This window comes from Hemibagrus wyckioides, linkage group LG11 (assembly GCF_019097595.1).
Source record: "Hemibagrus wyckioides isolate EC202008001 linkage group LG11, SWU_Hwy_1.0, whole genome shotgun sequence".
Taxonomy (NCBI): domain Eukaryota; kingdom Metazoa; phylum Chordata; class Actinopteri; order Siluriformes; family Bagridae; genus Hemibagrus; species Hemibagrus wyckioides.
Window position 1 is genome coordinate 17,847,894 of NC_080720.1, and position 60,948 is coordinate 17,908,841.

Sequence of the window (60,948 nt, forward strand, 5' to 3'; positions counted from 1 at the left end):
CATAAATGAAATATTTTGTCGTTTTTAACCTATTATTAGGTTAAAAGTGCATCTATTCTCTAACCTTATTATGGTTGCGACTCAGTTTACCATAAATATTCTTCTTTCATAATGATGACAAAATAATTTATCTGTAAGCAGCATAGGCAGCAGTTCAAATATATGAAGTTGGCTGGCTTCATGTGTCTAATTGGAGGCAGCAAGTGCTAGACTTTACCCTCCCTGCTTGGTAGCTGTTGTATGATAAGGAAGAGCTAATTGGTGGGTGGGAATAAGCCCAGAATAATTTAGGGAGAGATCCAAAAAGAAATAAATTAATACATATTCATTCACTTGAGAGCTTACATGCTATTGTAGCTGAAAAAAACTGATATAAGCTTAACTGCAACCTTAACATGAGGATATGTTTTTTCATAGAAAATACAAAACATTTCTGAAGGTTGTTATGAAAGGTGTATTTGCTAAATGCTTGCTAAATCTTTGGCAAAAACATTTAAAATATGCATTCACATTTTTGCTTTGAAACCAGGAAATTCGTTCTGGTGCAACCATGTGCCATATGCACAGTTTTTTTTTTCTCTTTTTCCTTTCTTAGGTGCAGCATTTTCAATACACTGACTTTTTGGGAATACACAGACAGTTAATAAAGTGCAGGAGTCCAACCTATTGGAAATAAATATATTCCTGTTTTTTTATTCTAGATATATTTTTAAGATTTTGGTTGTTGATTTGGTTATTGCTGGATCTGAATCCATTATTACATCCAGAATTTAGAAGAAGCCTTTATTTGTCACATATCCATTGCATCTAAGTGAGCTGGGGTCTGCAAGTTACAGCACCCTTGGAGCAAAGAGGGTTAAGGGCCTTGCTCAAGGGCCCAACAGTGGCAGCTTGACTATGGTGCCTGAACCCCCTGCTTCTGATCAGTAACCCAGAGCCTTGACAACTGAGTCAACACTGCAAGGTCTTCAGTCTTTAGAGCACTTTTCCTTCTCCTCCTTACTGGCAAATAAAATTACTTTAAACTTTACTGAGGGAGATTTTGTAAAACCTACATGAGAATCTCTGCAGTAAAGGATTCTATTATGGTAAACATTCACAGTATAGGGGGGGAAAGCAGTTCATGCAGTTAATTAATATTTTATCGGGCCTTTTAATGTAAAGGTAGGAAGAATATTTCTTCTTGTCAGAAATTTCTTGTCTCCCTGGTGAAGTCTGACCTTTATTAAATATGGGTCCATAAACAGGTCCAGAAGGAACCTTCCCAGTGATTAGGTTTGCACACATATGCAGGAGGTCTAGGTGCTCTTCTCAGTTGGCTATCTGAACCCAGGACTGAGAGACTGGAAGCTTGTATATACGTATACACAGCATTAACAATATCTATTATATAACCATTTAATGTGTGAGGAGGTCTGACAGGGAATGCTAGTCATCACTATGGGGTGTTGGGTCAGGACATTTTCTGCAATTTTATGAAGATTTTTTCATATTCAGTAAAAGAATTAATAGATATACATAGTTTTATACATAGAGATACATATTCTTTAGATGTGATCATTTCTGTCCACTTTCTGTAGAACATGCCAGTTGTCCTTTAAGTGACTTGGAATGAAAATCTGTGTCTCTAAAGAAAACAACTTAGACCTTCACTCTAACTTCCATAAACTACTATTCCAATAGTGATGCGTATCAATACAAAACAACACAATTCAGTACCAGCAAGTGTCAGCATCATACAACATGAATGCACAAATAAGATAACACACGGTAACAAGGAATAACCTGAAACAGTCTACAGTATATTGAATAAACAAGCCATCTGTTGCAAAGCACATGCTAACAAGTTTGTGCTTCTCCATTTCCTTTGTGTTTCCTGAGAGAACAGTAAGAGGCAAGGAAGGGACACAAGCAAATGATGCTACTGAGAAGGTAGACAGTACCTGTGGTTGCTCATTTAGGAAGCTTAAGTGCACTTAAACAAATGATACATACTTTACGATAGGGGGAATTTGATCTCTTTATGGGTTAAAGGACAACATTGACTGGAAAGAGTGTACCACATAATCAGACGACACAGCTTTAGGCTATGATTATGTGTTTTTTTATGTTGTTTCTGCTATTCTTTATAATGTAGAACACACACAATAAAAAGAAATAATAACCTACCACACATCCCACGTGTGCACAACCTGCAAAACACAAAGCTATACTAGAGAGCTCCACAATATCACAATAAAGTTAAAGGTGTTAATGATCAGTTATAAATATACACAAGAGCTCTTACATATGAACACATTTTAAATTTTACATTTCTTCTGCATTTTCACCTGCTTTAAGTCTTCAAATTACATTAGCATCAAGTATATGTGAGCTATATGCTGACCAATATTTTCCTAGAAATCATTTCAATAATTTGACTACAGCCATCAAAGCATCTTGAACCTTACAAAATAAATTGAGAAGAAAAGAAAAATCAGACACTAAGATAAAACAGTACTCTTTTAAAGTGAGCATGTCTGAGAAAGCTTTACTGCATACTCCCACAACAATCTTGACAAGCTGCTTGAGGTAGCAGCACATGTTTGTGTACTTCGGGCCAGTGCTTAATGGTGCTATTTGTTGCCAAGGCAACAGCCCCATTGATTTTTACATGAGGAAGGAATCAGCATGGGTTGATGAGCAGGCATTTGTATTTTCAGTACTTTAATTTCACAAAGGTAGACTATCATCTGGACACCTCCAGCACTGTAATCTGTTTAAGAGTCATAAAGCTATTTTCTCCAGATTAGGGACATTGGCACAGATGGTCTGACCTTTTACTAATGTTCTCTATTCTGTCAGGTGCCCGTTTATGGCTATATTTCACAGTGTAGCCTTATAATGGTGTCATTTTAATGACATTTTGGTCTAATTTCTGCTGGATATTAGTGTGTCTGCTCTATTGTAATTATAACTTAGTTAATGAGTTCATTTACAGACAAACTAGGTAATAATTTTATTTGTAATGAATTCAGGTAATATTCAGATATTTTAGGTACCATCAATGATTAACCACTGGTGTGTAGTCTCTGTTCAGGTTTTTACTTTTATTTTAATAGTGTCTATAAATGTAGTTATGTGTGAGAAAAAATGCATTACATAACGCATAAAACAGCTGTTGGCAATTTCAGTGTCTACAAATGAGCCAACAAATGAACATTATTTGCACCCCGGGATAAACAATAAATGCATACCCTAAATGAAAAGTTGTGCCACTGACAAGTCTTTCTTATGGCATGGATTCTTTTTTTGCAGTACCTGGATTCCTCTATCAATTGTAAGAGTACTTTGGATATCTTTTTATTTATTTATTTATTTATTTATTTATTTATTTATTTATTTCACTTCTGAAAACAACAAAGTCATTAGGACTACACAGATAACAGTTCGTTTCTGATGGCTGAATGACTTTCACACATCAGAATATTGTGTTATTTTGTTGCTAAATGAACAAAAAATGTTTAAATAATTATGATTCTTAAAAAAACAACTCCGTTCAGATGACCTGGAACACCTACTTGCAATTGTATCCACTCACTTAGCTCACTATTGTTATATATAATGTTGCTTATAATTTTTTTTATATTGTTCGATTCCTACCAGGGATGGACAAATCTCTGTTAGGAATCTGATACAGTACAATAAAATGAATTCTTAGCTCACCACTGGAGCAGTGCCTTAAATCAGTGTTACAGCTATTACTCACATGCAAAAAAAATTGCAAAGGGAACTTGTGAATTATTTGATTAAATGGTATAGTGCTGTAGTAGAGCTGCACCATAAATATCTTGAATTAAGTGCTTAGGCAGGAATTGCGTTCTGGTGTTACTGAGGGGCTACCGCAAACAATAATAATATTCAGTGTGGTATAAGCCTGTGGAGTTTACAACACTGGCAGAAGTTTGGAAATATGGCATCAACAAAAATACAAAATGTGATACAAGAAAGGTAATGAAGGTTTTAAATGTGCTTTCATACTTACTTACAATCACAATGTCCTCTTTTTAGGTAGCAGTGAGTATGGTACAGTATGGCATCACTGACTTTACCATTAGCATAACAATGTCCACACAAATTCTTTGCAGTTTTCTCCTGTATTTACCTTTTATGGCAATTAATCTAAACATTATTCTGCCAAGAATTGCCTGTATATGCTTATTAACATGCTATTAGGGATGTACACATATGTGTCTCTGGGTGCCACACTTGAAATAAACCTCCTCACCCCTGCCCTTAAGTCACATCTCAGAAATTTTCAACAATACTTAAAACACTACACTGCATTTGGAACTATACAGAAATGAAGAAAGATTATAATAATGTTGTCATCCACCAATTTATTGTGCACCAAGGAACAAAAGAAATATTCAAAGACTAAAAAGGTTGGCATACAACTGCACGCTGTCAGTGATACGGTCTAGTGGTTTTATATTTGATTACACCAAATCATTAGGACAAAACGGTTCCACTTGCTAGACCCCGTCTCTACTGCTGATTCATAATCATCAACTCTTTACCCATATTTATTTGAACATTTATGATTAGCTTTATTGGGAAAGTCATTATGTGGCTGTTTCTGCATTTATGTAAAACAGTCTTTCTCATATTTGTCATATTTACAATTGATAAAGCATTTACATGTACACAGTTTTTGTTATTTTGTTGTTGCTATATATATATATATATATATTTGGAAAAAATAAGATACCACTGCAAAATAATCAGTTTCTTCTGTTTTTTTCTCTTATTGGTCTCTTATTTTTTTCCAGAGCTGTATATATTTGTGATAAATTTTGACACATTTAATGCAAAAATGTATTTGCAGATCAAAAGATTAATGAATATTTATTCATTATGAATAAAACTGTTTTAACCTGTTTAGATTTCAGTAAGTACAAACAAGGAAATAAAACAAAGAAACAAAAATGCACACTCAAAGCACTTGGTTAACGACTCAAAACAAGGCAGGACATTGCTTTTCCTAGAGTGAAAGAAATGTGAATTATATTGAAGAAAACTAAATCACATGTAAGTATTTAAAACAAGCCTATTGTATTTGTAATTAGCTGATGAGGATCATTTTATCATGTTTAAAGTTCCCATATTCCAAACACCAGTTTATAGAGATATAAGGTTTGGTTTTATACCCCAAAAATCTGTCAATTTTCAAATTTCTCTTTATCCAATAAATAAATAAATAAAACTCAGGCTATTGCTGTTTTTATGACTGTCATTATGACAAACTCTTTCATGCATTTAAAATGGTATTTTTAAAATCTAATTTATGTCACCAGAGTGTATGACATAGCCTTATCTATCAAAAGAATAACTAGAAAGATTACATATTTTAACATCTTATTTTTTTTAATTCTTTAATTTTATAAAAAAAAGTTTTATGCTAACATGTTTATGAAATGTTTGTCTATGAGAGTTTATGGGTTTAAAATTTTTCATAAGCCCAAATAACTTTCTTATTACTTCTTAGTTCTTATTCTGAATACAGTGTCCCCATACACCAATCAGTCATAACATTATGAGCAGTGAGAGGTGAAGTGAATAACACTGATTATCTCCTCATCATGGCACCTGTTAGTGGGTGGGATATATTAGGCAGCAAGTGAACATTTTGTCCTCAAAGTTGATGTGTTAGAAGCAGGAAAAATAAACAAGCGTAAGGATTTGAGTGAGTTTGACAAGGGCCAAATTGTGATGGCTAGATGACTGGATCAGAGCATCTCCAAAACTGCAGCTCTTGTGGGGTGTTCCTGGTCTGCAGTGGTCAATATCTATCAAAAGTGGACCAAGGAAGGAACAGTGGTGAACCGGCGACAGGGTCATGGGCGGCCAAGGCTCACTGATGCATGTGGGGAGTAAAGGCTGGCCTGTGTGATCCGATCCAACACACGAGCTACTGTTGTATAAATTCTTATAAATAAGAAGTTAATGCTGGTTCTGATAGAAAGATGTCAGAATACACAGTGTATCGCAGTTTGTTGACTGTGGGCTGCATATCCACAGACCAGTCAGGTTGTCCATGCTGACCACTGTGTACCACCAAAAGCAGCAACAATAAGTATGTGAGCATCAGAACAGGACCACAGAGCAATGGAAGTAGGTGGCCTGGTCTAAAAAATTATGTTTTCTTTTACATCATGTGAATGGCCGGGAGCACATGCGTCGCTTACCTGGGGAACACATGGCACCAGGATGCACTATGGGAAGAAGGCAAGCCAGCAGAGGCAGTGTCATGCTTTGGGCAATGTTCTGCTGGGAAACCTTGGGTCCTGCCATCAATGTGTATGTTCCTTTGACACGTACCTAAGCATTGTTGCAGAATATGTACACCCTTTCAGAGAAACGGTATTTCCTGATGGCTGTGGCCTCTTTCAAGCAGGATAATTCATTGTGCCACAAAGCAAAAATGGTTCTGGAATGGTTTGATGAGCACAACAATGAGTTTGAGGTGTTGACCTAGCCTCCAAATTTCCCAAAGTGAGATGAATACACACATACACCCCTAGGGACGATTTATTACACTTCAATAAAAGTAAACTATGACAAGTATTTTAATAAACATCACAAAATTTAAGTTTTATAATATTACTTTTAGAACAAAATATATTTATCTCAAAAGTCAAAGATTTGTCTTTAAAAAAATAACAATATATAGTATTTATTTTTATTTGTCATGGTATTTACTACAGATAAAACAAATGCCATGAGTTCCACAGCTGAATGTTGCCATTATCCACAAATACTTTAATACGACCTTGTCCAAGTTTTAGTCTGAAGCACTTTGGCACATGTCCTAGTGCATTTCTGTGCAGAGTTCAAGATCCAACCAGGGAGCCTCACAACAAGAGAGCAAATGAGAAAGAATAATTTCAAGCCTGACAATTTGCTTTGCATTTATTTTTAATATCTTAGGTGTCTCAGTACTTTTGGCACATACAATACAGTGTATGCTTGTGAGAAAATATTGTTTTCAGAAAGTTGCTTTAATGAAAAAAGTATTATTTTAGACCAAAGATCAATAGCTGTTTTGATTGAGGGCACTGTATGTGCTATAGATTTTGAACTATTAACTGTTGGCCTACTTAAAGTAAAAGCAACACCAGCAGACATCAGAACATCCAGTCACTTTAAGCTTGTAAATAAGTCAGACGTGACCTTTCACATGTTGATACATTTAGCGTGTCGAGACAGAAAACTGACTGAACTGTGAATGCTTTTGAAAAGCTATTGTATAAAATGCCTTTCCAAACTAAAAGTAATTACATGCCGGCACAGCAAGCATTCAATATGAATGCCCTGTATAACTCACTGCTGTGCTTTTTGTCATTGTGCAGAGATAATCACCAACATACAGCAGTTCTCCAAATGTTACAGAAAAACACGTTTAAAATAAATCCCCTATACACTAGCTTTCTCCTTCTCTTTTAACACACATTTATAAGTTTGGTTCATTTCAGACATACGACTCAATGGTACAAGGTGTAGCATTTTCTATATTGTTTCATTGCTATTTTGCAAGCGAGAAAAAATCTAATGTTAACGACAAAGTGCTATATATATTGCCTATTTTAATTTTCTAAAATGTTGTGTTTCAGTGAAAAAATATTTAACATAAATAACAGTTTTTGCTTAATGCTGCAAGACCGTGTCCATCAGGGATCTAATTATTTCCTCAGGCCAGAGATGGAGTATGCACTTGGGAGACCTGGTACTTTAAGGAGTAGAATATACAGCTTTTGCCATACATATTGATTAAGTCTGAGAGAGAGGGACAGTGTGAGGAGGTCAGCTGATGCATATTAATCTTTCTTTTAACACATGAGAGCTGCAGATGGCTGAGTGTATTTGCAGATTCTCTTTATAGGTGCATTTCCAAAAATCCTGCTCAGAATCCTCCAGAGTAGGTCAGAGCACACACAGTCAGGGTCAGCATGGCTTATTCATACTCAAAGCCCCAGCAGGTTGCATCTGTGAAATTTAAAAAGCACTAGAAAAAAATGTACATAGTGTTTTGATATTGCTAATAAAAGACATTGTGTATTTCAAATATGAGCAATTTTCAAAGATTTCCCTCTAAGAGGACAAACTGCCACCACTTGTTACTTAATTTGTTAATAGCTGTATATGTCAGTGCGGTGGTGGTGGTTGAACAGTTAAGGCTTTTGGTTACTGATCAGAAGGTGAAGGGTTCAAGCCCCCACACTGCAAACTGTCAGTGTTGGGCTTTTGAGCAATGCCCTCAACCTTTGAGGGGAGCTGTATCATGGCTCACCCACTGCTATGGCCCCGCAGCTTCCTAACAAGCTGGGATATGTGAAGAAAAAAACTCACTATACTCTAATGTATATGTAACAATTACAAAAATCACAGGATGGCTGGTCTCACCACAAGACAGGTTGAGGTTCTCTTTGGGAGTGACAAGGTTGACAGGATTAGGAAGAGTACATCAGAGGGACAGCTCATGTTGGACACTTGGGGGACAAAGTTAGGGAGGCCAGATTAAGATGGTTTGAACATGTTCAGAAGAGGGAGAGTGAGTATATTGGTAGGATAATGTTGGACATGGAGCTGCCAGGCAGGAGGCAAAGAGGAAGGCCAAAGAGGAGGTATGGTTGGATATGGTATGGATGTAATAAATGAGGATATGAAGCTAGTGGGTGCAAGTGTTGAGGATGTAGAAGATAGGGATAGGTGGAGAGAGAGATGATTCGCTGAAGGGAAAAGCCGAAAGAAGAAGAAGAACACTTGACATTGTACATTCGGTTTTGTAGTACACTAATAATACTTGGGATTTTGTAAAAGATTACTGATCACTGGAGTTAAAATACTCCTTTTTATTTTTTTAATGTATTACTATTTCTGGGTATATTAAAATATTCATTTTTCTGGACAAATACATACTTTTGAAATATTGTCCTATTTATGAATTCTTACAGCTAGTATGTATGCTGTAAGTTAAGGATAATGCATGTTTTACAGCATGCCACTGGGCCTGAACACATCCATTTTTCCCTGGATCCTGAATCCAGAGCAGGAGCAGCATCTTCAAGAGAACACCACCACATTGAGCACTGCAGAGCCTGACCTCACACACCCCTCAAACAAACTCTTCACCCTCCTCTAGTCTGGAAACTGTGTAACAGTTTCTTCCCCAAGCCATCAGACTCCTTAATTTCCAGAGATGGGACTGGCATCAAAACTGTACATCTCTGCACTCAGAATGCAATTTTTACACATCAGAAACTGCTGCTAAACTAGCATTTATACTTGCACTTTTTTACTCAACTACAGAACTGTATACTAGTTGGGTTTAATTTGTGTATACTATTGTATTGTAGCGTATTGTACTCTCTTGTATTGTATCCTGTCTTGCACTGTTTGCACAAGTTTGCACACATGCACATTATGTGAAACGGTGTTAATGCACTTAGTTCTTCTGTGTTGTTTAATATAGCACAATGGTCCTGAAAGAACATTGTTTCCTTTGTACTATGTACTTCAGCAGCTATATATGGTTGAAATGATAATAGCTTCTTGATTTGAGATTAGTGAAGCACTTGTGAATTTCCCTATGGGATGAATAAAGTATCTATCTATCTATCTATCTATCTATCTATCTATCTATCTATCTATCTATCTATCTATCTATCTATCTATCTATCTATCTATCACCACTATAAAGAATCAGACATTTCATGGATGTTGTGTACCAGTCATTGCTTATATATTTAGTTTTCCATAGAACATAGTCCAATTTTTTGGAAAACTGTACATCAGCCCTAAAGTCAGTTTAAAGTCAGTCAATGGTGATATAGAATTTCAAGGTTTTGTTTGGACAATAGTCATATAACACCTCAGAACTGAAAGACTGTATTGTCATACAAATGTTGGACCTATGCTGAGTGAAAACTTGAATAACTGTAAGAGGCCACCTTACATAGTAAATGTCGAGTTTGTACTTTCAATATGAGCTGTCTTGTAGTACTACTTTTATTTAAAATTATCCTATTGATGGAACTGATTCTTGCTTAAGGCAGCCACAGTGGGAAGCACAGCATGAAAGTATTACATAAACTGTGTGTGCTGCAATCATCAAAACACCACACACAGTTTGTGTAACACTTTCACACAGTGCTTACTACTGTACCTGCCTTGAGTAAAGAGTTAATTCCTATTTGGATAGAAATGTTGTTCAGGAACATTCCATTTACATTTCTGGCATTTGGCAGACAGCCTTATCCAGAGCAACTTACATTTTATACAACTGAGCAATTGAGGGTTAAGGGTCTTGATCAGGGGCCCAGCAGTGGCGGCTTGGTGGACCTGTGATTCGAATTCACAACCTTCCAATCCATTCCAATCCAATGCCATGATGATGATAATAATAAGAAGAAGAAGAAGAAGAAGATGAAGAAGAAGAAGAAGAAGAAGAAGAAGAAGAAGAATGTTAGATTTATATAGATACCTTTCTCAAGGCCAAGACTAATGTGCAGTAGACAGCAATGAAATGTATAAAAAATGGCACTAGGACAGCATGTGTTAAAGTGGTTCAAAGTGGACTTTGTACTCTATAAATATCTATTTGTTTTTCTGTCTCATGGAATGCAGTGCTTTTGTTCCAGAGGTAAAATTGAATGACTATTATTGGGATGCTTTAAGATTAAAATACTTGTCATGGTTTATTATATTAAAGTGTACTAAAATGTATTAAAGTATTAAGCCTTTATTTAATTTTAAACACGAACACACATCCAGGTTTGTTTGGATTTTAGGTTAGTAGTGTTTAGGTGATGCTGACATTAATGTTGGTCTAGCTACATGAATAAAAGAGAAGCAAATCATTAAACTTAAAACATTTAAATATTTTAAACATTAAACACTTTAAGATCCAAATTGTACATTCATTGCTAAGTGTACAACGCTGAATAAGTCTTAGGCCTTTTTTAAGTACAGATATTTGTAGTGTTTTTTTTTTTTTTAGTGTAGTTGTTTATTTTATTAATTCATTATTGAATCAGTACAAAAACATTTCCAAACAGAAAAATAGTTGTATATCAGTAAGGAAAGCAATATTTCATGTAACAGAACTCTTTTCATGAGTCCAAGATACTCTATAAAGCTGAATTATTTTCTTATTGTTTAAATGTTGGTTAATGGTGGTTTAGTGCTTAAGGTTTTTAGCTACTGTGTAAAAGATCGGGAGTTTAAATTCTGGTAGTGTTAAGCTGCTAAAGGGGGTGTTTCTCAATTTTCCCCCTTGGGGATCAATCCCAATCTATCTGTCTTATAAAACTGCACAAATTGTACTTGAAACTGCTAAATTATTTACTACACCAAAGTTTAGTTCATTATTGTTTACTGCTCTTCACAGAATTCTTATGTATAAATGCTTTATTTAATTATTTTTAAAGACATATCTTTCTTTTGTTTTCTTTCTTAGCACATTTGTGATGAGACAATACAGAACAGACATATTGTAAATCTCAAGAAATTGACAAGAGCAGACACTGCGATTATATTCATTTCAAGCTAAAAGATTCAAAAAGAAATCTGTATATTAAAAGCAAGAAAGGTGTGAAGAGAAGCAGTCATCTGTCTAAATGGCTGAATTGTATGGAGTATTCAGGTGGGTGGAAAGCTCAGCAATTCTGTGATATATGAACACACAAAGCATCCTGTTATTACACTGAGAGACATGAACTGTGTTGATTCTATGTGATATTCATGAGAAAACTGACACTATGTGACTATGTCAGCTTTGTCAGAGACAATGGGTCCTTGCAGCTAATTTGGTTCTGTGAAAGCTTCTTACAATGTGTGTCGCTTACAGAAAGGCTGAGTTATCCAAAGACGGGCTTCTTCTAGACAGACTTCCATTCACAAATGTTGGAGGAAAGCTACTTTGGGACTTTTGATGTCAAACGTGGTCATGTAACTGAGATAAGCATTGATGCCATGTTCACTTACCTCACTGTAAGAGCATGAGTGCTTCATTCATGCCAGAATCTGACCTTGGCATCTGTGAGCCTCAGCAGAAATTGGGATGCATCAAATAAAGCTGCGTTTTTCCTGCCATCAGCTGTGCAATTTTGGTGAGCCTCTGTTCACTTCAGCCTCAGCTTTCTGTCTTGGCTGATAGAATTTAAACCCCAGGTGCTTTTCTGCTGTTGTTGCCTGTCCACCTTAAGGTTTGATGTGTTGTGCATTATGAGATGCTTTTCTGCTCACCACAATTGTACAGAGTGCTTATCCGAGTTACCGTAGTCTTTCTGTCAGCTGGAACCTGTTGTGAATTCACCGAAGTAGACCAGGGGACTCGGAAGTAGTGTTCAGCAGGAATGTTTTATTGAAGATCAGAACACACGGCACTGGTACTGTAGTCACCAAGTCCAGTGAAAAGAAACTACAGTTTTGAGTGGGTAGGGCTTGAAGGTGAGGCAATACAAAAGCCTAGAGGTGATAAAAAAAAAACTCAGGGGGAGGTGGACCTCACAGGTGTTGACTCCCTGGTATGATAATGCAAAAGCCTAGAGGTGATACTCTTAAACAAAGCATTGAATGGGAGAAAGGTCCCCAGAGTTGGCCCGCTAACTGTCAGCTAGATCACAGTTCCTGATCACCGTCTGATTCGATCACCATTTGGTGGTGAGAGCTGGGATATGTAAATTATTATTCAAAGAGAAATGTATGTTACAGTAGATTCTAGAGTGACATCAAAATATGTTTTCCTACAAACCTCAGCTCGAAATTACATAATTGCACGAATGGGTAGGTATGCATGTGTTCCTAATAAAGTTCTCAGTGAATGTATATTATAATAATCGTGTCTGATTAATATAGGAAACTTTTGGCCATTATTAGCCATATGAAACAGCTCTGAAATGAATTCATATATTTACAGCAGTTAGCATTCAGTACTTCTATAGATCTATGATGCCTATGTTCTTGGCAGAGGCAGCATAACAAATATCTTAAGTATGCCAGGTTTTTAAAATAAAAACTGTGTTAACTTGTGCATGTCCACTATCAGATGTGAATTACTCGTAAGCCTCCTATGATGATTTAACAGGAGCAGTGGTTAAAAATGGTCATGATTATGGCAGGTGACATTTTGAAGTTCTATTGGGAAAAATGTAATTGCCAAAGAATGTTCCACATAAATGTCACCACAAAACACTAACACTAGCCTGCCATTCATTTCAGCCCACCATTCATTCATTGCCTCACTACCATCCATTTTCTTTTAAATGTCACCTCATGGAGTGTTACTGTAACTTCATCGTTTACATGTAAGATGTTGACCTATTATCTATTGCCACTCTATCAAATGATTTCTACCTATCCCGAATAAAAAGCTGAGTGAACTTTAGAATTAAAAACCCCTCAGATCTAAGGTAACAACAAAAAGTGAAAAAATGGCATTTACTTTTCATTTTAATTTTACTTGTCCTACTTTAAAACAGCCCAAATATTTTAAGTAAATGCAACTGTTTGGTTAAAGAATTAGGGTTTATTTTGATGATTTCGACATTTCTACACACTGGAAGGATTCCCTACTGGTCCCTACAAACAGCAAAATAAATAAGGTGAACTTAAATTATTATTCTGTTATGAAGACCCCATTAAGAGAAATGTAATAGAAAAAAAAAGAAGATATAACACTTGTTATGTATGTAAATATCGTTCTGTAAACTATGCTTGTCATGATCTTCCAACAAAGTCATATATGACATAGTGTTTGCAATAAATACACTGTCATACCAGCATATGCATTGTGACTGTGTTTTACTTAACCTCCAGGGCTAACTGGAAAGATGTTGAGAGATGAACAGTGTGTACACACAGGGAGAGTGTAGCATCAACACAGAGGTGATGCTTCTTGTTGAGCCCCATGTCCCATTATAAACCAGGGAACTTTTATATATATTCTACCATCTATAGGCACTTTTGACTACATAATGACCCCAAAGTGATTTTTTCACCAGTGAGTACAAAGCAAGATCATCAGCATAGCATACATTTCTCTCTCTCTCACTCTCTCTCTCTTGCTGAAGTGACTCCTATCAAAAAGGCAGTTCTTATACATACCAATTTCAATACACCTCACCCATTTCAGAAAAGTTTCAACAAATTTATGAGCCTCTATGTATGGCTGCTATATAAAATCAGTGCTACACAAGGGATTATTAGAATGTTTAGCAATTCTATTAAAACAGTAGTCTTTACAGTAGTCTCAGTATTGTTTTTTTCATTAGGCTCAATATGAGTTACTTTGCATCTTGTGAATACAGATATATCTTTGATACTCTTATAAAGTGCCACCACAAAGTTCTCCCCTGACCCTGTGTGGACACCCTACTTAATTTGTAATAACGGTGTCACTAGTAGACATGAACACTGTAAGGCACAATAGAAGGTGTCCAGATGAATCTCACTGCCCCTTTCAGTTAGTATGGGTGAAAGGGAATCAGTGTTACATTTAGGAACAGAATACAAGGTTGTATTCCTGCATACACAATACACAATTTTTTTTTCATTTCTCTTTTTTATTATAGTATTTTTTTTGTACTGAACAACACCTTAAATTACTTTAAAGTAAATGTAGTAATGTTAAATTATGAGTTATTTAGTCAATCACCATTTTAAACATCGTTTTGCCTTTGTATTCTCTAGAAAGGATTGTGTATTAAAAAATAATAACTAATTGATTTAAACACTATAATTGTAGTAAATGACACTTAATCTATGTGCGTAATACACTAGATACAGAATGCAGAAGAGGAAATATTTTTTGTTACAGCTTTCAATGTTTAATCTGTAGGAACTCATTCACCTCATTCACAGCATATTTGTACTTTTAATTCCTTTAGGAAGTTATAAGAAAGACTGTTGGGAGTGATGTGAGAAATGACGTGTTGTCATCCTTTAGTGGTACGAGTTGAGATTTGGTGCTAGATGAAGATTCAGGCCAAAAGAAAAACAGACAGTCAGACAGAAAGATAGACAGACAGACAGACAGACAGATGGAAAGAAAGAAGGCCTGGGAACTTAAAGATTGTTCGAAAAGCATATGTGAAAATCAAAAAAACCTTCTGGACTCACTGTTGGCAGGAAAGAGAGAAGAAAAATTGCAAAGAAAAAAGCAACAGTATCTTGGATCTTGTTGATCTGAATCAAATACAATCACAAACATGACTATATTGCATTCTGGGGGGTTTTTCTGCATGTGTTAAAATATACCTAAAGCAAATCTGCATAACCCAATGCATTGAAATATGTACAGCACATTTCCCCTGCTCTTACACATCTGTTTCAGTTCGTCATGTTCCAGTCACCCACAGACATAAGTGGTAGAAAGCTCTCTATCTGCTGATTGCATTATTAGTCTGTGCTATTGCAGATTATGTGTCTGGTGTATGTTAAACTCTTGTGTGTCTTTTCCTGACATGTTATCAACTTAAATTTATAACCATGTAAGTACACAGAGTCCAGGATGCTATAGAACTTGCCTGAAAGAGGTGAGAAAGTTTAGCAGAAATCACAATGTGTGTGTGCCTCAGCATTACTTAAGGATCGAGGCAAAGAAAAACATAATTCACCCACACACCACTACACCTCTATGGAATACCAAAAGCCTCATTTGTATTGCTATTATCTTAGTCATTCTGCATCAGAACATTCTCTCTGCACTGGCAACTTTTTAACGTTACAATGCTACAATGATTAACCAAGATATACAGTGTGGTTTTTTTTTATTAACATTTTCAGATTTTAAATATTGCATGTTACATGTAAGTGTATATTGTTTGTATGGAAAACATGCTAAGAAAGGTGGAAACAAGTACTAGACATCACAGTTATACTAAATATAATACCAGGTAAATCATCATTATTGTTGATACTGTTAATAGTCGTAAACAGCAATGAGATCGAGAGAGAGAGAGAGAGAGTGTGGGTGTGGGTGTGTGTGGTGTCCTGATGGACTAGTGTCCCAATTAGGGTGTATTCCAAATGTCAAACTGGCTGTGAGCTTCCTTTATTACTGGAGCTGGAATATTATTTTCAGTGCTACAAAAAAGTCAGAGGAAATCTCTAGTTAGTTTTGTAACAACATGAAAAAAGAATTAGCTAAAATAGAACACCTGTCATTGTTTAGTCCCAAACAGCAGCAGAGTCTACCTGCACTTGCAACTATTTTTGCAGTCTGTCTCTTGTATTGGCCAACTTCCAGAAAACTCACTGTTCGACCCTCTGTATTTAAAAATGAAATTACTTACAAAATTTTCCAGATGCTGTACTTATAATTTGTGAAATAATAGACAAACATTGACTGCTTAATTTTTTATTTATTTATTCAAAGTTTAAATATATTATATATTTTTTTGTTTGTCTGGATGTGTATATGCTGTTTTTCTTAAGTTACACATGCAAATCACCTGTAGTCAGGTAGTTAAGACAACACCAATCTTAAACTCTCAAACCAGATATATTTGTGGCTCGTTTGCTTGTTGCTTTGTTTTTTTCTTTTTTTTTTGATAAATGTCATTTTTTAGACATAAATTTTAAGATGATATTCTAAGATGTTTTATCAGATATTTCAGATATTTGGCTGCACTATTTTCAAAAGAGCATCCTGCACAGGCTAGCTAAGTTGACTAGTTGAGTTTGTAAGATACCCACAATTTTTTAAAACATTGTACTGTCCCTCTCAGTGAAAGATGACACTAATGATTTTATATCATCTATATGACAGCAATGTGTGATCTTTCCAGGTCACTAAACTGTCAGCTGTGGATTTCAGTGTGCTGAAGAAAGACATTAATGATTCAATATAAATAAAAATTCCTGGTGAGGCAGATGGCAAGCACAGTGTGTTACTGTGGCACTAGTTATTCTATTGGAATGATCATAGCTAATGATTCAACAGGTGGACTGCCAGATATTATTATTATTATTATTATTATTATTATTATCATCATTATTATTATTATTATTATTATAGTGTTTGCTGTTGTTAATAGCAAACTTGCAGTAACTTGGGTCACAGAACATTTTAGAATTTATGAACTCGAAAAAACAAGAAGAGTGAAAGTTCTTAATTCAACAGAGCTATCTAATATGTTCCCCATAGCATCATATGCAGTATAGTCATGGGGAAGCGTACAGTAACCCTTAGTAAGTGCCTTAAGTGTATTAAGTCTACATTTGATTTGTCTGATAAACTAACTTGTCTAATAGCTGTCTGAATTGTTTCCTCTGAAAGGATCTCATTAACTGTGATATGCTAAAAGATATAGTCAGATCTGCAGCCAACCACTAATATTGCTAAATGCACTTTCAACTAAATATGGTTTATAGAGTCCACTGTAGAAGAGTCATCGGTATAAATCACCTTGATGATTTTTTACATTATGTAATGAAATATTAAATAGATTTTCTGGACAGAAGTAGAGAATCTTTATTTAGATTGCTTTGTTGTTCAAAACTTTTCTTATTAGATTATTCTACTCTACTGTGTAGTCAGTTGCCCACCAGTAGCAGTATTTTTTTGCAGCAGTATTTCTCAGTCCTGGCCCCGGGGTACCACAGACTTATACATTTTTCCAGTTTCTCTTACTTCCAATACACTTGAAGTTAATGACCTAATTAATATGCCCAGCCTGAGGTGAAATGGGTGTGTTGGATCAGAGGAAACACTACACCATGCAGAGCAAAATAGTACTCCAGGACCAGAATTTAGATGCATTGTCTTAAACAATACAACACAGAACCCATTATTTTGAACCTATTATTTGAAAATAAGCCATCTTTATTAAACTGGAGTTAACATCTGGAATTCCTGAGACAGAGGATGAACTTCATTCTATTGTACAAGAGTCATTTCAGATTGAGGGTGATTTTATTTTGCATTATAAGGATGCTGATTTTGGAAAGAAGTAATTTTCTCTAACCTCAAATAGGGAAATCAAGGACAAAGACACAATTAGGATGTTCCATATTGTAGATCCCCCAACTGTCACCTTGAACCTGACTAATTTGGACAGCTTCTGCAGAAGTGCAATGGAAATCTTTATTCATCCTTCTTACAATAGCTGCTCATCTGGGAGCAATGATACAGTGATTTTCTCATCGCCTGAACATATGACTGGGTCTGTGGTTTTCAAAATACCTTGTTTTGCCTACAATACAGAGCTTGCAGTTGCGTCTAATAATGAAGTTTTTAAGAAGGAAAGAATTTTATTCAGTCCTACTATGATCCTTTTTGACATCCTGGAGAAATTGGCTGAAACCAGCCTTCACTATGTTACCCTTCCTACAAGTGTGCAGTTAAACCTTCTGCAAAAATGAAGATCTAGCACATCAAACATACATTGCTTGAGGTATTTGCATTATTCCAATAAAATACAAATTAGGAGTTCTAGGAGTTTTATTCATTTAACTGACAACATTTAGCTGCCTATCTTAATCACAAATTTTCACTGCAAGACAAAAAGTCCCAGAGAGTCGACAGAGTCCAAAGAGTCTTTTCACCATGATTCCTGGATGGTCAGAAGAAGACATAAGGTTAATCTCCTGTCAGCAAAAATCAAGACTGGGAGAACTGGTAAAAGAACAGGCATTTATTCTATCTTCAACTATATAGTTTCTATTTTTCTGTAGTTTGTATTTTGCACTTTTCTTTGTAAACTCTAGACTCTAGAGAGTGTTGTGTGTATAAATCCTAGGAGATCAGCAGTTTCTGAAACACTCAGATCAGACTTTCCAGTACCAATATCCAAGCAATGATTAAAGTAATACACTTTTTCTTCATTCTGATGTTTGATCTCTTGAACTCTTGACATGTATCTGTATAATTTTTGCATTGCCTTGCTGCCACCTGATTGCATTTACATTTACAATATATTTCTGGCATTTGGCAGACACTCTTATCCAGAGCAACATACCAAAGTGCTTTAAAGTCTCTATCAATGAATATATTAACACTGGTCCAATAGGTCACAGACTTAGGATACTATTAGAGTAAAACTGAGGGGTTTTTTTTGTTTGTTTGTTTGATAAATATGTACATACAACATATAACAATACATAAAAACTGGGAAAATACGGGCTAGTTTAAGTGCTTCAGGAAGAGGTAGGTCTTCAGTCATCGTTTAAAGACAGTCAGTGACTCGGCTGTACGGACATCTAGGAGACGTTCATCCCATCACCTCTGTGCCAGAACAGAGAAGAGTCTAGATGTTTACCTGCCTGTTACCCTGAGAGAGGGTGGGACCAGTCGAGCAGTTGCTAGTGGATCTGAGGGAGCGAGGTGCAGTGCGAGGAGTAATAAGATCTTTGAGGTAAGATGGTGCTGGTCCATTCTTGGCTTTTGTAGACAAGCATCAGTGTTCTGAATCTGATGCATGCAGCTACCAGAAGCCAGTGGAGGGAACGCAGCAGTGGGGTGGTGTGGGAAAACTTGGCAGGTTGAAAACAAGTCATGCAGCAGCATTTTTAATCATTTGCAGTGGCCAAATTGCATTCAGAGGAAGACCTACCAGTAAAGAGTTGCAGTAGTCCAGTCTCGAAATGACTAGAGACTGAACAAGCACTTGAGTAGCCTGTGTGGATAGAAATGGCCGAATCTTTCTGATGTTGTACAGAAGAAACTGAAATGAGTGTGTCACATTAACAACATGGGAGGAAAAGGACAGTTGATTGTTCATGGTTACCCCAAGGTTGCGAGCAGTAGGGGAGACCGAAGGGGAGATCATGGAGTTGTTCAGAGATAATGCAAGATCCTGGGCTGGGGATGAATCACCTGGGATGACCAGCAGTTCAGTTTTGCTGGGATTGAGTTTCAGGTGATGAGCCGTCATCCAAAATGAAATGAGATTGCTGAGATTGGCTCATTAGATAGCTGGAACCTTAGGAGTGACCAAATCAACAATTTGGTACATTCTTTAGAGAAAGAATGCACTGGTGAGCTCAGCAACACAGAAAGGCCCGAAAAACCACATAAGACAACTAAATAGCAGAATGATAACTCCTTCACATCAACTAGCCTCTCCAGGATATGGGCGTATCATTATCCAAGTCAACAACCATGAGATACCCACAGAAAGGCCAGATTTGACTGGAGTGGCCATCACAGTCTCCTGATCAATATCATTGAGTCACTTTAGGGAGATCTCAAATGTGGAGTGATGGACAACTAATAAATTTATAGGAACTGGAGGCATTTTTAAGGTATACAAATTTCTGAGCACAACTGTACACACACACACATATCTATCTATATATATATATATATATATATATATATATATATATATATATATATATATATATATATATATATATATATAGATAGATAGATAGATAGATAGATAGATAGATAGATAGATAGATCTGATATTTCTGAGCACAACTGTACACACACACACATATCTATCTATATAGATAGATAGATAGATAGATAGATAGATAGATAGATAGATAGACAGACAGACAGACAGATAGATAGATAGATAGATAGATAGATAGATAGATAGATAGATAGATAGATAGATAGATAGATAGATAGATAGATAGATCAAAACAAATAAATTCAATTCATTCTTATTCAGAAATCACTTTATCCTCATAAAGTCTGGTGCCTCTGGAACATCCCTGACCATCCATCATAGGGCATTATTCACACACAAATTTGCACACTTCACACCCACCAGCATGTTTTTGAGAGGTGATGAAACCAGAAGCATCAGAGGAACATGTGGTGCTTTGCACAGGCAGTAACCCTGGATCAGGATCAATCTTGGTACCCTGGAGCGGTGAGGTGGAACCGCTATCCGCTGTGCACTGTGAGGTCTGATTTAACTACATTTTAACTATAACTATACATACATAAACATAAACCATTAATTTATTTGTTTTAATGTTTTTAACAAATCAATAAACAAAGATTATGGAAAGATGCCCTAATTCTAGCAATACGCTGTTATTATCTGTTGCTTTTTTCACTTCTTTGCCAGCTGTCTCTTACCATTTGGTGGTGTATGGAACAGCCAGGGTCATGGTAAGTGTGAGTGAGGGCAATTTTCTAGGCTTAGAAAAAGAAAAGCTGATGTGTATGACATTTCAGCCTCCCTGTATTATACCTGAATCTGAAGCTTCACTCATCTAAAGTGTGCATCTGTCACTGACGTGGCACCATGAATCCAACGCACACACATGGATGAATACTTGTTGCTATGTTTTTTAGAAAGTGTGTGTGTGTGTGTGTGTGTGTTTAAAGAGAGAGAGACAGAGAGAGATTTGATAAACTATTTATTTCTGTTTAGTATAGTTTCTTTCTTAACCATTGCTTGTTCTACAAATTTTCCATTATTTTTCTTTTTTAATGTTTAAGCTTATGTAATTTCTAGTTATTTTCAACAACAACAACAACAAAAAGCTTCTAGCCCAATTGTCTGGAGCAATCCCAGTGAGCTCTTCCATTATGTCTCTTGTTAACTTTATATAGAAAGTATCTGTAATCTTGAAGTTATTTTATATCATTACAAAGTATTACAAATGTGTACCTGCTGTTGTATGTTGTGTAAGTTCTTTCATGTAGTTTTTGCTGTTATTCCAGGTTTGGGGAAATGGATTATGGTTTTGCCTGTTACTACTTCATGGATGGATGCCTGTTGTGAATTTCCAATAATAATATTTTCTGATTACTTCCATGCTCTTGACTAATCTTGCTTCTTTATGTGCTTACGTCTGTGCCTTTCCTTCCAGAGTAAAAGTCAATGATCTACTAATACATTATCTCTTCTCTAACATTTTGCTAGAGTTTTAAGACAGCTTTAACAAGCCAATAGGCCTCACTTTTTAAGGTGCTTTAGATTTTTTTGTACTAGTACAAATAATCTGAACAACATAAATGACATGCTAAATAAACAAGTCATGGCCTCAGGGTGGGTGTATTATGTAGTATAGAACACTGTGGTTTGGGCTAGACTGCTTGCCTTGATGTGTTTAATTGCATCTGCTGTCATTATTTTTACAGACACTCACCAACACCCTTTCACTCTACCACATCTCAATCATTTCATAAAGAAAATAAGGTAGAAGCCAGTAAGCACCCAATGCAGCTATGAATATGTACAGTGTATGGAAAAACACACACACCATGCTTCCATTAAACATGGGCAGCACTTTCCATTATGGAGAAATTCACTACTGGTGAAGGGGATAAATTTGGGTGCAGAAGTATTGCCTTTCCTACTAGTCAGCTTTGCAATAGTAATCTGTAGAAAGCATTTAACTATTTGAATGGCCAGCATTACAGTTTACTTTTGCATTTACATTTATGGCATTTGGCAGATGCCCTTACAGAAGTGTCTCTGTCAATAAATACATCAATACTGGTTAACGGTCACAGATTAAGAATACCATCAGTCTAAAAACCCTGTTGGGACGTAATATAGCAAGAAATGTAATATTTGAACAGACAAAAAGTTCTAGTTTAAGTGCTTTAGGAAGAGGTAGGGCTTTAGGTGTTACACGTTGTTTATCACTTGTACCACCTTTACAGATAAATATTACACAGAAATTTATTAAAAAGAAAAACAGGATGTTGTAGACAATCTTGCACATTCTTTCTCCAACAAATCGGTATGAGCTGAATTTCATGCCTTTGTTGTGTTGTAGCATAACCATAAAGCAGGTGCATGGATCAGCTGAGCAAAATTAACAGATCAGGCTAAAATGCTACACTTTCACATCGATCTGGGATGGGGTAGTCAATTAGTGACCTTGAGCTCTTTTTAAAGACCACACTAATGGTATATCATCCATTAAATACATAGTCAGGCTATACAAAATATATTCTAATTTATTTAAATGAAAAAACACTCTTTCAACACCTTGAAAGAGCAATGAAGTAAATCATTTTTAAGGTGTGTTAGTTGTGTGCAAATCTCAGACACTGATTCACTGTATGACACTGTTCTTTGTATACATTTGGACAATTTCAGTAGAACAACACCCAATGAATCAATATCTGAAACAAAAAGGAAGAGAATGGATGGAAAAAGGTGGAAAAGCTTACATTTTATAAGGTGAATCATGTACAGACTTGTCATCATTTTGATGGAATTATTCATTCAACCTTGATTGTGAGGTATTAATACACAACATCAATCAATCATACATAAATACTTTAACAAAGCCCCTTCGATTCTCTGTCATTAACTGTCATTATGATTAACAGTGATAAGCAGATGTAACACACAGATTCACACTAATGGTCACCAGTGTGACACTATCATCAATGCACACTTTTCACTGTGCACAGTTTGCTTTACAATTTCCTGCTATTTATTTGCTTTGGAGGATGAAACAACCCCACCCCCAAACCATGATGCATTATGATTTGGCCACAATCAAAAACTTTCCATAATTGTTCCCTGAAGGTGTAACAGTTAATGGTCACAGCAAATGCATGACCTTGCTCTGTGGAAGCGGTGTAATCAGTTTTCATTGTTTCCTTGCTATTGACATGTGGGACATTGAACAATCTGTAATTAAATAAATAAGTATATAATAATTTGCACAAATGGCATAATGCTGAACCCATCAAGACATCTCATTAAACAAACAGATGGAACTTGGCCTGTGAATGTAATTACTATTATAATATTTCACCTAGACATTAACCAGGGTAAATTACATGTGTACACACTGCTGTGGAAACCACCTACACAAACATACTCATTTGTCTGTCTGTCAATATTATCAATGTCCATCCAGTAGTATGATGCCCCAATATACACCCTTCTCTTTCTTTTTTCTCTCTTGATGTCCTCCATTAAAACGATTCTCATGGCAATCCAACAGCACTCACTGCTCACTGTCTGTTACATCAAAAATAGCCTTTAGAAGGTATTCATTTACTTATTTCCTGTAGACTTTTCCATGTGAAATTATATACACCATATGTAATAAACAGCTTCAAAACTTGAGGACATTGTGTTATTATCTATTATTAGTTATATTTATAATTGGTTATAATTAGACATTGTAACATGGGCTTTAGTGCAGGCCCTCAAGATATTAAGTTGTTCCCCAAAATATTTCTGATATTTAAATGATCTCCTACCCGCATGTGGTCCATGATTTCATGGCCCATATATTACAAGTAAGTTTTAACACTGTTATACCAGAAAAGACATATTTTCAGCTACCACTAATAGTAACTAACACCTAACATTTATCCTATCCTTCATATCACATGCATAGTCTTTCCAGATAGACAGGTTTTGTGTTCAGGTTTTAGGGCTTGGCTCTTGAGTGATAGTCACAGATCAGTGCAGACAGACAACTGGAAAAGATTTTTAAAACTGAAAAACAACTGACATATTAAAACCAAAAAAAAATGTCAGTTATTGTTAGTGACAGACAGACAGACAAACAGACAGATTCAGTAACCCACAGTTGAATTTCATAAGCACAGAGTGATAAATAAAACAAACAACCTTTTCAAAAACAATGGAAAATCATGTTAATAAGCTACACACAAATCAGAGCATATATGTTTTGGATCTGAGGGTTTGCTTTATATCTTTTGACATGTTTTTGTGAAAGTCCTTTACGTAAATTTTACCATTATTGGGTTGTCAGTTTAGATTCCCAGTGTACATTCCTAGCAAATTTCATTTAGACGTGAATGAAAGCAGATGAGATTTAATAACATTTTTCATTCTGACTCTATTCCAGAGTCCTTAATTTTTAAAGTACAAGTGATGTCCCAATGTCCCACATTTTAAGATGATAGGGATTTAAATTAGCTTGAATTTTTAAGGTCTTGGAATAATGTTGCTGTGCTTATTGCATAGCTGTTTCATCAGCTGAGGTAGAGAGGAACAAGGATTGTTTAGTCTAAAAAAAAACACAAGAACTTTGTAGGGGAAGTGTTGCAACAGAACCCCAGTTGCATCTTTCATATTTTTACATTCAGCACCATATCAGGACTATTCAATACAGCTTAAAGTGCCATTTTAATCTAATTATATGACCTGATTTTACTACAGGACATGTCCATTGCATTTAATCTTATAAAATGGATGCCTTACACACTGTGCCCAACCCAATTCTATTTTTGAGCTAGGCTGGCTCTCTGCTTCAAATGAGTAACAGAGTATGATAAGCCTTAATAGCTTATTTGTTGTTGAAAGGTTGTCAGCTACTGTATGTTAAGGTCTAAAATGGAACATATTCGTAGGAGTAAGATAGCTAGCTACATAATTCTATACAAAGACTATGTCAACAAAATCTGCTTTATATGGGGTTATAGTTCTGGTTGGCTATGAATCACCAGGAAGGAAGGATGAAGTGATTAGCCTGGGATTTGTGGGAAGCAACAGCAGAAAAATCTATGTCCTTGGTTAACAGGTCCCAGGTGGTATTGTAGCCTACCATAATTTGTGGGATCACAAGTTCAAATGCAACAGCAACATCAGCTAACATGTCAAAACTGAGAAAATGGAGTCTAACGAAAAAAAAATCACCATGGAAGGTTTGAACATTGGTGAGCCTTTTGTGAAGGGAGAATAGTGAGCAAAATTTTCTGGTTAGTGCAACACAGTCTCCACCTAGTGGGACAAATACAAATTCATTAAATGTATTCATCAGTGTGTGAGTTTTCTTTTTACAAGCATTGCCCAGACCTGCAGGCCCAAACATGGGCAGTAGAAGGTTTCATTAAACTTAATCCTATGTCTAGCCCATGTCACTTAAAGCCTAGGCTGAGCTTTTCTGAACTGAGAGAACTAGTGAGCTAACTAAAGGACCCATACACAGTTTGTGGTTATTTGCTACCATACTAAGAGCATACTATAATCAATTACTGTAATACATTTGTGTGTGTGTGTGTCTTTTAATTGGCAGGTAAATCTGTCACTCAAATAACAAGAGAGATCAAATTTTACCTTTTAATACTACATCAATTGTCACAAGGCAATGAGAACCTAGACTCCTCTTATGATGGATATCCCTAGTGCTCAGAGCATATACAGGCAAGCTGGCCATCACATTCACAGATATATGGATATGGATATATCTTTAACCCATGCAGTTGTCCCCGCTTCCAAACTACTAAAGCATGGTGCTGCAACAGTGTTTAACAACTTCCGTTGCCATCATTGTCAAATGCTTTGACAGGTTGGTCCTCTCTCATCTGAAAGCCTGTTTACAACTGTCACTGGATACCTATGAGTAAGCTTATCATCATAAAAATTCAACAAAGGACTCCATTACCTCATCTCTAAACCTTGCCATGAATCATGTGGAAAATAACAACTCCTGTGTGAGGATGCTATTCATTAACTTCATTCTCTGCATTCCATATCTGTCACTCCATATAAGCTGATCTCCAAACTCTCCAGTCTTGGTGACAGCACCACTCTTTGCACCTGGATTTTCAACTTTTTTTACCAACAGATCAAAGTCAGCTAGACTTGGCAACAACATCTCCACTGCCATCCTCCTAAACCTCGTTTTACTACAAGGTTGCTGAATGCTGAGTTTTCTCCTCTACTCCCTGCATTCTTCCCTACTGACTGCATTCCTGTGCTCCAACATAATAATCAAGTTCACAGATAACACTAAGTTGGTTGGCCTGATCAGAGACGATGACAAGACAGCCTATGGGGAAGGGGTTCAGCATCTGGTAACATAGTGTAACAAAAACAACCTTGATCTTAACACCCATAAAACCAGGATCTAAATACTGAATATGGAATACTGGAAGTCATTAAGGAGCCAATTTTTAAAGGGACTGAGGTAGAGTGTCTCTAGCTTTGAATTTTTCTGTGCCAACATCTCTACTAACTTTTCCTGGAACCTCAACAATTGCACTCTAATACAAAAAAAAATATGTGAAAGTGCTTGTACTTTCTAAAAAGCCTGAAGAAAGCTCACCTTGCTCCTCAGATAATGGCAAATTACTATGTACCATTGTAAGCGTCCTTATAAACTGAATCACAGAATGTTACAACACTGTTTTACCAGAACGCATTACATCATTGGAACACAGTTGCTCAACATTACAAACATGTAGTCTATACTACCAAAAGTTTTGGGACACTCCTTCCAAATCATTGAATTCAGGTGTTGTTTTTCAGGGGTTGGGTTTGGCCCCTTAGTTTTAGTTAAAGGAACACTTAATGTTTCAACATACCAAGACATTTTGGACAATTTCATGCTCTCAATTTCAAAGCAAGGTCCATAAAAACATGGATGAGTGAGAAAGTGAAACAGAAAGGGGCCAGCCCCAAACTGTTCCCACAAAGTTGGGAGCATGAAAGGGGCCAAGCCAAACCCCTGGAAAACAACACAAGAGTCCAATGATTTGGAGGGGTGTCCCAAACCTTTGGCAATATAATGTATCTAAAGCTTTACTAATAGATAGTAAGAGGTATTATCAAGGACACCTCTCATTCCTACTGTCTGCCATCAGAAAAACACTACAAAAGTCAGTCTTTTCCCTTCAGCTGTATTAATGTTGAACTAGTCTTCTAAGTGTTAACTGCCGGCTTCCACCTAAGAACTATCCATTAACATTAGTCACCATGATCACTATTGTACATTACTCTTATTGTCTGCAATCATTTTGTACTTGTACTTTACTGCAATTATCTGTCATTACTACAATTATTTTTTTTGTTAGACTGTTCTTGCACAAGTTTAGAGGGTTCTCAAAGAGTGTCTGTATTCCTGTTTTTGTAAACATTTCATTTAATTTGTCAGCAGTCTTCACTACTCAATTTCTGTAATACAACATCAGCATTATTACGTATTACATTCCTAGCCAAAATGGTACAGTTCATCACACTAGAGATGCAGTAAACAAATATCAACAAATACTAATGAGTTTTTCCTGTTACACAGAGTAAAAAAACAAACCCGTTTACAATGCTAAGAAATCAAACTAACTATTAAACAAAAGACTAACTAACTAACTAACTATTGCAAGGAACATTAGTTCTTGTGTAGTCAAAAGCCTAATGGACCTAACGAACTTTAACTGAATAAGTACATTTAAAGCCAAATATCCTTAAATAATATAAATGGTGGCAAAAATACAAAATTATATAAATAATGAAAAAACAACAACAGCAACGAAAACCCCCACTCTGACTGCAATTTTAATAAAACTGGGGAAAATTCTACATTTTAACGTAACGATACTGCTTTGTGTTCTGTGAGGGGAAAGTTAAATAAGGCTCAAATAATAAATATGATGGTTTGGATTTAACTCCAGTGTTGCCAGATTGGGCGGGTTTCCTCCCAACTGGGCTCCTTTTGGTCAGGTCTAACCGAGAAAAATGCACTGGGCATTGGGTTGATAAAATTTGGGCTGGTTTTTGATGCAACTGGCGGGTTTTTATTCTTGATTATAAACATGATATTTTGTAATTTTCCATTCAAACGAACTTTACAATAAAGTATAATATGTAATGTTGACTTTTAATTATATGGTTCAGTTTAGCCACTAAGGTGAGGAGACTTCTGTCCAATCAGACTTCATAGCTTGATTGGAGGGTTGTTGTAATCGTTGTACTCATTAAGCCAATATCACACATTTATTAGCAAAGCTGCAAGTGTTTTTTTATCATCACCATCATCATCATGCCAAAGTGGCTTTAATATAGGAAGTCGTACTGAAAAGAATGGGAGTGACCCGTTTTATAATATTTTAAGAGATGTTCTCATCAGCTCTGCAAAGATTCTCTGCATTAAGGCCCTATAAAAAGGTAAGCGCGTTTATACACTATTATTCTGCTATACAATTCTGATGTCATGTTTGATCATTAAATAAAACGTATACAGGTAGCTAAAGTAGTGTGTGTATAGTTCCCTTTGCACTCACCCATTTGTTTTGGCTTTTCTGTTTGTTATTGTGTGAGTAATCGCAGTATGCATTTTGGCTTGGCATTTTTGGGCTGGAAATCTTCAGTCCACTCTGGCGGAAATGTTTTTTCTTGTTCACACCATTTAAGTGATTTCGTCAGTTTCGTTTCATGTGTCACCTCACAGTCAACGTGACCACGAAGAGCAATCGGTTATCGAAAGCCCCGCCCACTCAGTGTTCTTCCCTTGATTTCGTAATCATGAGTGACGTGGTTGTGTTTAATGTCCCTGCTGTTTAAATACGATCGCTTGCTGACAATACAAACACTGATCTGACTGACCAGAAGACACGGTGCACGAGCTTTACGCAATGACGTGGATACTGGTGCTCGTGGCAATCGGACTTCTTTCCGCTGTCCTTTTACTCCGCACTAGGCGCACGAGGTGAGTTTACTAACACGACATGGTCAGCTGTGTGGTGTTCATGCTTACTGAGGTGCACGAGCTTAAAGCTACATACATCACATAGTACTGTCCAGGAGATGTTAGTGTTGTGTGTTAATTAGTAAGATGCATAGGAAATGAAACACCAATTTACAATTTACACCAATTTTTATAACCAAAGCCTGCCACAATAATGCTAATTTATAAGTAATTGTATTTCAAGTAGTTTGTTCTTTCTAAAGGCAAAAAAACGAGCCTCCGCTGGACAAAGGCATATTTCCGTGGCTTGGTCATGCACTTGAGTTTGGAAAAGATGCTGCCAAGTTCTTAACAAAGATGAAGGATAAGCATGGAGACATTTTTACAGTAAGTTTCTGCCAGTTATTTATATATTAGTTACTTTCTAAACTAATGTCATTTTCTGTCCTATCTGGCCACTGCACAATGCTTCATCTTTCTACAAACGAGACAGTGATTTGAATGACCACTATGACCATTGCATTTTTAGTCTTATAACTAGTTTAGACACTGTAACTCATAATAGTGTCTTCTTGTGGTGTATGTTTAGCAAATTTAACACTGCTTGCAAACTACCCTGTCTTCAGAAACTTCTTCAGTAATGTTCTAAAACAGTCAGGAATTCCTTATTTCTTTATCTGATTCCAGGAACACAACCAACTTTTCAGGTTTTTCCTAGATGCAGTTTCACTGTAATTTTGCAGGATGACTGTCGTCGAACACATGAATGTTAGTCAGCATTTCAGCTGCATTGTGAGGAAATGACATCATGTACTTTTTGACAGAGTACAACGAAACGGAAACTAGTGGCTTGTTGAGTTTTGTTTGTGTCACCTTTTGACTTGGTTACTCTACACTTTACACTTCTGATTTGATCTTCAGGTATGTGTGGCTGGTAATTATGTGACTGTCCTACTGGATTCCAATTGCTATGATGCTGTGCTCACAGACACCAAATCGTTTGATCTGACTCGCTACAGCCAGCTTTTAATGGACAGAATCTTCAACCTTCATTTGCCTAATCATGACCCAGTATCTGAGAGAAAGAGAGTAAACCAGTAGGTGTTTGAAATTTGATTCACCATTCCCTAATGCATTTTTAAGTATCACTAACTCATTCTTTAACTGTACACGCTTCAATAAAATGAATGTACTGTATATTTTTCTGTTTGATAAACTCTGTAGACCCGATACTTATTACAGAACCTACAATATATATATTTATACCTATAATATAATATATATACCTACAATACCATATATATCTGGCAAGCAATTTCTTTGTAAATTAATATCAGTTAATGACAGCGTGGTATTTTGTGTGTTTTCAGATACTTTAATAGCTCAAATCTGTCTCGACTCTGCAGCACAATGCGGAACAATCTCCAGTTCCTCATAGCTTCAGCAGATACACAGAACCCAACAGAATGGAAAAAGGACACACTGTTTGACTTCTGTTACAGTTTGCTTTTCAAGTATGTTAGCTTTTACAATATTATGCAATCAAAAGAGAAATGTAAGACCCTAAATATTCTGCGTACCAACAATTACAATAATTGTGCCACACACTCATACCTGCAGAAACCCTGACTGTTTACCTAAGAATTTGCAGGGTGTGTCTTGTCTGTCTTACACATAGGGCTATCTTAGGTCACCAGAACTATACAGATGTGTACTGCTGCACTACATTACATAAAAAAGCATCAGAGTAATCTGATGTTTGGAATATTGATCTCTTTCTCTCTCTCTCTCTTTAGGGCTGGATATCAAACCATGTTTAGCACAGAGAATGATAATACTGCTAAATTCACTGATGTTTATGAGGAGTTTCGACGGTTTGACAAGATTTTGCCAAAACTGGCAAGACGTGCTGCAGCTAGAGGTATTCTGAAGAACTCTTGTCTTTCTCATAATTATTAGAAAGAAGGTAGAGAAAACAAGAACAGAAGGTGTTCCTTTTTTTGAAACATGAAACCTCACCTAAGTGTTCATGTCTTTTTGTGTGTGTGTGCATGTATGTGCATGTGTGTGCGTGTGTGTGTGCATGCACATGTAAATGCATGTTAGATGAGTTGAAATTTGCCAGTTCAGCACGAAAGCGACTGTGGGAACTATTGTCTCCAAACTGTTTTCTCACGGGATCTGTGACCCAGTCGTGGATGCAGACCTACTTACAGCATCTAAAAGAGCAAGGCTTGGACACAGAGACCCAGCGGCGAGCCATGCTGCTGCAGCTGTGGGTTACACAGGTGGTGTTTTTCACATGCACACATATACATGACCAAACTCATAATAGATTTTTCCCCCTAAGCCCTCTTTTATATGTGCAATACTAAAAGAAACATAAAAAGAAAAAAAAATCTAGATTTTGGATCTAGATATGAACCCGTGTGTGTGTGTGTGTGTGACAGAGAGGGTGTGATTGAGAAACAGTGCGAACAAGAGAGAATGTCACAGAGCTATTTAAGTGTCAGACTCAAGGAGTATGATGCAGTAGTTGCAAACAGTAAAAAGTACAACTACATGTTACTGCCCCAATCACACCGCACTCAAAATCAACAATAATATGGAGGTTAGAACTGATAGTACTCCTTTAGACTTTAAAGAATCTGATTCTGTACATTATGAAATTATTGGAAGGAATAAAGCTTATGCACAATTTCTAAATTTCTTCCCAAACAACAGGAGAAACTGATATAACCAAAAAAAAACTCTTTGTGATTACAATTTAGATTTTCTATTAAAATGATATTATCAAATATATGTTACATAAATGCAAGCAAATTTTCGCCCTACTTTTTTATTTATGCTTGGGCTCAGAAGACCATTTACTGCAAATACTGTTCTTAAAAATGAATTTCATCATTATCTATGAAGGGTGCCAATAGTTCTGGAGGACAGTCTGTCCAAAGAATCCCTCAGGCACATATATTCAAATAAGTTTGCATATTCTGTTAGTCACCAGCAGTGTCAGGTTCCTTGCTGCCATAATGATTGAATAGATATTTTCTGTATAACTGCTGGTTCTTCTGCCTGTCTATACACCATGAAAAACATGTCACTGACCTGGGTGAATGAGGAGGAGATTCAGCCACAGTGACGATGTACATATAGATACTGTATACTGTACATGTATAATGATCAGTATATAAGTAAGCAGAGAATGAATTACAGGATTAATGTTACTAGAGCTGGAGAGAGAACTGCATTCGTAGAAATTAATAATAATGTCTTTCATTAGCCGTGTCGGTCAAGGTGTGTAGAAAATCTCAAATGTTTACTGTTGTGCAATTTCTGTGAGGCTTGACAGCTTTCATAGATTATCCAGCACTGGTAATCTGACAAGTGAAATGGCAACAAAACACATTTTACAGTTATGCAAATTCTTTGGGATCATTCAAATTACATATCTTTTTTTTTTAGCACCAGTTGTCTTACATCAGCCTAAGTGTCCGTTTTCACAACCTTAGTTGTGTCAGTTCTTAGTTGAATAAAGGCAATGTAAAGAAGGTTTACAAAATTAAATGAAAGCTAAATGATAAATATCTTAGTCTGAGTTAGTTTGGTGACATTATTCGATCAGCAGGCTATCATACATGACATTTTCAGATGGTGATTAGAATGTTTTTTTTGCTGTTGGTTGAGCTAAAATTGAGGAACTGTCAGTGCTTACGGGAAAGCAGGTTGTAGATGCATTGTATAATGGACTGACAAAAAAGTGTGTGTGTGTGTGTGTGTAGGGGAATGCTGGCCCTGCAGCATTCTGGTTGCTGGGCTTCTTACTCACTCACCCAGAGGCTCTGAAAGCAGTGAAAGCGGAGTTGTGTAGCCTACAGCACCTCCCCCTGGACAAGACAGAGGACACACCAGTGTTAAGTATGTTTCAGTGATAGTACATTTAGTCACATTAAAAACAAAGATTAGTGTGTACCCTTGTGTGTGAAATGTGCACAAGAAAATATTTAGGCTGTGTTTTTTATATTATAGTAATAGAATAATATGTATTACTGAAATAGTTTGTTTTTATGTCATTGTATACTAATGCCTGCATCCTTGGAATAATATGATTTTTTACATTTGTGTTTGCTGTAACAGACAGTGTTCTGAAGGAGACGCTGCGCCTCAGAGCAGCTGCTCTCATCACCAGAGATGTGATGCAGGACAAAACAATTAAATTAAGCAACGGCCAAGAATTTGTTCTACGTAAGGGAGATCGCCTCTGTATCTTCCCTTTCCTCAGTCCACAGATGGATCCTCAGATTCATCATGAGCCAGAGGTAATCTCAACAACCAGCTGTCCTCTTCACATTTTTTCTCTTCTCTGAACTTTATATATTGATTCTTTAGCTGTTTAGCCATTTTTAACAGATACATTTAACAGTACAATTTTTTCATTTGTCATTGAAAAAATGTATAAATCTGTCAGATTATTTATATTTATAATCCATCATATTACCAGTAGCAATGCTTTAAAAGTTAACTGGATTAGTTTATAGGTTCCAAGTATAGCACTATGTCAGGAATAACATCACAGATGTGTGATGCTGCAGGACATGAAGTAGAATGCCATTACCACAACAAAGTATATTATTTGCTCTCTCTCTTCCTCTTTCTTTCACGCTATCTTTCTCAAAGAATGCAGCTTGGCAGTTTACAGAAAAAGCATAATCCTCATATGTTTTAGTTAGTAAAAAAAGTTTTGTTGTTTATTAGTATTAGATTATGTGGAATGTCATACAAATCCCTGTGTATGAGCTTTTACTATAGGAACAATAATGTTTTTAATGTTCATGTTAAAGCCAGTATTAATGTTCGAGCCATGCTGTTATACTAAAATAATGCACACCTTCTGACCAATCAGAATCAAGAATTCAGCTGTGTTGTGGTATAACTATAGCTTAACAAAGCTTTAGACAGCTTTAGCATTTGCAGTGTTACATAATTTTAATTTCCCATAATGTCTGTTGTTAAAACAAGACATTATTAAAACATTGCAGCAGTAATTGAGATGCATGGTGTTGTTTCTGTTGTTAGTTGAGGGTTCTGCAAAGCATCTGGTTCTCATGACCACAGAGTGAAAATAAGCAGATTAGTTCAAAGAGCGGCAACACAGATTTAATTACAAGTAATTATTATACTTTAAGGTTAGATGAAAATAGATGTAAAATAGGTCATAAAATGATAAATCCTAATTTACTATTTCTCTTATAGTTATATTCAATGTTAATAGCAAGAACAACTTATGCCATAAATCAGTACTACTTTAAGTTTTGCTATGCATATATATATATATATATATATATATGTATGTATGTATGTATGTCTATTTTATATTCTCATAAAATCACATTAAATCAATCAAACCAAGATGTTGTAAATATTCTTGTATGTAACTGTAATTGTAAAAAGTCTGTAAAAGCCATAAAGCAAATCTAAAGAGAGGTCTAGGATTAGGCCAGCAGTTATTAATCCCAAAGCAAGAAAAATAGAAAAGAGAGAACTTGGGTTGTCAGGGCCACTGTCTCCTTTAACATGTGGGACATTTTGAACAATACTTTAGCTGCTATAAGTGCTGAATTTGCATGCTGCAGCGCTGAATGGCCTCATTTTTGTTTGACATACTTGATCACTGTACTTTCTACTGATCAATACAGCATTAAGATGATTTAGTAATTAAGTAACGTGGATTTCTCAAACATTCCCAAAGGCCAAATCAATTTTGCCATAATGATTCTGATATGGTTCAACATCCAAACACCACCAAAAAACATACTGCATGTCAAGTGTCTACATTAAATGCTTACCAGACTTTTTGAGATGTTTTGAGGTGTTTGAGTCTGCTATTGGTTCTTTCAGAAATTCAAGTTTGACCGCTTCCTAAATTCTGATGAAACAATGTTCTGTAAAGAGGGGCTGCAAATGAAATATGGTACCATGCCATGGGGAGCAGGGAGCAATTTGTGTCCAGGGCGTGACTTTGCTGTTTGTGCTTTAAAACAGTGAGTATAAACAAGCCATTGTTTCTAATTTAGTTATATGCTTAAGACAACTGAAATAGCATATCTAACATTACTATGGAGTATTATTTACATTTCTATTCTGTACCAAGTTTACTATGCCACTCATCTTACATTCTTCTCAACATACATGAGAATGAAAAGACTATTTCAGGAGTTTTGCTTCAGATCTTTTCTTTGATAACTATTAATTTCTAATCATCTTAACCTACTTCTTCTAGGGTTGTGCACATGATTCTGACACAGTTTGACCTTGAGCTGTGTGATTGCAATGCAAGCATGCCACCAGTGGACGCCAACCGTTACGGCTTCGGAATGCTTCAACCAGATGGGGATTTGAAAGTCCGCTATAAGCTCAAAAAACACAATTAATTACAATAAGTAAAACTACAATCAAAACATTTTAAAAATAAGTACCTTAATTGTATATAGGCATCTGCTATTATTTGTTCTAACTTTTTATTGTACAGGTTTTATATCACCTGTTATTTATTTAAACAAAACAGGTCATTTATTTTCTCATTTGTAATGTACGTTTTTTAAGATGCTGTAATGCTGACAGTGTTCTGTTCTGTGCTTTAATAATAATAAATGAGTGTCATTGTGTTGTAATTGTGAGTACATTTTATTATGTCATTCTTAAAACTGTTCCCTGGAGATACACTATATTGCCAAAAGGACACCCCTCCAAATCATTGAATTCAGGGGTTGCTCTGTCCCTTAGTTCCAGTGAAAGGAACTCTTAATGCTTCAGCATACCAAGACATTTTGGACAATTTCATGCTCCCAACTTTGTAGGAACAGTTTGGGGATGACCCCTTCCTGTACCAACATGACTGTAGACAAGTGCACAAAGCAAGGTCCATAAAGACATGGATGAGCGAGTTTGGTGTGGAGGAACTTGACTGACCTTCACAGAGTCCTGACCTCAACCCAATACAACACCTTTGGGACAAATTAGAGCGGAGACTGCAAGCCACGCATTCTCATCCAACATCAGTGCCTGACCTCACAAATGCACTTCTAGAGGAATGGTCAAAATTCCCATAAACACACTCCTAAACCTTCTGGAAAGCCTTCCCAGAAGAGGTGAAGCTGTTACAGCTGCAAAGGGTGGGCCAACTCCATATTACATTCATGTGCATGTAAAGGCCGACGTCCCAGTTTTGGCATGACTCACAGTCTCCTTTCTAATTCATCCCAAAGGTATTCTATCAGGTCAGGACTCTGTACAGACCAGTCAAGTTCCTCCACACCAACTCGCTCATCCATGTCTTTATGGACCTTGCTTTGTGCACTGGTGTGCAGTCATGTTGGAACAGGAAGGGGTCATCCCCAAAGTGTTCCCACAAAGTTGGAAGTATGAAATTGTGCAAAATGTCTTGGTATGCTGAAGCATTAAGAGTTCCTTTCACTGGAACTAAGGGACCAAGCCCAAGCCAAACACCTGAATTCAATAATTTGGAGGGGTGTACCAAAACCTTTGTCAAAAACATTTTGGATGAAATGCACTGCTCTCATTCAAATATTTAAACAATGGTTTAAACACATACAGCCCTCATCAGTTTATTCTTATCTGTTCCAGTGAACCAGATCAAAAGTACAAAAAATGTGAGCAAGCAAGGAAAACATATTTGCATTTCAGACCAATTTATACAAATAACATTATTAAAGTTTTAATTTTATCCATTCCATGACACAAATCTTAATCTTCATCTTAAGCCCCAACTACATACATGAGTAAACATAGTAATTTGCGTGTGTGAAAGGGATGTTTGTCTACATTAAAAGGCAAGAAGACTGACTTTCTCATCCTGGTTGGTTGGACATTGATAATAAGCATCATTTGTTTATTCTACCCTTTATAGAACCTAGAGCCAAGGACACTTGAGTTTTTACCACAGCTAGTTTTTTAAGTGACAGCCTTGAAATGCACAGCAGTTTATTAAAAAGAGCTCTGGGCCTATTTGAGCACTACAAAACTCAAATATGATGAATGAGCTCCTAGTAAACACCTACAGTGTGTAGGAAACTCCAAATACACAATGGACACTGTGTCTGAATTCAGCACTACACCATTCATTCACCTTCCGTGGGTGTTCTTTCAGTAATAGTTCATTTGCTGGGTAAAATATCACCAGTGCATTTCTTCCCAGAAAAGACGAGCCAGTGTACAGATGCTGTTCGCCATTTTGGCCGAGGTCAGTGGGCCGTGGCGCAGGAGGGAGGAAGATGCTTTGCAGGACATTGAAGGGTTAATCCTAGATCCAGCCTTCCGCACACTAAAACCCCCGCCGCGAAATCAGCTCCACAGATTTACAGCTGGACTTGTTGATTTATTTCTCTTCCTATGAAAAACACAGGCGATTTGCAGCGAGCAGCCAAATATGCCCACGCTGGAAGATAGCGGTCCTCTGCATGGGCTTTATTTCATACCACACATGGGAATAAAGCAGTGACGCTCCTCCTGTTTTCCTTCTCATTTATGGGCTTTTCCATCATTCTCAGCCTTCAGCTACTGAGGTATGTTTGTGATGAATCTCTAGGCATTATTATTATTATTATTATTATTATTATTATTATTATTATTATTATTGTTGTTGTTGTTGTTGTTGTTGTTGTTAATATTTGATATGTATTTAGCGGTTACCAATACAGAATAATAATTCCCAAAACATATGTACAAATCAAAGCCCTCCTGTTTCCATCTTTGGGATTAGTCTACTTTATTGAGGCACATTTGTTTTCATGCACACTTTGGTTTGATCGACTTCCTAATTCCTCTCTAAACAATGTATTTGAATAAAAAAAAGAGGATAATTACCAAACATATTTTGAATTGACGGCTGGGTTTGATCCATATCACTCAAACCACTGGATTGCGTGCTGGATTATTTACGCGACCGAATTTATTTGTTAATTCAACAAAATGAAGTATATCAGGGGGTGTTGCATTTTAGCTCCGTCAAATTTTCCCCAAAAGAGGGCTTAGATGAGGCGTATTTTTCTTATCATGATTTCCTCCCGTTTTTATTAGCAGTATAGACCGGGCTGTGGCAGCGGTGCGGCTGCGCTGGTGGACAGCTGTCTACTATTTAACAACAGAAAATTGCATCTGGAATGTTATGTTTCTCCTAAAACATGCTGAAGCTGAAATCCACCACCCTCTCTGCACATAGACTACTGAATAGCAGACAGGTCCTCAAAGGAGACAGGTTGTTATTGGTACTAAAACTCAACACGTGTGCCCTGAGTATAGCTTGCCCTATCTAATATATTGCCACAGGCTCTGGTTATTATAAATCCATTTGCGTAATTAAAACCACAAGTTATATACTACAGCTGGGATTTACAATAGTGCATGGGTATGTTGAGCACCGTGCCCGTCATGCTCGAGCATCTTTCCATTCAGACGTGTAACTAGCTGCCACTGCTGTGGCTGAAGTGCACGTGTACTTCTAGTTCGTCTGGAAATTCCTGACCATTTGTTCATGAATCAATGCAGCAAGCCTGTACTAACTGTGACGTATTTCTCGTTTTCATTACAGCCATGGAAGAAAGCGGTTCCTACATCGAGAGGTAACGCAGGTTCCGCGGCCCGCCTGGAGTAAGCCATAGCCTACGAAACTGCGGCCGAATCAGAAACAATGGAGAGACCGTCCGCCATAATCAGTAAAGCAGGCTCTCGCTCGGCGGCCTCTCTGCCTCCGGAGCCGGTGGACATCATACGGAGCATGTCGTGTTACCGGCGTGTTCGTCTGAACGTGGGCGGCCTGCCGCACGAGGTGCTTTGGCGCACACTGGAGCGCCTGCCGCGCACGCGCCTGGGCAAGCTTCGCGCGTGCACAACGCACGAGGCGCTCATGGATATTTGCGACGACTATAACCTGGACGAGAACGAGTACTTCTTTGACCGGCATCCGGGCGCATTCACGTCCATCCTGAACTTCTACCGCACGGGAAAGTTGCACATGATGGAGGAGATGTGCGCACTGTCGTTCAGCCAGGAGCTGGACTACTGGGGCGTGGACGAGATCTACCTAGAGTCATGCTGCCAGGCGCGCTACCACCAGAAAAAGGAGCAGATGAATGAGGAGCTACGGCGCGAGGCTGACACACTGAAGGAGCGCGAGGGCGATGAGTTGGATAATGCGTGCTGCTCGGAGAAGCGCAAGAAACTGTGGGACCTGCTGGAGAAGCCGGGCTCTTCCGTAGCAGCCAAGGTAGCTATAAGAGTTGGAGCTTAGTACAATACAAGTGTATGTGTCTGTGTAGGAATCAACAACAGACTGACACATACATACATACACACATACACACACACACATCCTATGGCATTACATGACAATCAGTTAATGTTTCAGTTATGAGATTGAATGTCATACACTTGAGCACTGCTCAGCTGATGCTGTGCCTGATTGTGGTTTAAGTCTTGATAGGAATTATGGCTGACAGTTTTTTTTTCTTCCAAGGCACTTGGATCCAATAATGTCATTTCCTAATACCATTAGGCCCGATTCCCTGTCAAATCATGCTCTCTGCCAAGGTAAAATCGCAACGTCCACATATCTATTGGATGGTTGGCACATTTATAACCTGGCAATTAGCTTAAAAGGGCAAATAAAAAAGTGCAATTCTCATTAGTCCTGTTGTAGAGGAAATCACATCACAGTTCTTTGGCAGTGGGATTAACTTATAGTTTATTTACATGAGAAAATACTAAACAATATTGAATTAGCTTTTTGCAGCCTGATCCATTTGTGCAAGGGCTACCAGGGTTCAGATGTCCTATCTTAGGTGGAAAAACCGAGGTTGTTCTGTTACAGCTGTTATTGAGAATAGTCTGGGGCACAGCATAAATGATCCATTTAGATTATTGACACACTTAAGTATTTGATATGTTGCTTTTAGTTAAAATATTATAATATACATATTTAACAATATGTATTCAACATAGTGCATATAACAGAAAATGTTTTTTCTTTACGTGAAGCACAGACGTTTCAAAATGTTCAGCCCTCACAGGAGTGCAGCAGAATCATTTGCAATGGGGTGGACAGATTGGTGTTTTGGTGGTGACTTTATTCGGGTGGGAATCTAGAACAAAATACAAACCCACATCAAGAGAAAATTATATAATGTAGCTGCCCAGTCTGTGTATGGCCTGAGTAGGATCCTAATTGATCAAGAAATATATACACCTAAGCAATATTTGTTTGTCACCTAATATGCTACAAAAAGTCATAGCTAACACACCATTAGGTTACATGTTATGCTAGACTTAGAAATTCAAAACCTTTAGCCAATGGTAGCTAATACTGTACATAAGAAAGCATGTGTTATGCATCCAAATAATGAACGTCCTTACAAAATGATTTGATATATATATGCTTTCCTGTTTGTTGACGATCTTTTCTGTTTAACAATATTGAAATGGACTTTTGATTCATTAACATGAACCTATCACAATGAGAAGTACGAGGTACTTGACCAGTACCACCCTAATAATAATAATAATAATAATAATAATAATAATAATAATAATAAAAGAAATGATTTACTATGGGGGGAGCTATGTGGAGGCCAGGAGTGGTCAGTGCCACGCTAGTGTAGTTCCACCTATTAAGCCTTCTCTGAGATTCTTTTTGTAATATCTAACCATGTTGACCTTTTAAACAAATTTATATTAATATACATGTGGTGTGACCTCTTCAATCCACTGACCATGTATAATTTATAAAACATAAGGTACCATAACATTAAAGGGGGTGGTGATTTCAATGAGTGGACAGTGAGGGAAATGGAGTCCTGGAATATATAGGACACAGCAGTGCTCCAAGCTCTTCATGTAATACAGTAGCATTGAATGTCATCATATCCTAGCGTCAATAACACATGAGTTGTGGTCCCTGGGGACTCAGGTCAACCTCATAACAAACATCTTGCTCAGAATACTGTCATTATGCCTTGCTTAGTTGTTTTATCATCCAAATTACTCCACAATGCAGTCATGTAACTCCCAATGTCATGATTGATCATGATTGTTATTGATCATGATTGTGTTTGGTTAATGTACATCTGTGCATATTTACATCTCAGAGAAAAAAGAAATACACAGACAACATTAGAGCTTTTCAGTAAAAAAAATTGTATAGAAATGGGTATATTTTTCCAAAGGTGATTTAAGTATATTTATATTAAACATCTAATCTATTCTTTTAAATTTCTTTTGTAGGGAAATAAAAGATAAGTAAAGATAAGTTGCATCTGTGATTTGTATGAAAAATTCAATTTTTTTGTAAATTTTATGCAATGTTTTATGTGTTAATTTTAATTCAATTTTTAAGCACTTCTTATGTAGGTTACAATAATTCTGGTGTTGATTATATTAGTATTTTATGTGAATTTGTGATAAACCAGGAAAAAATACAGTACTGAACAATCAATTAACCCTGCTACTTACAAGAAGACACTGAAAGAGCTGATTCATCAGTGTACAGTATAATTTTTGAATTGGTGAATTATTTCAGTAGACAACTCAATACACACCAATATCCAAGGGTTTAATGAACACCTACAGTGTTTATGTGAAGCTAGATGGCCCCAAATGGTCACCATGATTCAAAACTGTGTTTATTCAAAGCTATAAGAGTTCATACAACATGTTAATTCAAAACTGCAGGTGTTCAGTCAACACTTGGCTACTGAGTTACAGTAAAGAAACGATCAATATAACAGATAGGGTGAATATACTTTTGTTGTTGTTATAACTACTCTTGGCTCTTTGTGCTTCTTCCAATTTTCTTCATAGACTCTGTATCCCAGTCTTCCTCCTTTCAGTCTTTTACACTGCACCTCCAGCTAAATGTCAGGGAAATGTCACATTAATTATCTTTCATGAGACTTCATGTCCTATTCTGTTTTTTCCTTTCCTCCTTCTTTCTATCCTGTCCATATTCAGACCAGCTCAGTCTACATCTGTCTCCAATCACATTTTGCTGCATGGCTCCACCACACAATGTGATTACAGCTGACCACTGGCTATCTCTGCAAATTACTGTCTGCTCATATTTCACCATTTCTCAAATGTTTTTCTTCTGTACACTTACATTACAGAATCTTGACCATTACTGGAAACTATTAAAAGTTTTTGCTAGACAATAGCAGTTTTGTGGTTTTCATTAGAGCAATATAATATAATGCATATGATTGGTATGTATATGCTGAATTCTGTGAGTGCTGAATGAATGTCAGGGCCAGTCAGGAGCCAGTCCATCCTGTACCAACAAATTGTCTGGCTCCACTAGGGAGCGTAGTTGTAGAACTGGAATCACTTGGTAGCAAGACTTCCAGATCTGAGACAACGCTTCTAGGTACCACTTTCTCAGACATGTGCACTGTCATGACTGCACCATTATACAGTCCCAGTAGCTTAATCTCTATCAGCTGGCTAACAGCAGGCATGTAGCAGGCAAAGTTTAAGAAATTCTGTGCAAGGTGAAGAGAGTCATCCAACCGTGTGCTGGTTTGATTGTTGATGGACCTTTCTGTCCCAATATTCTGCTATTGGACTAGCATGCTGAGAGCCAACATAGCTTTAATTCTAGCTGGTTGATGAGTTCTGCACCCAAACCAGTGAGAGGAGGGAAGGGTCTTACCTTGGGGTCTGCCCCCTGCTCCCCTTTGCCAACACTTTAATCCCCCATTCCCTCCACCCCATCCCCTCTGTATGCTGCTACAGTGACAAAAACCAATTACATCTACATCATGATTACAGTCAGAAATATTAAATCGGACTTTATTCAATATCTCATAGCAAATAGCTTTGCTTCATGGACCAGGACAAATAACCAAATTCGCAGAGACAAATGATAAATTATGGTGCATTATCTAATAAAAAATGCTAACTGCAAAATTTGATTTTCAGAGTGGAAGAAAAGTACAGATTTGCTATTATTCTTCCTAATTCTTCCAGCTTGTAGTTTCGTGCATTTTTAATTCACAGTAGTCACAAAAGTTGTTTTTATCAAAGCCAGTGTTTGAAAAAACCTTTTATACATTCCAAGTGCTACTTCCAGAGACTCATCTCTAAAAAAGAGAAAACTATATTAGCAATACTATATTAATAGACTCACTTTGCTTCTAAAACAGCCTCAATTCTTCATGGATTCCAAAAGATGTTGGAACCATTCCTTTGCTATTTTGGTCCATGTTGACATGATTACATTAGGCAGTTTCTGTACAATTTTCAAGTTTATTTTTCATTCAGCAAATCTCCTATTCCTTCACATCCCAAAGGTGTTTTATTGGATCAGAGCCAGTGACTGGGAAGACCACTGAACTCATTGTTATGTTCATGAAACCGCTTTTCACACAAGATAGGTTGGGTTCATGGATTCATGCTGTTGGCACCAAATTCTGACCCTATCAGCTATGTGATTAATCAGATCAGGCTATGTTTTTCAAGTCTTGTTTTACTAGCATGTCCAGTTTTGATGAGTCTGTGCCCACTGCAGCTTCAGCTTTCTGTCCTTGGCCGCTAGAAGTGGAACCCAGTGTGATATTCTGCTGTTGTAGCCCATCCACTTCAAGGTTCTATGTATTGTGCATGTTGAGATGCTTTTCTTCTCACCACAATTTTACAGACTGGTTATCTTAGTTACTGCTACCTTCTGTCAGCTTGAACCAGTCTGGCCATTCTTCAATCAACCCCTATCTTCATGAAGGCATTTCCACCCACAGAATGGCTGTTCACTGGATGTTATTCCTTATTGCACTATTCTGAGTAAACTCTAGAGACTGTTGTCCTTGAAAATCCCAGGAGATCAGCAGTTATAGAAATACTCAAACCCCTTTATTGAGACAGCAAAGTACTCAGTGTTGATACTGCCAAGATGAAAATTAAATGTGCTGAAAAGTGCTGATACTGTTCTTTACTGAGGATGAGAATCACTCAGCATTCTGATACTGCACTCTATTGAGGGTGACACTACTCAAAGTGCTGATATTGTACTCTGTTGAGCATAATAGCCACTCAGAGTATTGATACTCTGATTGATACTCCATACTGTCATGGTTTAGAGGCTTTATCATGGTCTCTTCTAGCATCAAAACTGCCTTTGTGTTCTAGGCAGCCATATTGGATCCAAAATAGCCTGCTTTATCCTGCATATCTCCCTTCATCCACTTTTCTTTGGCCATTCAAATTGTTTTAGTTGGCTCTTTTAAAATTATTCTGTAGTCAGCATGGTTTTAGTCTTTTTCAGACAAATCAACATAATCAGTGACAATCAATCATGGCAGAAATAGTAATAATTCAAATATTAGAATCATAACACAATATGTTGTGTGAATTAAAAAAATTATTAGCAAGAATCATAGTATAACACTCAACATCTTTGAAATTTCTTCCACTCACTAGCAAGACATGCTTGACACAAATGGTAAACAGGATGAATTAGTGGGCAACCAACATAGAGTCATAAAGTGACAACACTGCTTTTGTACTCAGTCCAGTATGTATAGAAGTAAAACTATTATCCATGGTAATCATATCTAAACTACAAATACAACAGACTCTTGAACTGAGGTTACTGTCTGTGTGGAGATTTGTAAGGGTTTGATTTTCTGTATGTTTGGGTTTCCTCTGGGATTGCTGGTTTCTCTCCACTGTCTGAAAAACAGGTTGACAGATTGGCTAAGTTGATTTGCCTCTAGTTGAGAATGTGTGTAAGTGGTGCCTTGCGATGGACTTGGTGAATTCTTCTGACAAGAGTAACGCAGTTACTGAAAGTGAGCGAATATATCATTGCATATGATTATAGCACTGACTTCTGACATGTAATGCTTAGTCCTTTGGTGCAAAATACAAACTGTTTTATGCATTATCTAACATTAGTCACCTGTAAGTACAGATGCTTCTGGAAGCCATGAGGCATGTTATTGTACAATTAAATTTAATCATCTCACTGCAGCACCTCATTTGTGTCATTGGGTCAGTAAAGGGACTTTCATTTGCTTTCCAGTAGGATTTTAACTGTCTAATTTAACTGTCTAATAACTGTCTAATTCGATCCTTACTAGTATTATTTAGGTAAGATGAACTAGCTGTTTGAGAGCAATTGATGAAATATGGTAAATACTCTGGAGCCAAGGCAAAAAGATTGATGAATAAAACATTGATATTCGTTGGTAAATGGAAGAGCACCATAGGGTGTATATGTGGGTTCGCCCGTAAAAGCAATTCAGATGCCACTGTGACTGAATCTGGCAAATAACCAAAAATTATATAAGATAATAAGGATTTGAGCAGAGATAGTTGTATGCAACAGAACAAGTAATGACTAACCTGTATGCTCTTTATATTATTATGGGGACTTATATAGAGCAGTTGAGTAGACCTCAGTCACAAATTTACCTCAATTTTAAGTGATCCGTCAAGGGCAAAAAAACAACCTGGACCATTGTTATATTGTTTAATGCAAACCCTTCATACACCATGCAGCTTTCGAAGACTCTGTTCATTGTCAAATTTACTGAGTGAGACTGAAATGAGACTGGAGAGACAGCACTGGAGCTACATGATTGCTTTGATGCACTGTCTGGGGTGTTTTTAAAACTGCAGCTGCCAACCTAGATGAGCTCAGAGACATTGTGTTGCCATTCATTTCAATAGCAGTAGAAAGTTAAAGAAATTCAACAATAATAATCCATGGTTCACTATCAAGGTCAAGCACATTTGTACAGCCAAGGAGGCAGCTTACTGAAGAGGAAACAGGATCAACACCTTACCAATTACAGAAGACCCATCCACCCTTACTCTGCTGTAAATCATCAACTGCCTGATGGTCTGAATGAGTTTTACTCTTACTTAAGATTAATTTTGTTAAAACCAGACTTTAAAATACATTAAATATACCTGTGGTTGAGATGTATGCAAAAAGAGCAACTGTAGTTTACAGACATTCATGTAATAAAGTGCCATAATGTCCTCATTTGAAGAGTTTTTCCAGGCCACCATGCAAGCAAAGTTCTTTACAGATACAGTATATCCCAATGTGTAATTACTGGGGCTTTTAAAAAAAAAGGGAATTGAAAGGGTTGCAATTATTTATCAGAGGTTTCAACCTAGTTTACTATTACCAGACATTACTGGAAATCTTTAGAGAGGTCTGCATTATGAAAGTATCCACCAGTAGATTTCTTGGTTTTGATTAGTCGTGTTGAGGTAAATCAAGTAGCCATGAAATTAAGTCTGCTCTGTCTTTTGTTCTGTCTCATGCACACTACCACACACCATCAGAATGAATTCAAGATAGCTAGAGCGGTGCCACCACAACCAGTGATATGACATATCTGAACTATTAGGAATGGACTTAAATTGTGTACACTGCTGATAATCAAATGCTTTGTGGTAATGTTCAAGGGTAGAGAATTAGAGTATTTACCACAGATTTTAATATACTTAGGGTGTGCATGGAGGATGAGGGATGGAATATTATATTGTTTCCTCCTTTTTTACAGATATTTTGAGTAGGACTGATACAGAGCAGATATTATAAATAACATATACTATATGTTAAAATATATACTATGCATATGTTTTATGTCTCATCCTTTGTCTCAACTCAACTATACTGGGTCCATAATCCCCAATTCTCAGCTCTCATATTTGTTAGTTGACTTGTCTCACCAAGAGATTCCTGGATCTAATAATACAACAGCTTTTTGCAGTTCAATTGTTGACTACAATGGTGATTTTACAACACATTACTTTTTAGTTTTTATTTGCTGGGATTACTATGTCTACATGTCTTAAATCATTGTATTCTAGCCTCATTCATTTAAATATCATTCCCTCTGATTTTATGTTGAGCCACCTTTTAGCACATGATTGCAATCATACACGTGGAAAAAACTGCAATCATAGCACCAATGCAGTCGAGCCAAATACAAGTGTGTTGCTCTTATGTATTAGACTACTTATTGAAAAAAGAGGCATATGTAACTGGGGTTCCATGATTGAGTGCAAGGTAGCCATTAAATGGAGTCAATCATAGGAATGCTTCAGTTGGTATTTAAAGCACAGTACCTGTAGACCCTCAACAAGAATGCTTGTGCAGCTGTTTTCTTTACCCTTTATTGGTGCTTTCCAAAACACACAAATAGCTGGCCAGGTTCCATACCTGTAAGAAATGTTCTGACTAGTTTAGGTGTTCCCAGCAGTAAACCATCAATAGGTTCCCTGTTTATAGACAATGCTGCCACCTGCACTTTTGGGGTAGACAAGAAAAAGGGATACTTCTATTTGACTCTGCAAGAGCCCAAAATAATGGCCAGTGTTTCTCACATAAGGAGAAAATTTTCCATTTGCTTGCACAGAACTACAACATAGTTATTGCATGTTCACTCACAAGATTAGCTGAACCCTTTCTGCACCTGCCAGTATGCTGGGGTTGATCCCAGAAGCTGGATCTATAATTTTAAGGTATGTGGTCTACTATGCCTTTCATCAAGGAATGCAGGTCTTGTGTGGTCGGTCGTGGGCATAGAGAGCCCATCAGTAATATTAACAGTTTAGTCTTGAAAATTGTTCAGACAAGATGGAGCAACTGACTTACTGATTACATAGTCTGTTGGATGTTCTAGAAAAAGATGTACAGAAAAAAATCTGTACAACTATAGATCTGGGAATTTGTGTGCAGATACACCCTGGCTCAAAGCATTTGTCTTTGCCCTGTCTGTGAAACCACATCAGAGAGCGAGTCTGTTAACAAATAGATCAAATTCTGCTCTTCTGTTTTCATCTTAGCTTACGTACCAACATGTCAGTAGGTAAGCAGCTCTTCAGACAGGTTATTATCTGTCCACTTCTCTGTCCATAGAATGCTTCCTGACATTGCTTGCTCTTTTTTGCTTACTCTTGGTGGTTGATGCAAAACACTTCCATGGTGCTTATTTGCTCTAATATGTGTAATTCCCCTCATGAGTTCCAAAACTTTTGGCAGAACATTGAAACAATATTGTTGGAGTTGCAAATAAAAACATCCTGGCCACTCATATAAAGAATGCATATGGGCGATGTGTGGCCACTAGCAATTTAATAACTCTCATTTATAATTGAGAATATTTTTTTAATCATAAATTAATAAAAGCTAATAACAGACTTTTCAGAAAGTCTATACTGTACATTATAAACATTAATGGGTGATGTGTGGCCATTAGCAATTTCATGACCGCATCTATAATTGAGATGGCTCTGTGCTTCATCAAGAAGGCTCTTTGCCATTGAACAGCTTGCTAAATGTCTAGTGACTCTAGTGGAAGGTTTTGTGGTTAGCTTTAAGTCGTAGCTTTTCTGCATGCATGATGAGGACATTTGTCTGGCTAAACACCTGTTTTTTGAACTGCCTACCCAGTAGTCAATTGTACAGGTAAAGGAATATGCAGAGACCCTGCTAATGCAGGAGCTCTAAGTCAATTCACACACACTTTGCAAACACCTAGGTTGATAAGTTGAAAGGGAAGCATACATCACTCTGCTGTTGTGGAAGTGAAGAATTTTCCTCTATCACACAGTTTAGATTATTCTCTCAGATCTAGGGTCATGTTTGTTTGCATTATATCCAATATGCATATCAGACAGAATTAAGAGATCATTTTGGATTATTAGATACAGAATGGGTAGAACCTCTCCGAATTTAACCAGGTATCCTAGTGCTCTGGCATTTTATTGCTTTTAGTAGCAGCTGAATGTCTACAGTCAGTTTTGACAGGTTGTGTGGTGTCTCATGGCAGTCAGCTATGTATTTTTTACACAGTCCAGAAAACACACTTGAATGCAATGCAAATAGCTCCTAGTGCAATGTTTTGTTTGTGATTTAATGGAATCTGCATCACGATTGCTGTATACCTTTTTGAATGGGACTCCCAAACTTTTCAGCCACAAGTGACTGTCTAAATAAAGGTCTATGTGAAGTGCATCACAGCATAATAAATGGCATCTCTCTAGGGGCTCATAAACCTATTATACTCTTTCTGAATGTGAGTCACCTCTCTCCACCACAATTCCCTGACAGCCTGCTGTGGGAACTTCCACTTTTGCTGGAATCCATTAAGGTCGCTATTTCTTAGTCTACTGCAAATATGAGGATTTGAAATGGTTGGTTCTGAAAACTTCAGTAAAAAAGCATTCTCTGGCAAAAAGCTCACATGGCATGGGTTGCTGGCCAGATGATGCTACTTTACCATTATATGCTTCTGCATGCGTTGTGCCTCCTCCTTATGGGCATCCTGGGAACACTGGATATGATGCAGGAGATTATTCCCCAAAATCTATGGAGCATTATAATTCCTTGGCATGCTCTGGGCTAGAAAGAAATCACTCCCAGCCTATAGTGTATACCATTGTATATATTTTTACTTATGACCTCAGGCTGTGCTATTGTTCTTGGCTTTACAAAATGTAAAAATAATCCACTGTTTGGTTAACAGCGTGGGTGAAAAAGACTGGCCTTTATTTTCAAAAATATTTTTTCTCTGAAAGAGACAGAGAACTTTGCCTTGACCAATTACTCTCTACCAGCTGGCCCTGAAAATGAGAACTTTGGCACCTCCCATCATGACAGTCTAAGCAACAGCATGTGTGAACCGCAAGAAAAAATTGACGGCTGTTATTTTGACTGTTTACAAACTGAATCTATTAGACTTATGCCCATGTCACTATGGCACATAACCAACAATGTGATCAAAGCACTACATTCACTGTGTAGACAGACTAACTGTTTTTACAGACACACTTGTTTGATCTTTGCACAAACCCTAGGCAAGGCTGGAAAGTGAAACATTTCATATACTCAATTCCTGCATGGTGTAATGAAAAGTGAGAGCAATTTCATCTCATTGTATTTCTTCTAGTTTCCCGCAGTGCTCTGCTCTCTCCTACCCTCTCTCTCTTTCATTCCCTTTGACTCTGAGCTTCATTCATGTTTTCACTAAATTAAAAATGTTTGTTTTCAGGGGTTTTTTTCTCTTTCTCTTAGAAAAAATAAACTAAAAATGTGGGGTTTTTTGTTTGTTTGTTTTTTAATGTGTTTTAATGGGACAAACTTGAGCAAGCACCAGGTTACCTGGACATTACATACAATGATCACACATATATTTGATAAGAAATTCGATTAAGTATACATTCAACAGGAATTCTGACAAGGTTTGGAAGAGAGTGTATGTATGAATGCCTTGTCAATACTTTAATCGCAGCAAACCCATTCACGTCCACCATTGACATCCAAGTCATGTTTCCATGGTGAACTACACTGGTTTCCTTGGTGATAGCTTGTGTTTTGGTGCTGAAGTAAGAGTGTGTAGCATGTGCTGAGTCTGTAATGTGATTTCAGTTTTTTTTAAAGCCATGAAGGTGAGAAGGCAATTGAGAGTATAGTGTGACCAAGATTCAAATGCAGTAGCCTTACTGCTGATAAATGAATTTATTTATAATTATCATTTAAAATGCACTATATTTGCAAGTATAAATGAGCTGAGTGAAGCTATCTGTTGCTACAGAAGTCAAAAGTAGTACACAAATGCACCTCAAGATTATGTTATAGGAATTGTTAGTAAATGAATTCAGTGAAGCCTGTAAAGCAGGAGTTGATTTAATGGACAAAAACCATTTAATTCTAAGCCTGAGGAAACTACACTCAGTTTGTCTTCAATTAAAATATTATAAAATGCTTATTTCGCCTGCACAAACACTCTCACTCTCACACACACACTTCCATCTCTGCAATGCTAAATAGCCTGTCGTCAGTGTCACCATAGCAACAGTGTCGTATGCTTGGACGCACAGCTGCCTCTACCAAGATTAGCTTGTGTTGTATGTAGGTTTAGGATGATATGTACGTCTTAAATATGTTCTCTGTATGTTGTTGGTGTGTGTGTTCTTTGTGATTACAGTCTGTTGGAGTGAGTGAGGCATGTTTCTGTCACTGATATCTCTGTACACTTCAATAAATATACAAACCCTAACACAAACCTCATGTTGGTACTGTGCCTCTTGACACTTAGCATATATAATTAATTAATTAGCTCCATTGATAATTGTGCCACGGTAAGGTCTACACAAGGATAAGGATAAAAAAAGTGTGTGCATGCCTAGAAGATACTTCTCTAGACTACTGTTGTCCCTTTGGCTATACTATAAATAGCTCTGTAACTGTCTGGATGGGTTTAAATATAGACACTAAGGCAGGATTCTCCCCCAGCACTTAGCCACATGAATAAAATATGAGAAATGTGGCTATGCCAAAGACCAGTCATTTAGGTCAGCTGTGTGTGTGTCTCTGTCTGTGTCTGTGTACATGTGTGTCAGCTGAATTTTGGTTCATGTCTCAAGGGCTGCTGAAACACAGTTGAAATGGGGGGTGGGGGGATGGAAGTAAGAGCAGGAAAACAAAAGAGCAGGAATCTAATTTTCCAGCCATTCATGGAGCATGAATGTGAAGACTTGAATGCACTGACATTCACAAGATTTTGTGTAGTAGCATGGTCAAGTGTGTAACGTGTGTGTATGTGTTATCAGTCGACTACTGTGGAAAATGAGGAAAACATGGTCTTCACTTGGTAACCATGGAGACAGTGTCACTTTCTGAAGAGCTTGGAGGCAGGTTCAGAATCAGTCTGCTCAAATCACAACACACAGTGCCTGCCCTGCACAGTAGTTACATTCCCATGCATTTACAATTTACTAATTTGTCTGCCGCTTTTATCCAAGGTAATTTACAGTTGAATAAGCAAGTGAGGGATTAACGGTCTTGCTCAAGAGTAGCAGCTTGGCAATGTTAGGACTGGAACTCACAACCATTCAGTTAGTTGCTTGATTCTTTAACAAATGAGGCTCAAAATACGTGTCAAAGCTGAGCCAAGTGTCTGAGAAAAGTACAGAGAAAATGCAGTCTTTCAAGTATATTTAAATGTATTTATGGATGTTATCTGTTAGCACTATTAAGTTGAAATAATATTAATTTACCACCAGTTAGTATAGTATATTAGTTAAACCATGAACTTTCCTTGTTTCATAATGAATTCTAACAATCTGCAAATTGAGAGGTGCTAATAGGATTGATGGCAATAAGCTGCTTCCAGATGTTATCATAGTGCAAAAGCATGATGCATGTTGATGCTTTAGTGGTTCTGAAAGTGAGAACTAAAATAATAAAATGTGAGACAGCTGCCATTCAAACACAGTGTTTAGAATTCCACTCTCTAAAAATCAAGGATTGAAGCTCTGAAGAAAATGGAGAAACAGACATAATACCGGGATACAGAGGACCAGAGGGATGAGAGAATCTGGAAAGACAGAAATCTCTATGAACTTACAAGCCCTTCCATGCTTAGGCCTTATGTTGTGTATGGACATGGTTGCCATGGAGACGGATCTGCAGCAGTGTGGTCAAGGTCAGAGCAGAGGAGATCTTAGAGAAATGGCCAAAGGTGAAGGGAAGCCTTTTCAGCATGTACTCACAAACACACATATGTTGATTTTACTATTTTTGCAAGGACACACACACACACACACACACACAAACATGCCAGCTATGCACATGGGAAAAAAAGAAAGAAGGAAAAGAAAGTTCAGTCCTCCTGCTTCTCTCTTCTTTTTAATTCATGCACAGATTGAGAGACTTTTGTTGCTAAACAATTATAATTTAAGTATTCCATTTATTAACGCATGCAAAATGACATACTTGTCTATCATTAATCAACTATAATTGTATTGTTTTGTATTATATGCCTTTGGAAAACTAATACATTACTATAAAAGAAAGAAAATACAAAAAATATTAAAATAAAGGAAATAAACTATGAAACAGAGGTAAACTGTTAGGGTCTTAATTCACATCTGCCATGGTGTCATGGCAACAGTGCTCTCCTTCTCTGATTGGTGGTGGCCAAGGGCTAGCTAGCCATATCCTTCTCACTGTGTTAGGGAGAACATTTTCATATGAGTATGTCTTTGTGCTGGGGTGGGGGAACTATGAGCAGTGGTGAATATACAATAGTTTTTCATGTTACTTAAGGGTCCTTTTGTCCTGGTTACATACCTACAGACCTTCAGATATGTGTTTGTGCCTCTCTTTATGATTGTGCACCCAGTTCTTCACCATTCAGCAGCATATAAAAAAAACCACAAGACACATAGTGCATAGTTTATGGTTTTCTTTACCTAACAAACTGTATTAATGTACAATGTAAATAACTATTACAGACATTAACTTGTGTGTCTTACCAAACCAACAAGAAAGGAGTTACTATTGTAACTCTTATACATTATAGCTTGTTTTGTTATTCTACCAATATTACTTTACTTATCAATCTAATATTCAAGCAGAAATAGAATTAGAGACCCAAACACACATTATATACTGAGTGTATGTGGTCTAATGATATGAGGTCCCTGTGGTAATTCATTTTAAATATATATAACTTACTGATATATTTCATGGTTAGAGGAAAAGTTTGGTTCATTTTATTTGTCAGACTTACCACACCAAAATTGATGCTCATGAACTCACTGTTATGGCTTGGATTTCTTTAAGTTCTATAGTAATTTAAAGTTAAACTCCCAGAGTGTTTATATTGCACTTGGGTCTGCTGCCTTGTTGATGAGAGAGATAAGAGCAGAATGACCTGACCGGTTGGAGTTGACAGGAAATCTGGAGTAACTCAAATGATCATTTTTTACAACCATGGGGAGCAGAAAAGCATCTCAGAATGTATAACACATCAAACCATGCGTGGGATTCACTACAACAGCAGTAGACCACATCAGGTTCTGTTCCTGTCAGCCAAGAACAAGAATCTGAGACTATCATCGACACAGATACACTGTAACTAGACAACTGAAGTTGTCAACTGAACTAAAAAAATATTTTGGTTGATTCTGTGCTCAGATTCTTGTTCTTGGCTAACATAAGTGGACCCCAGTTTAGTGTTCTGCTGTTGTATCTCACCCACTTCAAGTTTGGATGTTTTGTGCATACTTAGGTGCTTTTCTGGTCATCATGGTTGTGAGTGAGTTACTGTATCCTTCTTGCCAGCTTGAAACAATCTGGCCATTTCCCTCTGACCCCTCTATCAACAATGCATTTTCACGGAGCTCATTGTTTTTATTTTCAATTTCAAATTCCTAGGAGATCAGCAGTTTTTGAAATACTCAAACCAGTCTGGCACCAGCAAACATGCCATCCATGGTTAAAGTCACAGAGATCACACTTTTCCCCCATGCTGATGTTTGATGTGAACATTACTTGAAGCTCTTGACCTGTATTTTCATGATTTTATGCACTGATTGGATAACTGCATAAATAAGTACATGTGTTCCTTTTAAAGTGGACAGTGAATGTATTTCATGTGGTTGACAAAGTTTTGACTGGTCACTGACCTAAACAAAAATCTATATACAAACCTAAGGAATTGTAAAAGAATAATAATCCTCTAAGTGAATGTCTCTCTAATTGTGTTTTCTGCTCTTTCTGTTTTATAGATATTGGCCATAATCTCCATATTGTTTATTGTACTGTCTACCATCGCTCTGTCTCTCAACACACTTCCAGAACTGCAAGACATAGATGATTTTGGGCAGAGCACAGACAACCCTCAACTGGCCCATGTTGAGGCAGTTTGTATAGCCTGGTTTACCATGGAGTATCTCCTTCGCTTTCTTTCTGCACCCAATAAATGGAAGTTTTTTAAAGGTCCACTCAATGTCATTGATCTGTTGGCTATCCTTCCATACTATGTGACCATCTTCCTCACAGAGTCCAACAAAAGCGTACTACAGTTCCAGAATGTTCGCAGAGTGGTGCAGATATTTCGTATTATGCGGATCTTGCGAATCCTAAAATTAGCACGTCACTCTACTGGGCTGCAGTCACTCGGCTTCACTTTGCGACGCAGTTACAATGAACTTGGCCTGCTAATCCTCTTTTTAGCCATGGGCATCATGATCTTCTCAAGTTTGGTCTTCTTTGCAGAAAAGGATGAAGATGACACAAAGTTCAAGAGCATACCTGCCTCCTTTTGGTGGGCTACTATTACAATGACCACTGTGGGATATGGGGACATTTATCCAAAGACATTGTTAGGCAAGATAGTTGGCGGTCTCTGCTGCATTGCTGGAGTGCTGGTCATTGCTCTCCCTATCCCTATTATTGTGAACAACTTCTCTGAGTTCTATAAGGAGCAGAAAAGACAAGAGAAGGCCATTAAGAGACGTGAGGCTTTAGAACGAGCCAAGCGCAATGGCAGCATAGTGTCTATGAATGTTAGGGATGCTTTTAACCGTGGTGCAGAGCTTCTCGATGTGGTGGTGATGGAGAAGGGTGAAAAGATTCAAGATAACCATCTCTCACCTAGTCGCTGGAAATGGTCATCCAAGAGAGCTGCATCTGACACCAGCTCCAATCGCTCATTCAATCAAGAACAGGGCTCCCCAAGCAAGGTCAGGGCCTCCAGCCCTCAGAGGCTCAATCCACAGAAATTAGAGGAAGTGTACAACCAGATGACCAAGACGCAGTCACAACCCAACCTCAACACCAAAGACAGGAGTTCATCCCGAACAGGTAGCAGAAGGGATGACATTGAGCTAGGTACCTTACCAGGCCAAGGAGTTGGTCCATTTGGGGGCCATGAAGGAGTGGTGGATATGAAAAGTTTGTCCAGCATTGACAGCTACATCAGCTGTGCCACAGACTTCCAAGAAAACACACGATTCCATTACAGTCCAGCAGTGGGCTTGTCCCTCCCTGAGAGCTCTCATTTTTCACACAGTTCTGGATTATCAGTACGGGTCAGTGCTAATCCAAGCCTTCAGACCACAATGGAACATGAACCCATGCTTACTCCACCATGTTCTGCTGCAAAGCCACCTGACACAGAGGGTTCACTTTATGGTGGAAAACTTCTGAAAACACATTCGCTTAGAGTGAATCATAACAGTAATGGAGATTCAAGTCCAGTTGGTGGCCTTTTATCAGACAGCTCTGCTCTTTCAGATCGCTCACTGATCAGCCCTGAAGTATCTATCTACACTACAGCTAGCAGCAGGACTCCACCGAAGACACCAGAGGGAGTTGCCCTCACACCTACTGTTTTCACATTTCATGATGCCTCTATCAACAGGTATATTGATGCTGATACAGATGATGAAGAACATCTCAGAGAAAGCAGTCCATCAGACCGTCTGCTTGGAGGTCTGGGCACCAAGCCTCATCTACATATCAGCTACCAGAGGGGCACCAACCACTTGGAGGCAGCACAGAGGCTGTTGGGTCAGAACTGTCGCTTCCCATTGGGAAGCAATCCAAGTGGAAGTCATGATAATCATTTGGCATTAGGTGCTTTTAATAGATGTAGAGGGGACAGGAGACGTTCCAACACCTTTGATGAAAGCCTCTGAGACATTTGGGTGCATTTAGTGACTAAAGAGAAAAAAGAGCAAGGCAAAGGCAATGGAAATAGTAAACATGAATGGTCAGAGCAGTGTCCACAGATGTACCATAATCCATATCTCCCCATCTCTCCCAATTTTTTGTGTGTTTACGGCATTAGGTGTTGGGTAGCCTGCACTGGCATGTCCCAAGGTAAACTGAAACAAATGTGACTATTGTCAGAATCCGATATAATTAGTTTTGTGCAGTCAGGTTGGAATGAAAAATTCAACAATGAACAGACTGGACAGGTCTGTAAAGTAAAGACAGGGACAGTCATTCACTGCCAAAGTCTCTAGCCATTGTCCAGAGTCCACTTTAAAGATTATGCTTTAGATCAAGTTCAAGTTATAGCCTGTTTATGAGTGCAACCCAGTCCCTCTCCCTGTTGAGAAACTAGCCTTACTTAATTGCAGGTCTGAATGTCTGAATGTCTGCAATGCCTGAGAGTGGGTGTGTGAATAGGTCACTGTGAGGAGAGTTGTCCTTATGGTAATATTTGATGATTTACATTTCTGCACACACTCACAAAGTTATACACACACAGTGTATTTATTTTTATATAGACATGAACATTGTAGAAATCTAGAAATTGTACCATTCTATTGTGTTGGGCCAGTCAATTGTATACCACAAAGGACACACACTGTGGGGATGCAATCTTAGTTATTTTATTTTTCATTCTTCTTTTTCATTCCTTATTTTATTTATTATAGCACTTGGCCACTTATGACAGTTTTTATAAAGACTGGCCCAAAAGTAGCATTTTCTGTCACTATCAATGTTACTGTGTTTGTTTTCATGTCGTCGTCTTTAGAAATCAATATGTAGTATGAAACCTACTTCAACATGCACTGTAAGGCCAAATGTATATGGACACCTGACAGTCTTATCCATATGTGGGCCTTCCACAAACTGTTGCCACACAGTGGTCTAGAATGTCTATTAATGCTGTAGCATTAATTAATTATGATTTCCCTTGATTGGAACTATGGAGTCTAGCTCAAACCTGTTCCAGCATGACAATTCCCCTGTGCACAAAATGAGGTCTATGCACAAGACGAGGTGCACAAGACAAGGTGTGTCAAGGTTGGTGCAGAAGAACTGAGATGATCTGACCTTATCCCCACGGATCACTTTAGGAATTGGATTACCTGGAGTACCTGGCCTCATTAATGCTCTTGTGGCTAAATAGGCACAAACACTTCAAAATCTAGTAGAAGAGTTGAGCCTTCCTAGAAATGTGGAGATTTTTATATTAGCAAAGGGGTGTGAGGACTAAATCTAGACTGGGAGGTACAAAAAACACATATGGGTGTGATGACCAGGTGTCCACATAACCATAAAGTATATTTGTCATAACACATTGCTACCATTAAAATAATTATGACAGAGGGATCACATACAATTGCAAACATAGCATGAACATTTGTTGTACAATTGAGGTACATGGATTCATAAATATCTCTACTTCACCATTCTTTCCTTCACCATTTCTATAACCCCCATGTACACATACAGATGTCCATGCAGAAAGGATTCTCAGGTATGTATAACATGTTTTAATAATAGCAACATCAGTTGATATGGTAACCACTAGCCATCGTAAGTGTGCAAAAAGACTTTGGAGATAGGTAGTTCATGTAAACTAAAGCTTTCACAAAGTCAAGTGTAGAGAAACATATGGAGGCAATGGAGGAAAGAACTATAGGGAATTGGCATCTCTGTCACATTAACACACATATCACTAAATGTGACAGATTAGAGGAGACACCAACATCAAGTCTCTTAGTAAGATGTTAATCTTGGCATAGATTCTACAGTCTCTGGAAGTGTACTGGAGAAATGAACACTATATATATTCCTCAAGCTGGTGTTTTGATAATGGAGGTAATGTAACATATCAGTCCAGTATATCCCATAGTTGTTCAAGTGCGTTGAGATATACTTTACATTATTTTGGTCCTCACCAAACAATTCCACTCCCATCCAACTGAAAGTGTTTTATTATAGGATAAAAGTAATCACCAAGAATACCTTTGCAGTGACAGTTCCCTCTAAGGAGACAAATGGACCCAAACCATACCAGCAAAATGCCTCTAACAAAGCTACTGGTTTCCTTTACTTTGTCACCCACCTGTACTTCAATTACATTACTGTTCGTATTACAGTTTGTTTGTTTGACGGATAGTAAGATAATCTCTGTTCAATGTTTCTATTGTATGGTTAACTGGAAATAGCCTCTTATGTAGTGAGTTATTTGGCAGAGAATTATTTTATTACAAAATGTTTCATTTGAATTCTGAAGTGGATCTTTTAAGGCTGTTTTTAATATCGCCCAGAAAGCATTTCAGACTTTTGTCAGACATTGTATATAAATATTTTCAGTGTGAAAATATTTTTCAACCTAGTAAGCCAGACTAGCAGATGGATGTAGCATACACAAGAAACAGTTAACTGATTGCTATAACCACCCCCCACCCCAACCCCATTAAGATGTGTGTGTCAAAATTGATAGACTACCTCAAATTCATGTATCATACATGTATATCAAATTTGGTGTGAATAGGCAGAAGTGTTGCTGAGATATGCCCTCACATCTAGTTTAGTCCTTGCTGTCATATTCATAGGCCTGTCAAACCAGGCCAGGCAAACAGTTTTAAAATAAATTATCCTTTAAAAAAAATAAACTTTCATGCTTTGAGCAAATTTTAATACAATTTCTCGAGAAGAAGCCAAACAAAAGTTTTGCACATCATGCTAATTAGCCCGATAACTAAAGGGTGGAGCTAAAATTTTGTTTGTTCATTTAACTGAAATTCTGAATACATTAAATAGGTTTCTATTGTATGGATAATTGGAAAACACCTTCTTATGTAATCCATGCTTACTGGCAGAGCATTATTTTATTATGGCTTGTTTGATTTGAATTCCAAAGTGGGTCTTTTACAGCTGTTTTTAATATTGCTCAGAAAACATTTCAGAGTTTTGTCAGACACTGTATATAAATGTTTTCAGTGTGAAAATGTTTGAGGTAACAGTCAGCAAACAGTGATGACAATCAAAACATTGATGACATTGTAACATAAAAGAAAATCGAATGAAACATTTATCCCTTTGGTGGGTCAAACTGTGATGAAATTTAAAAAAAAAATGCATTTTATCCAACAGCCCATTTTATACATTGTTTTCAGTTTAGTTATCTGAAAAGTACAGAGCTTTCAACATTGAACTTCTTTTTTTCCCCCTTACAATTATTTTAGATGAAAAAGCTCATAAAGGCAGTATTTGTGAGCTGTGTTTCAGGTTTTAACCATGAGCACAATCACATGACCTTTTTTTTTTAATTATTATTCATTCTTATAAAGTCATGGTGTAGGCTTATTAAAAGATGTTCATTTGAATATTCATTTGAAAATCATTTTAAAACTAGCAGAATTTATTTTCCAGGGAATTTACAAAAACAAAAAGAATTGTTTACACCCCCAGTCCCCTGAACTCCTTTATGGTGTTGTTCGTAGGTCTAAAGGCTGTGTGTTTTGTAAACTTTCTACTTGTCAACTTTCTATGCTGTTGTTTCTGTATGTGTTACGTCATTTGAAGCATGTCGTACTTCTGGAGTTCTATCTTGTTCTATATGTGACACTTTGTCTCGTAAAAAGAAATGGGAAAATATGTCAAAATGTCCTATTATCTTTCATTTTCTTTTCATTAAAAAATACCCTACCCATTTTGACTGGCTGAACATTGAATAAAATACAAAATCAAATGTGTTTTTGGTTGTTTATTTCAAATATTGTTCACAAACCAATGTCTGACTACTATTATTTACTTACATACATTCAGTAATCACTTTATTCTGGTTAGGGGAGATCTGAAGCCTTTCCCAGGAACACTGTGCATTATATACTGGAGAATTCTCAGTATATTTGACAGCAGTCCCTTACAGAGTATGATGTGCATAGACATTCACACCTAGGGGTAATTTATCTACTTACCTGTAGATTTGGCACATCTACATACTGGCAAATGTTTCTGCGGTT

The 60,948-nt window shown here is 37.2% G+C and overlaps 2 protein-coding genes across 3 annotated transcripts; both read left to right on the forward strand.

Moving 5' to 3' along the window:
• The first annotated feature begins 29,195 nt into the window (after nt 1–29,195).
• On the forward strand, nt 29,196–36,029 carry ptgis (prostaglandin I2 (prostacyclin) synthase). Of its 2 annotated transcripts, none has more exons than XM_058404009.1 (10): nt 29,196–29,382; nt 29,625–29,748; nt 30,283–30,458; nt 30,768–30,875; nt 31,158–31,282; nt 31,468–31,649; nt 33,141–33,276; nt 33,496–33,677; nt 35,257–35,399; nt 35,639–36,029. In XM_058404009.1, the coding sequence occupies exons 1-10, from the start codon at nt 29,309–29,311 to the stop codon at nt 35,787–35,789; spliced, it is 1,401 nt and encodes a 466-aa protein (XP_058259992.1). In that variant the 5' UTR covers nt 29,196–29,308; the 3' UTR covers nt 35,790–36,029. The 2 variants fall into 2 exon arrangements, with proteins under 2 accessions (XP_058259992.1, XP_058259991.1); XM_058404008.1 differs by having other exon boundaries at nt 29,198–29,382; nt 30,732–30,875.
• Nucleotides 36,030–37,635: 1,606 nt separating this feature from the next.
• Nucleotides 37,636–60,649, forward strand: kcnb1 (potassium voltage-gated channel, Shab-related subfamily, member 1). The gene is made up of 3 exons (XM_058402083.1): nt 37,636–37,940; nt 38,966–39,640; nt 54,961–60,649. Exons 2-3 carry the CDS (start codon nt 39,065–39,067, stop codon nt 56,872–56,874), a joined length of 2,490 nt encoding a protein of 829 aa, XP_058258066.1. The 5' UTR covers nt 37,636–37,940; nt 38,966–39,064; the 3' UTR covers nt 56,875–60,649.
• The last annotated feature ends 299 nt before the right edge of the window (nt 60,650–60,948 follow it).

What these genes read in the sequence shown, in the direction of transcription:
- ptgis (XM_058404008.1), top strand. Translation starts at nt 29,309, where the DNA reads ATGACGTGGATACTGGTGCTCGTGGCAATCGGACTTCTTTCCGCTGTC. An exon ending in TGTTACAGTTTGCTTTTCAA is followed by an intron (nt 30,876 to 31,157) that starts GTATGTTAGCTT and finishes CTCTCTCTTTAG; the next exon opens with GGCTGGATATCAAACCATGT. An exon ending in AGATTCATCATGAGCCAGAG is followed by an intron (nt 33,678 to 35,256) that starts GTAATCTCAACA and finishes TGGTTCTTTCAG; the next exon opens with AAATTCAAGTTTGACCGCTT.
- kcnb1 (XM_058402083.1), top strand. Translation starts at nt 39,065, where the DNA reads ATGGAGAGACCGTCCGCCATAATCAGTAAAGCAGGCTCTCGCTCGGCG. An exon ending in GCTCTTCCGTAGCAGCCAAG is followed by an intron (nt 39,641 to 54,960) that starts GTAGCTATAAGA and finishes TCTGTTTTATAG; the next exon opens with ATATTGGCCATAATCTCCAT.